At 43.9% G+C, this 72,089-nt stretch overlaps 3 protein-coding genes across 3 annotated transcripts in view; 1 reads left to right on the top strand and 2 right to left on the bottom strand.

Annotated features, from left to right (window-relative positions):
* Positions 1 to 7,444, top strand: part of tsc22d4 (TSC22 domain family member 4) — a 19,627-nt gene extending 12,183 nt beyond the window's left edge. The window contains exons 4-5 of the mRNA XM_080535003.1: positions 6,840 to 6,891; positions 7,145 to 7,444. Coding sequence (XP_080391129.1) covers positions 6,840 to 6,891; positions 7,145 to 7,285 — 193 coding nt within the window. The 3' untranslated portion in view covers positions 7,286 to 7,444. The remainder of the gene's footprint in view (positions 1 to 6,839; positions 6,892 to 7,144) is intronic.
* A 36,991-nt stretch (positions 7,445 to 44,435) lies between these two features.
* LOC308160445 (growth hormone secretagogue receptor type 1-like) lies at positions 44,436 to 61,776 on the bottom strand (the record flags this gene model as incomplete). Its single annotated transcript, XM_080534359.1, has 4 exons — positions 44,436 to 44,529; positions 45,422 to 45,755; positions 51,050 to 51,521; positions 61,468 to 61,776. 4 exons carry the CDS (start codon positions 61,774 to 61,776, stop codon positions 44,436 to 44,438), a joined length of 1,209 nt encoding a protein of 402 aa, XP_080390485.1.
* Positions 61,777 to 69,628: 7,852 nt separating this feature from the next.
* eif4e2rs1 (eukaryotic translation initiation factor 4E family member 2 related sequence 1) overlaps positions 69,629 to 72,089 on the bottom strand; it is a 7,708-nt gene continuing 5,247 nt past the window's right edge. Inside the window, exons 6-7 of the mRNA XM_080535262.1 lie at positions 70,524 to 70,660; positions 69,629 to 69,886 (exon numbers count right to left, since the gene is read on the bottom strand). Of these exons, the coding sequence (XP_080391388.1) occupies positions 69,847 to 69,886; positions 70,524 to 70,660 (177 nt within the window). The 3' untranslated portion in view covers positions 69,629 to 69,846. The remainder of the gene's footprint in view (positions 69,887 to 70,523; positions 70,661 to 72,089) is intronic.

Genomic DNA, 72,089 nt, shown 5'->3' with positions numbered 1-72,089 from the left:
AACAAAACAAGGTGGAAACAGAGCTACACTTTTTAACTACCTGCCAACTGTACAAAGAAATCAGAGACACATACTTGCCACTGATCACCAACACCCAAAAAGACTTTAAAGACTTGACCAATGACAAGATTTGTTAGCTGTAGTGTCAGTAAAAGGACGTCAAATGGGATAAAACCACTATAAGACTGTAAATAAGTGTAATCATTTCTTTGTTCTAGTATACCTTTAATTGTATGAGAGAGAGAGAGAGAGATAGAGAGAGAGACAGACAGACAGACAGACAGAGAGAGAGACAGAGAGATTGTCGGGGTAGGGTTGTCTGTGTTTGTGTGGTAAATATCAACCCTGTGTGCTTATGTACAGTAATAAGGTTGACATTGTGTGTGTGTGTGTGTGTCTGGGTGTGTGTGTGTGTGTGTCTTATCATCATGTCAATGTTTATATGATACAGCAGCGGGAGGGAGGGAGGGAGGGCAAACTGGCGTGGCACCACACACACACAGATACACACACGCATACACACACACACACAGATACACACACACAGATACACACACACGCATACACACACACACGCACACACAGATACACATACACACACAGTTACACACACACGCATAAACACACACACACACATACACACACACAGATACACACACACGCAGAAACACACAGACACACACAGATACACACACACACACAGACACAAACACACACACACACACACACACACACACAGGCTGGTTCAGGGTGTGTCTCGTAGTCCCTCTCAGGGAGTGGGCGTTTAGAGAATGCCAGAGACGCTCCCATTGGCTGAGGCAGTGAGTGGGCGGGGTTGGAATGAGAGGGCGCCTGTGAGAGCCTATCACAGAGTGGCACAATGGAGTGTGTGTGTGGGAGAGCCTATCGCGCAGCAGGACAGTGGGGTGTGTGTGTGTGGGGGAGAGATAGACGGCCGAGCGTGCAGAAACACACTCTCCACTCCTCACCGCTGTCACCGTGGTAACACTTATCTCAGCGGCCACGGAAACGCTCTCACCTGGTCAGGAAGCTGGGATTAGAGATCAGCCAATCAGGCAAAAGGATGGATTATCTTTTATTTTTTAACCTTTTTTTAACCTTTAGGAAGTGACGTTGTGATTGGCTGAGAGGAAAGGAGGTGTCTGCAGAGTCCTGACCCAGAGATGGATGGAACGCTCTGGGATCGGCTGGCTGGGTCTGCCTCTCACTGACACCAACATGGACAGGTCTGGTCTGACCAGTGATCAGTGCTCTGGGATTGACAGGTCTGGTCTGACTAGTGATCAGTGCTCTGGGATTGACAGGTCTGGTCTGACCAGTGATCAGTGCTCTGGGATCAACAGGTCTGGTCTGACCAGTGCTCTGGGATCAACAGGTCTGGTCTGATCAGTGCTCTGGGATCAACAGGTCTGGTCTGACCAGTGCTCTGGGATCAACAGGTCTGGTCTGATCAGTGCTCTGGGATCAACAGGTCTGGTCTGACCAGTGATCAGTGCTCTGGGATCAACAGGTCTGGTCTGACCAGTGCTCTGGGATCAACAGGTCCGGTCTGATCAGTGCTCTGAGATCAACAGGTCTGGTCTAACCAGTGATCAGTGCTCTGGGATCAACAGGTCTGGTCTGATCAGTTATCAGTGCTCTGGGATCGACAGGTCTGGTCTGACCAGTTGGGCTGGCTGGTGGCTGACGGGCCTATTCGCAGGAAGTGGTTTGGAGTTGTGATGTCAACCTGAGCTGAGAGGACAGGAAGTGAGGCTCAGGCTGAGAGGACAGAAAAAGACGTTGTGATTGGCTGAGAGGGAAGGAAGAGACGTTGTGTTTGGCTGAGAGGAAAGGAAGAGACGTTGTGATTGGCTGAGAGGAAAGGAAGTGATTGGTCGTCATGTTCGGCAGCGTGAAGAAGATCATCTCTGTGTTTGAGACCCGCCCCCACAAGCCCCGCCCACTCTCTCTCCCTCCATCCAACCCTTCCACCCTCCCCCCCTCCCTCTCCTCTCCTCCTCCCTCCCTCCCCCCCTCCCTCTCCTCTCCTCCCTCCTCCCTCTCCTCTCCTCCCTCCTCCCTCCCCCCTCAGCCCAAGCCCAGACCCCCCCTCACCCCCCCTCCTCTCTCCAGACCTCTGCAGCTGTCTACCAGGTGGAGGGAGGGAGGGGGGGATGGGGTCAGGTGGAGGAAGGGAGGGGGGGGTGGGGTCAGGGGTGGTCCCGGGGTCAGAGAGTCCTGGCCGAGCGGTCGTCTGGAGCCGAGGAGGAGGAGCCTACACCCAACCATCACCATGGAGACAACACAACCCTTCATGACCACAACTCAACCACAACCACAACCCCTGACCACAACTCAACCACAACCCCATACCACAACTCAACCACAACCTCAGACCACAACTCAACCACAACCCCATACAACAACTCAACCACAACCTCAGACCACAACTCAACCACAACCTCAGACCACAACTCAACCACAACCCCATATCACAACTCAACCACAACCACAACCCTGGACCACAACTCAACCACAACCCCAGACCACAACTCAAACACAACCCAAACCTCAGACCACAACTCAACCACAACCACAACCCTGGACCACAACTCAACCACAACCTTGGACCACAACTCAACCACAACAGCAACCCCAAACCATAACTCAACCACAACCCTGGACCATAACTCAACCACAATCCCGGACCACAACTCAACCCCAGACCCTGGCTCCTCATTGGTCAGTGAGTGTACAGGCCACGCCTCCTGTCCAGAAGTCTGACGCAGCTCTCGTCTCCCTGCTGGTCTTCTGCCACAGGTAACCATGGAGACAGACTCCGGGGTGTAGGTAACCATGGAGACAGACTCTGGGTGTAGGCAACCATGGAGATGGACTCTGGGTGTAGGATATACCTCTGCACCATATATAAGTATTCTACCATGATACAGGATTAAGGTAGCAGATTATCACATTATAGACCTTTCAGCATGTTTCAACCTAAACTCATAACTACTGCAGATATAAGAAATAAATAGATAAAACATTAAATAAGATAATAGATAATGGATAAAAAGACATAGTTGGAAGTATTAGTGTTTAATCATAACTGCTACAAAACATGAAGGTTTTTAGCTTAGTTTTCAATATTTTTAGAGTTTAGGCCTTTGATTTCTTCAGGGAGTTTGTTCCAGGAGCATGCACCAGAGTGACTGAAAGCTCCTTCACTGTGTTTTGTTTTTTCACTCTTGGAATGATTAGCTGATTAGTCTCAGGGGGGCCTTGCTGGAATATAGGGTGGGAGGAGATCTATTTGATGTATTTTGGTCCAAGACCATTTTGTGACTTGTATACAATTAGGAGTACTTTGAATTCAATTCTCTGAGAGACTGGTAGCCAGTGTAGGGATGTCAGGATTGGTGTAATGTGTTTTGGATGAGCTGCAATTTACAAATAGCTCCTTTAGATAGGCCTGTTACTAGACCATTACACTAATCAAGTCTACTCGTAACAAATGCATGGATGAGTTTTTCAAGGTCTTGTTTGGACATGAAACCCCTTATTCTTGTTATGTTTTTCAGATGATAGTAGGCTGATTTAGTTATTGAGTTTATGTGGCTGTTGAAGTTTAGATCGGAGTCTAGAATTACACCAGAAGATTTCTGACCTGTTTTTTTGTTTGAAGAGAGGGAGAATCGAGTCTGGTGCACTGAATACAATTATTACGTTTTATCCTTGTTTAGTTGTAGGAAGTTTGGTCTCATCCAGGTGTTTATTTGGTCAATGCAATTACAGAGATTGTCGATGGGGCTATAGTCGTTAGGTGAGAGGGCTATGTAGATTTGAGTGTCATCCGCCTAGTTGTGGTAGGCAATTTTAGGATGTGTCCCAATGGAAGCATGTAGAGATTGAATAGGAGGGGACCAAGGATTGATCCTTGGGAAACTCCACATGTCATTTTTATTTGGTCTAAAGTTGCCACTGGAGACATAATAGCTTCTGTCCTGCAGGTTGGATCTAAACCAGTTTAGGACAGTGCCTGAAAGTCCTACCCATGTTTTTAGTCTATCTATTAGAATGTCGTGGTCTACAGTGTCAAAGACAGCACTAAGATCTAGTAATACCAAAACTGAGATTTTTCCAGAACTGAATGTCACGAATGTCATTAAGGACCATAATGAGGGTCGTTTCAGTGCTATGTAGGGGGGTGAAAGCCTGATTGAAAGTCATCAAAGAGATCATTAGGGTACTACAAAAAAAATATTTTGACAATAGCCCAGTGTTTCCTCTATATGCATTTATTCGTGGCGCGCCGCCACGAATGAATTTCCTCCGCCACTAATTGATTCAGACAGTCCACTTTGATTCAGGCAGCGCAGAAAGGCAGCGAGTTATTATGACCGGAGAACAGAAAAAAAGCAGATTGAAGCTATATTTAGGCTGCTTCCAGACCAACATTTCGTTACGATTTAGGGCGTAGTTATTTACAATATGTTACAATGTTGCAATTAACCTTGTCGTTTGTGTTCGCACTGCAATCGAGACTGAATCGCTCTCAACAGGCGCGCCGCGCGAGGCGCTTTCAAAACAGTTTTGTGATTGGTCCGAATTTAGCAGGACATTTGGATTTCTCTTTTAGCCCGTCGCCGGTGCCTTTAATCCCGTATCCTAATCGAAAATGCAACATCATCAGCGACGACTGTGGGTTATTGCATTTACTGCTGTTCTCTGGTTCGTGTTCTTATACCAGTGCTCAGTATAGAGTATTTTAAATGAACATTCGTAATGTATGTCTCTGATGTTCATGGTCAAATAAATCAGCCTATTTTGTGAAACAAATAATGTTCCCGCTAATGGGTTAACCAAGCATTCTCGCACCTAACGTGCAAGCACCTAGCTTCGAACTATTCATAGCAATATGCGCGGGGCAAAAATAATCTATTGCCTCTAAAATCACCACGAACAGAACGGAGGAGGTACGGGTAAGCAGGGCTCATGTTGGTGTCCTCAAAGGTAAGAGTTGGTTTTCTTTAACTCAACTGATAGCATTACCTTGCTGTTGTTGTTTACCGAATGCTCCATCTGACTGTCACACTGTGATTTTACTTGTGTAAACAGTTAATGAGTAACGTTAGCCGGTTTTGTGCGTGTACTCTCATGTAGGCCTACTTCGTATTGATCTTTCTGTGTGTGTGTGTGTGTAATGCGCGTTCCGCATGTTCCGCTGCAGCTGTAGGATATATTGGTATTTGATCACCTTCTATATAAAATCACCTGCTCGGCTTTAATGACTTAACCGCTATTTAAGAAATTATAATTGTTGCCACTCTCTAGTTTTTGGTGAAACTACGTCTTTGTTTTGAGCGCCAGTGCGCGTTTTATGCGCGTGCACGCGAGCGAAAGATAACCGCTACACCACTAATGTGAAAAATCCTGGAGGAAACACTGATAACCTGTCAAAAAATACTATTTAGAAGCAATCATAATCGCGTGTCACGTCACGTGACCGCTTCTCAGAAGGATACGATCACTAAATGACCACAAATGCTGTATTTATCCACTTTTATTTTGACATTTCTATATGTTGACAGCTCTACCATGGGTACTGTGGGAACCCGCTTACTTGACCAGAGGAAAAGTACACACACAGAGCTAGAGAGAAGAGGAGACGGAGGTCACTTTTAGGCACATCGCCATATTTATTCCTATCTCAGGATGTGTCGGGGCGCCGCCCATTCAGGAGGATGGCGTAGCCGTAACAAAAGTCAATGTTCAACACTTTAAGGTCAACTCAAGAATCAGTAGTCAATGAATAGGGGGAATGGGCATCAGGGGCAAAAGGATAACTCATTCAGTTTAAAGCCCAAAAAGGATAAGGTAGGGGTCCCTCTACTGGAGGGGGCTGTCGGTAGGGGATCCGTCCGTTCAGGAAAGGGGGTGGCGCTCCGTTGCACCCTTGGTACTTTCTCCAGCTATTCTGTAAATCTTCGGTTCGTTTGCCAGGTCTCTATATCCTGTTCTCCTCCGCTGGCACAGCTGTTCCACTGTGGTGATTGTCGGACGCGGTTCTGCTGTGCGAGCAGAGAGTAGCAATTGTCTATCACTCTGCCTAGGGGCTCGGGGCACTGTCCATCATACTCTGCCCCCGGCTTAGGGGCGCTGAGTGGGTTGCCACAGTACCCTAACCCTAACTGAAACACCTTGTTGAAACTTTGCGTAAGAACCAAGCTCATGAGAAAGAGCAGTTCATTAAATGAAGACGCTGTCCCAAGATGTTGTCCTTCAGAGATCTTCCTTGCACCCTCCATCAACCGAGCTAGGGATGTTAGGTGTTTCATGTATTTTCATGTACGGTGTAGCTTACTAAAATGTGCCTTTACATTTATATTTATGAAACTATGAAGTAGCCTAATTGTGTTTTCACATGAATGTATTGTAGTAGTATAGTATAGGGCTGTGTCAAACCCTACAACAATGTCATTTTGAATCTGGTTAACCAGTTCCGGGGCAGTTTAACGTCCAGCCCTAGGACATAGGTGTGAGTAGGTAACCATGGAGACGGACTCTGGGTGTGTATGTGTGTGTGTGTGTGTGTGTGTGTGTGTGTGTGTGTGTGTGTGTGTGTGTGAGCAAGAATGTGGTGGATCAGTTGGTCAGGAATATAATGTGAACCATGTGCCAAACACACACACACACACACACACACCACACACACACACACACACACACCCATACACACACACACACACTCAGACACACACCACACACACACACACACCACACACCACACACACACACACACACACACACACCTTCTCATCCTGTGTGTGTTTCAGTGGGTCTGGCAGCAGCATGATCGCCATCGACAACAAGATAGAACAAGCCATGGTAAGACTGATGTTCTGTTACTGTGGTCTGTTCTGGGCCAGGTGTGTGTGTGTGTGTGAGTGTGAGTGTGAGTGTGAGTGTGAGTGTGAGTGTGAGTGTGAGTGTACTGTTTTCAGAGAATACATTTCATAACATACATGTATTGTTTAACAATTACAGATCCAATTAAATGTGATTCCTCATTAAACTGTGTGTGTGTGTGTGTGTGTGTGTGTGTGTGTGTGTGTGTGTGTGTGTGTGTGTGTGTGTGTAGGACCTGGTGAAGACCCACCTCATGCTGGCGGTGAGGGAGGAGGTGGAGTTGCTACGGGAACAGATCAAAGAGCTGTCAGAGAGAAACGCCCAGCTGGAGAGAGAAAACTACATCCTCCGAGCCCTGAGGGACAGAGACTAACACACACACACACACAGTACTAGATGAGTGTCAGTGACATGTTGTTTCCAGGACCAATCATGTCTTTCTCACGCCGTTTCCCAGAGCAACGCTGGAGTAAGACTAAAGGACAACTAACGAGTTCTAGAGTGTTCTAGAGGGTTCTAAAGGTTCTTCCCTGTAGTGGAACCCTTTAAGAACATTTTTGGGTTCCATCTAGAACCTTCTGCGAAAAACCCTTTAGAACCATTAGGAGAGACCGGGGGAGGTCTGGGGAGGCTGCGGGAGGCTAGGAGAGGTCAGGGGAGTCTGGAGGAGGTCTGAGGAGGCTGGGGGAGGATAGGAGAGGCCAGTTGAGGATAGGGGAGGCCAGTTGAGGATAGGGGAGGCCAGTTGAGGATAGGGGAGGCTTGGGAAGGATAGGGAAGGATAGGGGAGGACAGGGGAGGATAGGGGATGACAGGGAAGGATAGGGGAGGCTGGGGGAGGCTAGGGGAGGCCAGGGAGGATAGGGGGTGATGGGGGAGGATAGGGGATGATAGGGGAGGGTAGGGGATGATAGGGGATGATAGGAGAGGGTACGGGAGGATAGGGGAGGCTAGGGAAGGATATGGGGTGATAGGGGAGGATAGGGGATGATAGGGGAGGACAGGGGAGGATAGGGGATGATAGGGGAGGCTAGGGGATGATAGGGGAGGACAGAGCAGACAGATAAAGTGTATTTTTAAGCTAACAGCTTTTAGAGATCATGTGACCTTACAAACTGCTTCTCCAGACTTGAGTGACGTGAGGAACCGAGGAGACGTTGTACACACACACACACACACACACACAGGACGTTGCTAATCCGTGTCATCCTGTCTGAACAGAAGCGTTTGATCTCTATGATAGATTAGATCTGTTACATCCTTAAGAAAGGCTTTGTTAACACCCACACATACACACACTCTCCAATAGTATGTTACATGTAACATATGACTATCGCTTCTTTGCTGTTGAAATGATTAATTTGGAATAATCCTGTAATAATACTGATGATGATGATGATGATGAAGAGCAGGTTGTGGGGGGAGAGACGGAGTGTGAATTGTTGTTATGATTTATGATGTTATTTTAAGAGTCTAATAAATAAATAACCTTTAAAAGATCTGACTATAGTACACACACACGCACTCACACACACACACACACACACAGGCAGTGTTGAGCCGGGTCGGAATGTGGATTGCTAAGAGGATCACAGTCGGATAATCACACACGCATGCACGCACGCATACACACACACTCGCATACACACGCCACACACACACACTCCAACAGCATGTTATTCTAGTATGAAGGTTATATGGTCTTCAGAACATTCTCCAGCTCTAAACCTGCTTTTCAAACTGCCATTTCATATTGAACTCTTTATGTATCTCTCTATTCTGGATGTCTTTGAGTCCTGAGAAAATAAATACATTATTATTATTACTATTACTATTGTTATTCTTATTATATTACTATTCTTAATTATTATTGTTATTATTATAATAATTATTAATAACACTAATATTATATTATTGTTGTTGTTATTACTATAATAATACTACTTATGATTATGGTTATTATTATTACTATTATTAGGATGATGATGATTATTATATTGACGGTGAGAGCAGCTGAGTGTGTGTGTGTGTTGTGTTTGTTTTGTGGCCAGGGGGATATTCCATAAACGTCGCTAAAATAAAGCAGCGTTTAATTGAAAAATCATGGTTACACTAAACGTCGACTGTTGTTGTCTGCTCTATTTGACTGTCTGACTGCTGTGAAGGATTGGATGGCAAACTCCTCCAACTAAACGCAGACAAAACCGAGGTTCTTATTATAGGTTCAGATAAAGTCACTAAAAAAATTGCTACATGCATGGGGACCCTCTCAACAACAGTAAGGTCTAAGCTCAGAAACCTTGGTGTTCTTTTTGACCAGTAAATGCACTTTTGGCGCTTTTCCACTACAGGGCCAGCCCGGGTCAGCTCGGGCTGGCCTGCTTCTTTGGCGCTTTTCCATTTGTCGGCCCGGCTCGGCTCGGCTCGGTTCTTTAGCTACCCTTCACGAGCAGGAACTACAGGGCCGAAAATGTACTTTTTTGCCAGGCTGCCTGTGACGTGTGACACTGCACACCGTTGATTGGTCAATGGAAATCGTCATCCCATGTTCATAGATTTCTTCGCTAACCGCCATCTTTAAATACTACAACAGATTTCGCTCTCGGAGAATGTCACTTACTGTTTCTGTAATAATAAAGATTAGAAAACTTATGCTAACCATCATATTATCTTAGTTTAATGTCATTTCAATGCATCATATAACTTTTATTTACAACAAGCATTTAAAAAAATCGCTATTATGGCGATGTGCTGTGCCTATGCTGTTCCTCAGTCCAGCTGCAGTCAAATGCTGGTAGATTCGAGTCCTGCTCCCTTTAACACATGTCGGCGTTTCCCTGGTTGCGAGATCTAAACTATTAGAACTGAAAGCGGCAGGTAACATCCATATGCTGTATATATAAATAAATACATTTGACTACCAGCAAGACACCGGAGCACTCGCGGAGATTGTATGAGCCCCGCGTCAGTCAGCCTTTCCGTAGAAATACATCGCTCCGTTATATATCTAACGTTACATGTTTTAAGGCTGATCTGTGCATGATAGTGCTGCATTATGTTGATCTATTTCTATCGATCTATTCTTGCCAATTCCTTATTACCAGTGGAAAGGGGAGAAGACTAAAACACTTTGAATGGAATAGATAGGACTTTCCGTTCAATGGAGGAAGCATTATACGCTTTTCCCCCCGTTGATGTATTAAACAATCTAAGCAATCTAATCAGAGCAGTTGTTATTATGTCATATTATTGATGGATGTGCCATTTTTGATGGAGAGCAGTGAGCGGATGACTGGATGTGAGCATGTATTTCATTTGACTAATGCCGATAGATTCGCGTCTTGCTCCGAAACCGGAGCTGTCTACAGCGGATTCTACAGCGTTCCTTAAAACTATCGTAATTCATGAACTATATGCCCAATCTAAAAAATTCAAACAGTTTCTGAAAGCAGAGAAGTTGCACTTTTTGAACAGTTTAACTTTTTTAGGCTTATTACGGTAGTTCACCAACAAAAAAAAGCACAGTGCTCAAAGTGTCAGGAGAAATAAAAATAGAATCGTGTTGGCATTTCATGTCAGCATTTCCCTGGTTGCGAGATCTAAACTAGTCTACTAGAACTGAAAGCGGCAAGTAACAGGCACTTAACGTTACATGTTGTAAGGCTGATCTGTGCACGATAGTGCTGCTGTAGTGTATTTTCATGCTCTGTAACCATAGCCATGGCCCTCTAATACACACAATGGCCTTTTGACATGCATGTGCAGAGGATGTAATATCATCATGAGTAGATATAATTGCATTAGGGCCCGAGCCAGAAAGACGCCCATAGCATAAATTGCATTCGAATTGTATTAGACCATAGGGTGAATTGCATTATAATAAGACAATAACATCCTATTTACAGGACAGAAAATGACCTCACCTACTATGATCTCACTGGTATACTTTGTATTCAACCAAATTAAAATGACGTGGACTCTGTTTTGATTGGCTCAGCGACAGTGACAAGGGGGGGGTATAAAATCCTGTACACAGAGGGACTCTTTCTCTTCTTTTTCTTCACATCCATATCTTTGACTTTATATCCTGTGACCGATTCGGACCATCAGCTCCATTGAGGGGCCATGCTGTGTAACCTGTTTTTTTTGAATAAACATTCTTAAATTTGCTCAAGAACTCTTCTTCATTTTTAGCGGTAACAGATACCAATATATACGAAATAATGGCGAGCCTAGTCCACGAGTAAATTAATAGCTTATAAGTAATTATAGTGACCGTCAATTTTTGCATCTCTTCAACTTCTCTCAGCGCCTGGAGGTAAGTAGCCAATTCCCCCCCTTTCTCTGCTCCCCCTTTCTCTGCTCTCTTTCTCTCTCTCTGTGCCAGAAATAACAGCTGCTCCCCCCTCCTCCTCTCTGTCCCTCTCTCTCTCTGTCAGACTTCCAGCTTTGATGTAATTAAATGGTCTTAAGCTGTAAACAAAAGAATTTAGATTTGTGTTGAGTATCTGTTAGAAATATAAGATAATTACAATTGGATTGAATTTAAAGAGCCGGATTTAGAAATCTGTATTTGTACATAAAATGTGTAATTGTACGATATTGTAGAAGTATCGTGTGTGTTGTGGAGCAAAGGATGAATTGCTTCAGTGCGCGTTTTGCGAATGCGCTGTCAGTAGAATACTGCGTGGAAGACGTTCTCACAGTGGGCTGATATCTTGTGATAAATCAGAAGAGAGTCTGATAATTGTGTTATTGTATGTATAAGGAATGAGAATTCCTGTTTGAGAAGACAAGAGGACCATTGTCCTTGTGAAGCAGAGCTAATTACTTTAGTGCCGTCCGAGCCTTATGCCTGCAGGCGCTCAAGGCGCTCAAGTACAGAGGCTGTGGAAAAAAGGCATTAGAGAATATTAAAGTGAAATAATACGTTTAACTGCATTGAAAGATAATCTTGATATTGCGGAGTCGTGAATGTGCTCTGTTTGTGAAGACCGTGGTTTTTCAAGGAAAAACCGTGGGGTAGAGCCCATCCCCTCCCTTTCTGTGTGTCTCATTTCAGAGAAAAAAAGGCTGCAAAAACACACATGCACACACGGAGTTGAAAATCCTTTCTACTACAAAGGGAACCTGAATTTGATTGTTGCATAAAAGATAAAGTTAAAATCCATTTCACATAGACTGTAGTGGTATAGAGATAAAGTGGGTTGATCGTTGGGGTATTTTAAAGTAGTTTGGGGATATTTGTTGAGTTTTCATTCGCAAGTCTGGTGAAAAGCGGGCACATGCGCGGAGAGGGGCGTAGCCCAGCAGAGACTGGAGACGGATTTTTTTTTTTCCTCCATTTTACTTAAAGTTGGAGATGGAGTGAATTGATCAGCGGGATATTTTAGATGGTTCAAGGCATTCATAGACTGCATCTTGCAAGGAGGAGCTGATTAATTGGAGTTAGCCCCTTGACAACCTATTACTTTCACAGCCTATTGTTTTTTACGGTCTATGGATAATTCAACTGTCTAATGAAAACCATTACTCCACAGGTTTTAAATCAATGTATATGATTATATAATGAATAATTCTAACTAATCGTTCATTCTTTTCGTTTGACGGTTGGGTTGTTTATGGATTGTGGAAAATAATAGGTTGCGACTTGAAGATCACGGCAGGGTGGTCTGAAGCAATCGATAAGACATTTTCGGTTGCTTACAGAATCAGATTCCATCTGAGCCTATCAGATCTATGGAAGGAACTTGCTGCCATCTAGTGGACAGATTGTAATAGTCCAATGATAACGTTTTCTTTCACAGGGTTACATCAATGAAGTGTCAATGACTAAGTCTAATTAATTATGCATTCCTTTCAAATAACAAGTCGATTTCTTTACAGATTGTAATTAATAATTAATCATTTTATTCCTTCCAAAATAAATCGATTTCTTTACAGGTTGTTGTCATTATTCGTGTTTTACATCTTTTTATTTCAAGTTAAGTTCTTTTTCACAGTTTTTGATTAAAGAATAGCAGAACAGTTTCTATCTGAGGATTGATCAATCAAGGGTTTGTGGATCAGAAAGACTTAGAGCGTGACCTGCCTTTGTAATTTGATAAATTGTGTTGAACAGCCTTTGTAGTTTAATAATTAAAGTTGACCTGAACTATAATTAGTATTGACTGAGCAATTAAGTGATACACATTCATACACAATAAGGGAAAAACATTTAGATTAAAACTAAACTAAATTTGGATTGAATTGAATTGAAATTAAATTGAATTTAAATTTAAATTGAATGATTATTTAGTTATGATTATTAATAATTAATTAATATTAATTAATAGTGATAATTGATTGTTAGTGATTAATTAGTTATAATTATTTAAATAATTTAAATAAAATTGAATTAAAATTTTAATTAAATTTAAATTAAAACACACACACATAGATTACATTTAAGTCAATAATACACAATACCACTGAAACAATCCGTTGTTCTGAATTGTAATGTTCTGTGTAGACAGTTGACGCAGTTAAAAGTTGGACTAGCATCTGTTTAGCAGATACGGCAACAGAAGGTGGGTTGTAAGAAAAGTACACCTTATAGCATATTTTCAGCATATTAAGCAGTATAAATATTTCAGACATGGGAGCCAAACCCAGTAACATTGTGAGGGCTGTTAATACAGATAAGGGAATATTAGCAAATTCATCCCCTGTGGCTATAGTGGAAAAAATGAATCCTCTTGTTAAGGAGATTAGCAAAATGTCAACGAAATGGAATATTCGTTGGGCAGACATTGAACAACCATGGCCAGAAGAGGGCACCTTTGACTTACAATTAATTGCAACATTGGAGATACTTATCAATGCACATAAGGCGCATCAAAAAGGAAAGATTAGATCAGAGAAACGCAGGTTAGAGTTAGCTATTTTAGACCTCTTCAAGGTAGAGGGGCAGAAAGTAGCATTAGCTTGGAATGAGAAAACAGCTCACATGGATCCAGAAAAAAGAGATGAATTGGCCAAAGCAATGGAAGAGAAAGTGAACATTCCATTCTCACACACAGCTCCAATCTCCAGTCCTCCTCCCTATGCCAAGATACTGGAGGACAATTCTCAGCGGATCTACCCTCAGGTCCCCGTCCTAAGTACGAACGGAGCCTTCACTATCAAAGATGAGGGTGATAATGTACTAGAGCGGGGAAGAGCGAAAGTGACCGTGGATTTCGAACCAGAGAACAAGACAGATGACAGTGAAGATGGCAGTGGAGGTGAAGGCGAATGTTCCGGTGCTGACAGCAATGCACAGGGAGGTTACAGTGCTCAGATCAGAAAACTAATAGCCAGGGCCGAAAAACAGGGACGCTATAAAAAGGGAAAAGAAGAAAGTGGTTCTGAAGATGAGCAGGAGTCTCTGAAGATAGAGAAGAAGAAAGAGAGCTTAAAGCAAAAGAAGAAGATGTCAGAGGAAGAGGAGGAAGAAAGGGTGAAAAAGGATAAGAAGGAGTTAAGAAAGAGGGCAAGAAAACTCCAAGAGAGAAGCCTAAGAGAGGAGGAAAGTTGTATACGACAGATAGAGGAACTGTTAGAACAGGTAGCTCAAGTGTCATCACATCATACATCCCAGCCGAACCTCCCAAGGTCTACAGCGACACCAAGGCGGGACGAAAGAACGAAGCCACTAGTAAGCAATTATGACCTTAGACCAAGAGGGAAGGCATCGGAGGAAGAGGAAATTCAGGGGATCTTCCCGGTGCTGTTTCGAGATAACAAGATAGAATATCGTCCTTGGGGTCATACAGATCTGTCTGAAGTGATCGAAAAACTCCCAGTCCTAGAAGATGGGGGTCACCCTTGGACTAACGAGATGGACGTGAGACTGACAGGGACGCAGGCCGCGATGGGAGACCTGAAAAGACTCTTAGCCTTTATTACAGGATTGGACACCATGCAGGAAATATTGACGAAGGCAGGACTTCATAAATATATCGGTACATCAGTTTATGACCCAGAGCTCTTCGCAGCAAACAGAGGCAGGCTGTGGAAGGCAATCAGAGAGACATACCCTACTCACATTCACCCAGACAATATCATCGTGATGCCACTGGGAGAAGATGAGAATCCCAGGGGTTTTGTAGCCCGTGTGCACTCTCAATGGAGAAGTGTGACAGGGAAGGATGCCGAAGATAACCCGTTAGAAAAAGCCATAATCAGGGAAAAGATTCAACAAGGTCTCCCTACCCCAGTTAAGAACAAGTTAGCAGAAGTGGTGGGGCTACGACACATGAACAAGGCTGTTTATATAGACAACGTAGCACACCAAGTAGAATTATTTAGAAAGAAGATTCAGATACAGAAGGCACAAGACGAAGACTCACTCAGAAAACTAACTCAAGTACAATTGACTGAAGGCAAGAAAACCAGAGAGAGAGTGCAGACCATAGCCCTACAGGTCCCATCTCAGCCACAGCAACTGCAAACTGTCCCTCCCCAGTCATACCCACAGGGGCCACAAGGGGGGTATCCATACCCACAGGGGCCACCAGGGGTGCAAGTGGTTCCGTACCAGCCATACAACCAGCCTGGCCAAGGACCACCACAAGAGGGATGGACCGCAGCCGGGAAGAAGATGTTAGGACCATGTTTCCAATGCGGCCAGGATGGACACTTAGCCCGTACCTGCTGGAAGAAGAACCAGGGGGGCGCAGGGGGGAAACAAAAAGGAAGATATAGGCCCCCTGCTACACCGGCTCCAGGAGTGGTGAACCCCTACGGAGGCCCAGCAGCTGGGCTATAGGGGTGCCCAGAAGATCCGAGAGGGGGGTGCCAGCTGGTGGTGACAAACAGGCCTGAAGATGAACCTACCATATGGGTGTCGGTCAACCAACGTCCATTAGAATTGATGGTGGACAGTGGAGCAGCCTACACCTGTCTGAAGCCTGAAGATGCCACGCACCTTCCTATGTCTGGGAAATATGTGAAGACAATCGGATTCGAGGGAATTAAACAGCTGATCCCTACTACTGAGCTTGTAAGCTTAGAGTACAAAGGACAGAGAGCAGATCTGTCAATACTTGTATCAGAACACACGCCAATAGGGCTACTAGGGAGAGATGCACTATGCCAATTGAACTGTACAGTGAAATGCACACCTGACGGCTGTCGGGTGACAGTGCCACAAGAGAACAGACAGCTGTCTGTCATGATGGACAACAACGCATCTATGGTGTATTGGGTGGGAGGGCTTAGCCCAGACCTAATGGAACCAGCAAGGATGTGGGACAATTATATCCTGGCACACATGTCAGAGGCCAGAAGGCCTACTGATCCATTGCATTGTACACTCCAGTATTTTAGAGAAGTTGCAGATGCAAACCCAGATGAGTGGCTGAAGCATCAGCCAAAACAGGTACAGCTTAGTACAAGTTGTATAATCCTAGGCCCTCAGGGAGTGGCTATGAAGATAAACAGTGACACTTATCTAGATCAGGAGCATAAGATTGAGGGTAGCATCCCTCATGTGACACTTATGATATCTGAACACTATAAACAGAAGCATTTAGGGGCAATGATGGCAGACTCAGAAAAAGCCAGATTTGTAACGACAAAAGAAAACCCTGCTATCTGGAGGAGCATTGATGGACAGTTCACAAAACTGATGATCTCTGCTCAAGGAATAGGACATCCGCAGACTGTGAAGCTAATGAACCAGCTAATCCTTCCTGTACAACCTGAAAAAGACCTCAGAGAAGAAATGATACAGAATGTGCCAGCAGACCTGTGGGCAAAGAACAGTACAGACATTGGATTTGTGAAATCAGCTCGTCCATTGAGAGTTGAACTCATACCGGGTGCAAAACCCCCTTGGAAAAACCAATACCCATTGAAACAGGAAGCAATTGATGGAATTGAGCCACAGATCAAAGGATTGTTAGAGGCAGGAGTCTTGAAGATAACTCAATATCCGTTAAGTAACACACCTCTTCTGCCAGTAACGAAACCTGATGGTTCATATCGTCTGGTACATGACCTACGGGCTGTGAATGAGGTAGTCGTCAGCTATCCAGCTGAAGTTCCTGATCCTCATGTGCTGTTGACTCAGATTCCATCTACAGCCAAAGTATTTACAGTAATTGATTTATGCGGGGCTTTCTTTTCTATACCTCTTAGTGTAGAAAGTCAAGGGTTATTTGGGTTTACCTACAAAGGTCAACATTATCAATATACCAGAATGCCACAAGGGTACAAACACAGTCCTCATGTTTTTAATCAGGTCTTGAAGGAGGACTTAGACGGGTTAGGGCAGACGATAAGTAGTACTGCCATTCAGTACATGGATGACATACTCCTTTGTGCCCCAGATGAAGAAACATGTCACAGGGATTCCGTTAAACTGTTAAAGGTTTTGGCGGAGAAGGGACACAAGGTGTCTAAAAAGAAGCTACAGTATTGCCAGGAAAAGGTAACTTACTTAGGACAATCTATTACACAGGGACATCGCAGTGTCACTAATGAACACTTGGAAGCTATTCAGAAGGCTCCAAAACCACGAACGGTTAGGGAAATGATGATGTTTTTGGGCATTACTGGGTATAGTTCAGCATGGGTGGAGGATTACACTAGACTGGTCGCTCCATTGAGGGGGATGATTAAGGAAACAGGTAGTGATAAACTCCAATGTTGCATTACTTGGACAAGGGAAGCTGATTTGGCGTTTGAGACAATTAAACACAAATTGCAAGAAGCGCCAGCTTTAGCGCTTCCAGATTATTCCAAAGAATTTGGATTGTATGTTTCTTCTTCAGCCAAAGGGAAGTATGCCTGCGCTGTTCTTACGCAACCAACAGGCATTGGACCTAGTCCACAGCCCATAGCCTATTACTCTGTCGCATATTCAGAGGTAGAAATGGGTTTCGCGCCATGCTACAGAGCAATGGCCGGGGCATATCTTATGTACGAGAAAGCAACAACCTTGACAATGGGGTACCCAATTACCATTCTCTGCCACCACAGTCTAAGGAATCTTTTGAATCAAGGCAAGTATACTTTGACGATGCCTAGGATTAGGAATTATTACAGGATGTTGGAAAGGGAAGATGTAACATTACTAAGATGTAACACACTTAACCCAGCAGAGACCTTGCCAACCCCAGAAGATGGGGAACCACACGATTGTGTGAAGGAAGCTATGAGGTACTCTAAGCTTAGAGCAGATCTACTAGCTTTGCCTTTAAAGGAAGCTGACGTTGAGTATTGGACTGATGGATCTTGTTACCGGGTAGGAGAAAGTTTACGTGCTGGGTATGCCATAGTCCGATCCCAAAATTCAGGGTTCATTGTGGAACAAGCCGAGGCTGTTCCTCAGCCTTGTTCAGCTCAATTGGCTGAGTTGATTGCCCTCACAGAAGCATGCAACTTGGGAACCGGACGAAGAGTGACAGTGTACACCGACTCTGCCTACGCCCATAATGTGTGTCATCTACATGGAGCTGTATGGAAGGGACGGGGTTTTAAGAAAACTGATGGTTCGCCTATTCAGCACCACGCTCAAATCATGAAGCTGTTACAAGCCATGATGAAACCAAGGGAATTAGCCATAGTGAAGTGTGCCGCACACAGATCTGACTCATCACATGTCACACAAGGTAACAGGGCTGCAGATGATGCAGCCAAAGCCATTACAGGAGCAGACAAAGCGGGTAAAGTTCTGCTGGTCACACATGAAGCACAGTTACAGGGCATGGTCACGCTTGAGGATTTGTTGATGTTACAGAGTGGGGCAAATGCGCTAGACAAAAACCTATGGTTAACAAGGGGGGCTAGTCAGGATGACACAGGTCTATGGAGAAATCATGAGGGACTGGTTGTGGCACCCCCAGATTTATTAGGCATGCTGATACAGGAAGCCCATGGATTAGCACATGTGGCCAGGGGGGAGGTAAGACGCAAGATCACCAAGGAATATGGTTTTTGGGCTCCATATTTATTGGAACAAATAGACCATATCCTTGGTCAATGTGTGGTCTGTTTGAAAAACAATATCAGACCTGGAATACCAGTGGGAACTGGGCATATCCCTACCCCAAACGGGCCAATGAAACATTTGGTGATTGACTATGTGGACATGATTCGTCCTGTTGCAGGATACAGGTACATGTTAGTTGTAGTGGACAGGTTCAGCAGATGGGTAGAAGCATGCCCCACTCGAAAAAAGGATGCTCAGTCTGTAGCAAAGTTCCTATGCAGGGAATTCATACCTAGGTTTGGAATTCCAGATAGGATAGCGTCAGACAATGGTAAGGAATTTGTGGATAAGACGGTAAAGCTTATACTACAAAAGTTGGGAATCAAGCAGAGATTTGGGTGTATTTACTCACCTCAAAGCCAGGGGATGGTAGAGAGGATGAACGGGGTCCTTAAGAACCGTCTTTCTAAGGTCTGTCAGCATACAGGTCTTAATTGGGTGGAAGGACTCCCTCTTGCATTGATGGCCTGTCGTTCCAGTGAGATTCGAGGGCTGCACTTGACTCCCCATGAACTGGCTATGGGGAGAATAATGACAGCTCCCTGTGCACGAACCAGTGGGAAAGGGCCAAGTTTGGCTCTCTTGGAGAGTGACATGAAAGCCTATGTACAGTACATGACTAACCGGCAAAAGAGTATCTCTTCTTATGTGCTCCACAAACAGGAACGTGAAGAGGAGGTGAACGCACAGGAGAGGAAGGACGCGTTGCAGCCGGGTGACAAAGTATACGTGAAGGTCTACAGACGGAAGTGGCATGAGGCTCGACGGGAAGGACCATACGAGGTCGTTCGGTGCACTGGGACTGCCATCCAAATCAAGGGGTCCCCCACCTGGTATCACGTTCATCACTGCATCAAGGCACCCAATGAGGACGATGAGGGAGAGCCTCAGCAGGATGGTGAGGAGACCCCTGGGGACGAGGAAGTCCACAGCTTGGACATCCAGGCTGACGAAGATGTTGGTGAGTATCTGCGCCGTGATGCAGATGATGCCGGGGGCCTCGTCCCAGACCCTGTCCAGCCCAGAGATGAGTGGGCCAAGGGAGATCGTGAAGGATCCAGTGACTGCGACACCCCTCTTGGGGGTTCTACCAAGCCTGGTGTTGCCCCTGTTGTCACCCCTTCCGACCCTGACAATGCTCCAGACGGAGATGTCAGCAACCCGGGCGGCTGCCCGGACCAAGGTACCATTGAGAGACACAGACCTGTCAGTGATACACCCCAACCAGACAGATCCCGTGATACACCGAGGCCAATTAGGAGGAAACTCAAGCCATGCTGTTTCAGAGACTAATATACCCCTTAGTGTTCCTACCCCATTGACTTCTTTGGACAATGTTACACTTCACTCACACACTGTTATGCCTGGACGTCAGAGAAGAATGATCACAGCAGGTAGAGCTTTTGTTTGCCCACATTCACGTTGTACTGTTGATGATTGTTTGATCTATACCGCCGAAGCGGACGAGTGGTATGTACTGGATGCTAAATATGTTACACTTAATCAACACTCAAGCAACACGCAAGAAACTCGTGTGACATTAACTAATGTTGACAAGGTGTTGAACTCGTATTGGTGTGCTAGACGTAATATCGGTGAACAGGTGTCTAGTAAATCCAACAATTTCAAGGACAAAGTTTGTAGGAACACTCCTGACTATCCACACTACTATTCGTTGGACTGTGAGAAATTTGTGCATGAATATGTTCACGTTGAGTTACCAGGAAAGGTTGAAAATGTTGCTGTAAAGGCTTCTACGAAGGCGATTGTAGTCGCTACTGACGATTATTTGTTGTATGATTCTAATCACCTGGGGACACGGTCCCACCCTAATTCTGCCACTAGTATCATGAAAGATTTTGCTTCAAAAATGAATTATTCTGATTGCTGGATTTGTCAACAGGTCCCTGTAAGTACATCTGCCCCTATGTTTTTCCCCATACCGCTAACTAAAGCAGAATGGTTTCATTATAATTGGCAGGGTTTAGCCCAATTTGTTTTACAGGGCAAGAACCAGAGCTCTTCTTGTCAGCCCAGCACGATTCTGGTTCCTTTAAATTCTTCCTATGCAGGTGTGGATATTGGTGTGTTGGAACGTCTGACAGCAGCAGTTAACGAACACCATAGGCCTAGCGGTGTGGGGAAGGTTATTATTGATAGGCTTACACATTTGTCACAACCAACAGGTCCGAAGAAGATATATATTATCCAAGCTATGTTCGTTCAATTGAATGGTACTGCATTGAGTCCTCATCTGTCATGTTCTGGGAGTGTGACTTCTACACGGTGGAGAGGTTCAGTTGTTATTTCTGGATTGAAATGTAAAGTTGTTGATTGTGCTATGGTGCCTCAAATGAAATTACATGATACCAATACTACCAGACGGCAGAAAGGCACCACGCAGCTTAAGGTCATGCCTCTCGTAAATATTACAACCTGTATTGACATACAATCTCGGCTCAAGGGCAGCGCGCTTCGTCAGCTAGGGGCCGCGTCTTGTATAGGTGGTGTCATTTTCGTGTATCCTGGTACGGAGCTTCAACTCCCGGAGGGTGTGTTTCTTGTGTGTGATAATAATGCATTCTCTAAGCTTCCTGCTTTGAGTGAGGGTCTTTGTTATTTAGCTCATCTGATACCTTTGATTAGGAAAGTTACTCGGGAGGAGATGTCTGTACTTCACAAACAAGCAACCCATCGTAGTCGTAGGGCGTTATCTACCGCTCAGAAGTTTTTTGGCCTAATATTCCCAAGTTATGGTGTCTACAACTCTCAGACTGAATTAAGTGCCCTATCATCCGTTCTTGAAAAACACATTAATGCTTCGGATGCTGTAGTATCTGCCCTGGCTACTGAATTGACTGAAACTAAGAATGTAGCTCTCCAAAATAGAATGGCTTTGGACATTATTTTGGCCAGTCAGGGTGGTACTTGTGCTTTGATAGGCGGTGAATGTTGCAGTTATATTTCGGATTCTGGTAACGCTCTGTATGATTTCCATGAATCTAACAAGAAGGGTATAGAGGATTTACGTAAAGAACACGGTTGGAATACATTGGATTTCTTTGATTCTGCTTTTTCAGGTATTGGTAATATGATCAGGTCCGTCGCTATTATTCTTGTTGTCATTATCATCTGTATTATGTTACTTGGTATTTTAATCAAATGTTTTGGAAAGTGTATTTCTGATGTTCCGGTTAATGCTTTAATGATGGCCGACATAGCTGATGAGCAAAAGCTGGATTCTGCTTTGCTTTCTGATTTTGTTTCCTCTTTTGATGATTTGTTTATTAAGTGATGTTTTGTGATTGTTTGCTTCGGTTCATGTTTGTTTCTTTCTATATCATGTGATTGATGTCGGTTGTGAAGTGATGTAATGGTTACGCGACAATGGAAGCTCCTGACTATGAAAGTGTTATCAATCTGAGACAGCGGTAAAGGCTGTTCTCCAACTGGGGCCATGTGCTAGCAACCTCTGACCCTGCCGCTTCGAGGACGAGGGAAACATCGGTCGTTGGAAATTTCTGTATCTCAGTTTTTGTATTATGCATGATGAACTGAGTGTGGTTTAATTGTGATTGTTATTTACAAGATTCTTTTTATTATTGGTTGTTTTCTATTTTTTGTATGTGTTATCTTTGGTTCATAGTACTGGTCCTGGGTTGGTCTGTGTGGAGGTTCTACCAAGATTTGTTGATGTGTTGATGTGTTGATGTGTTGATGTGTTGATGTGTTGATGTGTTGATGTGTTGATGTGTTGATGTGTTGTTGTTGTTGATGTGTTGATGGGATGATGTAGTTTTTCTGTCTGTCGTTTAGTTTCGGAACACACTCTGCGTGTTCCGAGGGGGGCTGTGTAGTGTATTTTCATGCTCTGTAACCATAGCCATGGCCCTCTAATACACACAATGGCCTTTTGACATGCATGTGCAGAGGATGTAATATCATCATGAGTAGATATAATTGCATTAGGGCCCGAGCCAGAAAGACGCCCATAGCATAAATTGCATTAGAATTGTATTAGACCATAGGGTGAATTGCATTATAATAAGACAATAACATCCTATTTACAGGACAGAAAATGACCTCACCTACTATGATCTCACTGGTATACTTTGTATTCAACCAAATTAAAATGACGTGGACTCTGTTTTGATTGGCTCAGCGACAGTGACAAGGGGGGGGTATAAAATCCTGTACACAGAGGGACTCTTTCTCTTCTTTTTCTTCACATCCATATCTTTGACTTTATATCCTGTGACCGATTCGGACCATCAGCTCCATTGAGGGGCCATGCTGTGTAACCTGTTTTTTTTGAATAAACATTCTTAAATTTGCTCAAGAACTCTTCTTCATTTTTAGCGGTAACAGATACCAATATATACGAAACTGCATTTTGACATAATTCTTATCGCATTTCCCCCCCTCTGATCTGTATAGCGGGGGGAATCTTATGACACGTAACTCCTCCTACAGTCCCGGGTCGCTCAGTATAATGGAGAAGCGTTTCTGAAAGTACGGCACGGCACGGCTCGGATACAAATGCGGCCCGGTTCGGGTCGGTAGTGGAAAAGCGCCATAAGTGACCTGTACAGCAGTAAACTAAGTAAGCAAGTGACTTTTAACATTGCATAATGTAAAATAAACCACATCAGATCACTGACACGTACCTGTTTTTTCCATATGCGCAATATTGCTAAGCTCCGGTCTGTGGTATCCCACGCAGAGTTGGAAATGATCATTCATGCCTTTGTATCATCCCGATTGGACTATTGTAATTCCCTTTTCACCTGCCTCGACGCATCCACTCTGGGCCGGCTACAATTGGTCCAACATGCAGCTGCAAGGCTGTTGACTAGGTCCAGAAAGTCATGTCATATCACTCCCATCTTAGCATCCCTACACTGGCTCCCCATCAAATATAGAATTGATTTCAAGGTCTGGTCATCACCTTCAGAGCCCTCCATGGTCAGGCACCTGCTTACATCTGTGACCTACTGCGTCCTTACAGCCCCAGTAGGTCTCTCAGGTCCTCTGACCAGGGTTTGTTGGTTGTCCCCCGTGCCAGACTGAAGACCCAGGGTGATAGAGCATTCCAAACTGTGGCTCCCAGGCTCCCATGCTTGGATCTTAGATTAGCTGGCTCGGTCAAGGCTTTTAAAAAACAGCTAAAGACTGTCTTGTATAGACAGGCTTTTGGATAGCCCCAAAAGCCTGTCTTTCTGTGTCCTGTTGATATTGTTGTACACCTGAGGCCTCATTTATAAAAAAGTACTTGAACGTCATCTTTGACTTTCACGTAAGCACATTTTTCTAAACAGACGTAAGCATTATTTATGAAACGAGCTGCGCTTGTTTAAAATTGCGTATGTGCTTCCTTCTATAAATACCAAATATACTTTAAATTGAACGCAGGTGAATGATGTTTGTATTAACGCCCTGTGATAGCGGCTCAATTATAGCAGCTGAATTAAGCCAAGTGCTATAATATAATATAATAATATAATATAATATAGGGTAGGCGTTCGTCTGGAAGCGGAAGAGGGCAGAGAAGGGTGGCTTAACGTTTGATCATGACAACTAACCAGGCATATGCTTATACTCAAGTTATAAAAGAAAATCAGGGGAGGTGGTGGATTTTATCATATGAGGACAATTTTAGCATCCCTTCAGCGTCAGTGACTTCGTAACTTGGTAAAAAATGTCATTGCATGTGTGCCTGCCCCCTCGCCCACAGTATTTTACTCAATATGCGCAAAACTAAATGTTGAAATAGCAGTAATACCACGTCCATTGATAAAATGACATAAGGTATGGAAAGGGGGGATGGCAGTGTTAGAGGGGGATTATTTTGAACCTGAGTTTTTATTTCAGGGGGGATGCCATCCCCCCTCAACTTGAGTGCTGCTTATACTGTAATAGTATAATGGTCTTATTATTATCAGGTGAATAGAATAATCCAATATAATTTAGCGCGCGGCCGGCGTAGGTCCGTTGTGGAACGCACTATAGGCATGTTGAAGGGGAGATTGCCAGCTCCGGAGGGATATAAAGAAAGACTGAAATACAATCATAAACATCATCAGTTCCCTTTAAATCTTGAATTAAACTCATTTTCTCGGCTGATAACAACATCGTTAATTTTATTACATGCCACATTCACTTCGCATGAATTAGGCTACAGTAGGCAGTGCGGCTCACATGCCTGTAATAACTCCGCATAACCAGTAGGTAATGTGCGTACGCAAGGTCAATACCCGATGTAGAGCTATGATCGTTTCCACGGTCAAATCGACTCACGTTGAAATTGTATAAATCACTACGTTGACGTGGTTTTCTACGTAGGCCTACGACACGGGTAAGACCAAATTTGATTTCAAAGTACTTTCTATAAATGAGGCCCCTGTTGTCTGTTACTTGTTCTTATTTTCACTTGTTTGCCTATTTTAACCTGCTATGACTTTCGCTCTTTTATTATGTTTTATTATCTTTCAAGTCATTCCATTAACACAATTCAGCCGTGTCTCATCAACGCTAACTCTGGCCAGACTTTGGAACGTCTTGCTTTGGGCCCACAGAGTAATAAGCAGCCCAGAACAGCTGATTGTCCAAAAGAAGATAGGCCTACTATGACGGGAAAACGAGAGTGCAGAGCCGTTGCAGCACTGGAACAAGCCCTGCTGATGGAGCCTTAAGAAGAGTATAAAGAAGCAATCACTAAAAAATCACTAAAAATACTGCCGCAATTAAAGAGGCCATAAAGAGCCATAAAGAGATGGCGTGGCAAAAAAATTGCTGACAGATTAAATGTATAATTTATACTATCCTACTTATTGTTTTATTTTAATTCTTAATTAATTAATTAATTCTTAATTTTAATTTAATTTTAATTATTTTAAAATTATTTTAAAATGGCAGCTGGTTCTCCAGCTGCACAGCCGCAGAGAGGAATGCGCTACAGAGAGTCGTGAGAACGGCCCAGAAGATCACCGGCACCCCCCTCCCCTCTCTGGAAGAGCTGTACAACACACGCTGCCTCAGGAAGGCCTCCAAGATCTCCAGAGACCCATCCCACCCTGGGTACGAACACTTTGCTCGGCTGCCCTCGAACAGGCGGTACAGGACCATGCTCGCAAGGACAAACAGACTGAAGCTCAGCTTCTACCCCAGGGCCATCCAGGCCCTGAACACAGCAAAGACCTAGGTTCTGGGCCCTGGACAGTCTGGACGGATTGATGGCAGCTGCTGGATTGAAAATCAGGTGTAGTGCTGAGGCACAAATGTGTACATTTCAAGCCTGCAAACTGCGACACTTTAAATGAATGTGCAATAACACTATGTGCAATATGACAACCCTAGGGTACATAAGGTTGCAGAGAATAGGAAATGAATGAATCCCGTGGTCGTAGAGGGCTGGTCGACGGCTTAAAATGACCGTGTAGACCTGTAGACCTTATCCAGCTATAGTCTTGTGTTTCTACCCCGGGCATAGCCGGTGTTATTCACGGACAAACACTCCTGTTAGAGTGGTTCTAGTACACTGGACATAGGTAACACATAGAGAGGCTCTATACACTGACATAGGTAACACATAGAGAGGCTCTATACACTGACATAGGTAACACATAGAGAGGCTCTATACACTGACATAGGTAACACATAGAGAGGCTCTATACACTGACATAGGTAACACATAGAGAGGCTCTATACACTGCCATAGGTAACACATAGAGAGGCTCTATACACTGACATAGGTAACACATAGAGAGGCTCTATACACTGCCATAGGTAACACATAGAGAGGCTCTATACACTGACATAGGTAACACATAGAGAGGCTCTATACACTGACATAGGTAACACATAGAGAGGCTCTATACACTGCCATAGGTAACAACATCTCTTCTAAGCCCAGTTTATTCCGTTCTCTATTGGTTAAGTGCTCCCGGTTTCAAAAGAAAGAAACGAAGGTCTGATCAGCAGATCATTTTCTCATAAAGTTGCAAACGCAACTCAGCAATTCAACTTAATAAAAAAAATGCGCGTTTCGTTCAAGATCCATTAGAGTAGGACATGTACAGTTATGATAACTACAGTCATATGTAACTTTTGGACTAGTATAGTAGTTGATATTGTAATAAAACGTGCCAATGTCAGACGATGAACAAACACACTGATTCAGAAAACAGAATAAACTTTATATATAAATACACAACACTTCAGGGGGATAACGTTTGCAAAAGAACTGTACAGGTTACAATCAGGTATATAATAATAGTTAGGGAGTAACATATCATTCACAAATTCAACAATAATAGAACAGATAAATACACAGATAGCCCTGCTACGTCCTCCGTGAGGGCCCGTTCCCCTGTACATAAGTCCCTGTCCAGCCCTGCTACATCCTCCGTGAGGACCACCTCTACCACATCCTCCGTGAGGACCACCTCTACCACATCCTCAGAGAGGACCACCACTACCACATCCTCCGTGAGGACCACCTCTACCTCCTCCGTGAGGACCACCTCTACCTCAGGCTACTGCAAGTATGAGCCACAATTACATCATTGTTATTATTAAATGTTCATATTGATTGTTTCATTACTAATACATTAAATGTATGCTCATTCATTCACACAGCACCAATATGTTTTGGACAAAATCTGGACATCTGGACAGTTACCTTTCATCCCCATCCACCCAGTACACTGGTAGGTCACATTGAATAGGGATTATTTAGAAATGTGTTTACTCACAAAATGTTATTTTGACTGTACATATCTGTGCTTGTTTGTGTGTTTACACTAACAAGATGGTTATTGCTTACCTCAACAGGAGAGCTGATTGGTGTGATGTTACCTAACCCCCCAGATGTTACCCACAAACCCTCCAGATGTTACCCCAACCCTCCAGATGTTATCCCCTAACCTCCCAGATGTTACCCCAACCCTCCACCACCACCTCAGACACACCACCACCACCTCAGACACACCACCACCACCACCTCAGACACACCACCACCACCACCTCAGACACACCACCACCACCACCACCACCTCAGACACACCACCACCACCTCAGACACACCACCAGGATGTGGTAGAGGTGGTCCTCACGGAGGATGTAGCAGGGCTGGACAGGGACTTATGTACAGGGGAACGGGCCCTCACGGAGGACGTAGCAGGGCTATCTGTGTATTTATCTGTTCTATTATTGTTGAATTTGTGAATGATATGTTACTCCCTAACTATTATTATATACCTGATTGTAACCTGTACAGTTCTTTTGCAAACGTTATCCCCCTGAAGTGTTGTGTATTTATATATAAAGTTTATTCTGTTTTCTGAATCAGTGTGTTTGTTCATCGTCTGACATTGGCACGTTTTATTACAATATCAACTACTATACTAGTCCAAAAGTTACATATGACTGTAGTTATCATAACTGTACATGTCCTACTCTAATGGATCTTGAACGAAACGCGCATTTTTTTTATTAAGTTGAATTGCTGAGTTGCGTTTGCAACTTTATGAGAAAATGATCTGCTGATCAGACCTCCGTTTCTTTCTTTTGAAACCGGGAGCACTTAACCAATAGAGAACGGAATAAACTGGGCTTAGAAGAGATGTTGTTACCTATGGCAGTGTATAGAGCCTCTCTATGTGTTACCTATGTCAGTGTATAGAGCCTCTCTATGTGTACCTATGTCAGTGTATAGAGCCTCTCTATGTGTTACCTATGGCAGTGTATAGAGCCTCTCTATGTGTTACCTATGTCAGTGTATAGAGCCTCTCTATGTGTTACCTATGTCAGTGTATAGAGCCTCTCTATGTGTTACCTATGGCAGTGTATAGAGCCTCTCTATGTGTTACCTATGTCAGTGTATAGAGCCTCTCTATGTGTTACCTATGGCAGTGTATAGAGCCTCTCTATGTGTTACCTATGTCAGTGTATAGACAGGGGTGCACATAACTGGTGCGCCAGTGCGCATGCGTCGCCAAAATGCATGCTGCGCGGCAGATCAGCCGCATGAGGGCGCTTTTGCGCACCCAAAAAAATAAATAAAGAAATAAAAAAAAGTTGGTCACAAAAAAAACATCCTCTACCATGGTTGAAATTGAGGACAGTGATAATTTACAGCAGTCAAGAGAGCAGTGATGATGACGATTAAGCTTGTAGTATAAATAAATGCTTAGGCTGTAACTTTTTGTTGAAAAGTTGATTTCAGTGTTTACAGAACAGAGCAGTGCTTAAAGACATCAGTTGATTTCATTGTGTTTAAAGGAGTCTGACAGACTTTCATGCTTAAAGAGCAGTCATTTGATTTTGCATTTGTTTCTTTTGTTTTGCACACAATCATTTGTTCGTTCGTCTTTATTTATGAATAAATGTCGTTTTGCATGTATCCCTTTTTCATCCATCCTGTGGGACGGGTCGTGACTCGAGAGCTCGGGGAGCACCAAGCAGCATCCCTAGGTGCTCCTCTGAGCACTGGCCCCAAAAAGTTATGTGCACCCCTGTGTATAGAGCCTCTCTATGTGTTACCTATGTCAGTGTATAGAGCCTCTCTATGTGTTACCTATGTCAGTGTATAGAGCCTCTCTATGTGTTACCTATGTCAGTGTATAGAGCCTCTCTATGTGTTACCTATGTCCAGTGTACTAGAACCACTCTAACAGGAGTGTTTGTCCGTGAATAACACCGGCTATGCCCGGGGTAGAAACACAAGACTATAGCTGGATAAGGTCTACAGGTCTACATGGTCATTTTAAGCCGTCGACCAGCCCTCTACGACCACGGGAAGTCATGTTAAAAGTGAAGATACTTCTGTTAAACTAAGCTAAGCTAAACATCGCTAATCGCTAACTCCCTCCTGAAAACATATTAAAACGTCATAAAATGACATATTAACACTTGTAGAGGCAAATTACAGCTTTTCGCTAATGGGCTGTCAAAACGGAGGTTTCAAAAACACTAGACTGACTCGTCACAGTCGCCAGCTGGTCGTGACGCGTGCGCGTGCCAGCTGGTCGTGACGCGTTAGGCCGCACCCCCGGCAGCTTTTGGCAAGCGGCAGGTTTTGGCATGACAGCTCCCCTGGTGTTAGGAAAGGGAAAAAAAAAAACTTTTAGAAAAAAAAAATCACAAGAAGGTAAGGAGCTGGTTTACATAAATAAAGGCTATGTACACAATCCACTGTACTATACTGTACAGATAGTCAACTAGGGTTGTCATATTGCACAATAGTATTTTTTCACGTTATTTAAAGTGTCACAGTTTGCAGGCTTGAAATGTACATGTTTGTGCCTCAGCTCTACACCTGATTTTTTCAGTCCAGCAGCTGCCATACAATCCGTCCAGACTGTCCAGGGCCCAGAACTTAGGTATTTGCTGTGTTCAGGGCCTGGACGGCCCTGTGGTAGAAGCAGTTCTTCAGTCTGTTTGTCTTAGCGGCCAGGGTCCTGAACCTCCTTTTCGAGGGCAGCCTGGTAAAGTGTACGTGCCCAGGGTGGGTCGGGTCCCTGGAGATCTTTGAGGCCTTCCTGAGACAGCATGTGTTGTACAGCTCTTCCAGAGAGGGGAGGGGGGCGCCGGTGATCTTCTGTGCTGTTCTCACTACTCTCTGTAGCGCATTTCTCTCCGCTGTTGTGCAGCTGGAGAACCAGTTGCAGATGCCGTAGGTGAGGATGCTCTCCACTGCGCCGCGGTAGAAGGCCACCAGTATCTCCTGCTTGTTGTGTTGCTTCCTGAGGCATCTCAGGGTGTATAGCCGCTGTTGTGCCCTCTTGATGGTGCCTTTTGTGTTGTCCTTCCAGGTCAGGTCATCCCGCATGTGATGTCCCAGGAATCGGAGGGTTGAGACTCTCTCCACGCTCTCTCCGTCGATGAGCAGGGGCTGGATCTCAGACTTTTTCCTCCTGAAGTCTACGATGAATACCTGAGTCTTTGACTTGTTCAGCAGCAGGTTGTTAACCTTGCACAGCTTGCTCAGTTGCTCTACCTCATCCCTGTACGCCGCCTCGTCCCCCCCCGAGATACATCCCACCACGGTGGTGTCGTCTGCAAACTTTACGATGTAGTTGCTGGGGTGGACGGGGGTGAAGTCGTAGGTGTAGAGGTTGTAGAGGATGGGGCTTAGCACGCAGCCCTGGGGGGACCCAGTGCTGAGGCTGAGGGCTGTGGAGGTGTGGGGGCCCACCCGCACCCTCTGGGGGCGGTCGGTCAGGAAGTCCTTGATCCACGCACATATAGAGTGTGATAGACCCAGGTCTAGTAGTTTGGTCACTAGCCTGTCTGGAAGGATGGTGTTGAAGGCGGAGCTGAAGTCCACGAAGAGCAGTCTCGCGTAGCTGTTTCCCCTCTCCAGGTGGGATAGAGTGGCGTGGAGAGTCGTCGCGATGGCGTCCTCTGTGGACCTGTGGGCTCTGTAGGCGAACTGGTATGGATCCAGGTTGGGCGGGAGGCGTGTGAGTATGTGGGCCCGGACTAGTTTCTCGAAGCACTTCATGATGATTGGTGTGAGTGCCACCGGGCGGTAGTCGTTTAGGCAGCTCACCGTGCTTTTCTTCGGGACTGGGATGATAGTTGAGGTTTTCAGGCAGGGTGGGACGGTGGCCTGGGACAGGGACTGGTTAAAGATGTTGGTGAAAACCCCGGCCAGCTGGTCGGCGCAGTCTCTCAGCACCCGTCCCAGGACGCCATCCGGCCCCGAGGCTTTCCTGGGGTCCACCGCCTTCAGTACGCGTCTCACTTCATGCTCTGTGAGGGTGAGGCTGCTGAGAGCTGGAGAGAGTGGTGTTTGTGTTGCGGTTACCTCCGTTCGCCCCTCGTCGAACCGGGCGTAGAAGGTGTTCAGCTTTCCCGCCAGCAGGGGGTCGTCCTCTGCGGCTGTGAGCCTGTTGGCTCTGAAGTTTGTCATCTGCTGAACCCCCTGCCACATCCGCCTGGAGTCGTTGCTCAGGAGGCATTCCTCAATCTTCTCTCTGTGCTCTGCCTTGGCCGCTTTGATTCCGCGCTTTAGGTTGGCCCTGGTGGAGCTGTACAGCAGTGTGCTCTTCCCTGCGAAGAAAGCGTTGTCCCTCTCGTTGATCAGTTTTTGGACCTTCCCAGTCATCCATGGCTTCGTGTTGGGGTAGACCCGGACCCGTTTGTCCACGGTGACTGAGTTGGTGCAGTTCACTATGTGGTTCAGAACCGACGACGTGTACTGTTCCAGGTCCTCATGCTCATATTCCTGCCATAGGGTGTCATTTAGGCAGATCTGCAGTGGAGCGGACCCTTCTGGCCAGGTTCTGACAGTCTTAGTGGTGATGGGAGCACTTTTCCCCATGGTAGTGTATGCAGGAATCAGGAGGATTGACACATGGTCAGACATGCCTAGATGAACTAGCGGACTAGCCTTGTAAGCACGTTTGATGTTGGTGTATACCTTGTCCAGTGTTTTTTCTCCTCTCGTTGCACATTTCACATGCTGATAGAACTTGGGTAGTACTGCCTTCAGGTCGACATGATTGAAATCCCCCGCTATGATGTGAATAGCCTGTGGATCAGTGCTTTGTTGGCCACTGATGACTTCATATAGTCGCGCCAATGCTAGGCTGCTGTCTGCGCTAGGCGCTATGTACACACATGTTATTAGCACTGCGTTAAACTCCCTCGGGAGGTATGTGGGTCGGCATTTAACAGTCAAGTATTCCAGGTCTGGGGAGCAGTGGCTACTTACAGTTTTCGTGTTTAAGCACCAGCTATCCTTCGTCGATATTATGATCCCACCTCCTCTTGACTTGCCGCTAAGCTCCGTTCGGTCAGCGCAATGTAGCGTGCGCCCCTCCAAGCTAACAGCTGCGTCCACAATATTGTCATTTAGCCAGGTTTCGGTCAGAATAATCACACAGCTATCCCCCACGATGTTGTTTTTGGCAACCTGTAGTCTCAGTTCATCCATCTTGTTCGTCAGGGACCTGACGTTGGAGAGGAAAATACTTGGCAAAGCAGGTTTGTCTGGGCTACGTCTTAATCTTGCTAGCAGGCCTCCCCGGCGGCCCCGTCGTTTCCTACGGTCTCGCCGCCGGCGTTTACGCCTCAGGGAGGGAACTGAGTACCAAGGTTCTCCCGGTAGACGGGCGATCTCTTTGTGTATCCTGTTTTGCTCCAGAAACTCCGCCGTAACTATCTTGTCGTTTTGCGTGCCGACTTCTAATAAGTCGAGCCTGCTGTAGGTACTATTTACACAACTGTTCCCTATAAGTACTAAAATAAAAGTGTACATACAAATGTACTTAAAAACACAAAGAAACACCAGTGTGGAAGCCACTCCAGCTGCAGCGTCTAAGCGCGCGGCCATCTTGGGCTGTAGCCTAGAATAGGTATAGCATAGCATAGAGTACAGCACAGTGTTTTATTTGTACAGTATAGTATAGTGGATAGTGTACATAGCCTTTATTTATGTAAACCAGCTCCTTTCCCTTCTTGTTTTTTTTTCTTTTTTTTTCTTTCCTAGCACCAGGGGAGCCCCCCCTCCCAAATTTCGTTGTTTGGTACCTGTACTATATCAATGACAATAAAGACCATTCATTCATCATTCATTCATTAATGAATGAACATTCACTACTGCCGGCTATATTATCAGCAGGCTAGATGTTATCAGATTGTCAGGATGGCAGAGTGGTAGAAGTTGCTGCATGCGGTTACAGTGTCCTTTTGAGGCGTGGGTTCGAGTCCCATTTCATTGTCTGCTATCATTGTCTGGTTCATTGTCTGCATTTCATTGTCTGGTACTTGTACTCTACAATAACAATAATACGTTGAATGTTATCTAATCTAAAAATGTATGTTTAAAATTATGGTGTAGGCTAGTTTATGAGAACTGGCATAACTCCAATGGTGTTTGAAGCCTTTCTGACTAGTAATCATTCGTAGTAATTATGTTCTTTTAGCATTTTAACTGCCAATGGCCCCTGGTTTTAGCACAGATATTTCTCATGATTACTGATGGATAGATGATTTACTTACTTACACACACATTTGTTGTAAGTCACTTTGGATGAAGGCTTCTGTTAAATGCCAAAAAATAAACATTAAATACAGTCCACAGCTCCCTCCTGAGGTGGGAATTGAACCAGCAACTTTCCAATTGCGAGCCAGATAGATCTATCTATCTATCTATCTATCTACCTAACTACCACTCTATCTATCTATCTATCTACCTATCTATATATCTATCTATCTATATCTATATATCTATACCTAACTACCTCTCTATCTATCTATCTATCTATCTATCTATCTATCTATCTTGAAGACAGTGAAAGTGGTAATTTTCTTAACTTGTTTACTTTCATTACAGTTTTTCTCAGTCGCTTTGGTGCATTTCTCACATCACTATTAACATTTGCACAACAGTTAGTGCATTTCTCAAAACAATTAGTACAAACTGCAAAACCTAGTTGATAACCTGCAAAAGCGTGTCACTTGCTCAAAATGGATAGTTCATTCCTCAAAAGCAAGTATTCATGTCAATGAAAGTGTCAGTGTCATCAAAATGAAAAGTCCTGACACCATTGTTTATGAACAAGATAGTCAAATGGCTTTGTCATGTTTTCATTATGACAGTTCACTCTGTAAGTGTTTTCCAATGCAAAAAAGTCAGATCTTGGTGACACTACCTGAAAATGCTCAAGACAGTACTATACACTATTTGCACGGCCATTTGAAATCTACAGTGGGTTACACATTACTGTATTTAGTGAGGTAAATTAGTACAAGACACCGAATACGTATGTTTCACATTTTTACTGCATATGCTCTTTGCAATTCTAATTTGTTCACAGCATTGTGCAAAAGAAAAATACAAACTTATTTACAACAAACATAAGAAACACCCTTTGGGTAGAGCTGTGCACAACTGTAAACAATATTGCAGTACATATTGGAACTGAATTGGAACATACAACATACACAGTACTGTAAATCATTCATTCACATCCAGACGTTCCTGTCTGTCTGGCCACATATTTTCATCGACATCACAGCGAATATCATCCCTGGCAATGCAGCGAGGAAAGTATCTCCTTGAGTGGCGAATCCACCCTCTGCAGGGCTGTGCTGTGATGTCATCACATGCTGCATCCATGGCCGCTAGCAAGGCCATTTGGGTATGTGTATGCCGGTCATATACCTTCCACCTACAGGCAGAAAAAACCTCCTCTATTGGATTCAGAAATGGGGAGTTGGGAGGGAGATATTCCACCAGCATCCTTTCATGTGCTGCAAACCACTGTCTGACCAGATCTGAGTGGTGAAAACGCACATTATCCCATACAACAACATACTTGTTCAGATGGTCTCCATTTAGACCCCTCTCATTCTCAGGGATTATGTCCCTGTAAAGAATATCTAAAAAAGTCAGCAGATGTTGTGTGTTGTATGGACCAAGACAGGGTATATGGGTGAGGACACCGTTTTCTGAGATGGCTGCACACATTGTAATATTCCCTCCTCATTGGCCTGGGACATCAATGGTTGCTCTCTGTCCAATGCGATTTCTTCCACGCCTTCTACCTTTTGCCAGATTGAAACCCGCCTCATCAACGTATATGAATGTGTGCAGTGGTTCCCTGGCCTCCAGCTCCAGTACATGCTTTATCCCAGAATAGAGAGAGAGAAAAAAACTATAAAAACGTTTCCTGTGTAACATAATGCATTTTGGACAACATATTGTACAGTATGAACTGTCATGTAAGTGTACTGCATGGCACTACACAAAGTAACCAGTTTACAGCACTGGACATTAGAGTATGCATAGAACACATAAATGTTTTACCTGTACATACTGGTGACGGATCTCCTTCACTCTGTCGCTGTTCCGTTCAAATGGCACATTGTACAATTGTTTCATGCGCATTTAATTTCTCCTGAGCACTCTGTCAATTGTAGCGATTGAAACAGATTCAATATTCCCAAAGATAGTGTCATCCTCTATAACAGCGCTTTGTATCTCTCTCAACCTTATGGCATTGTTTGCAATCACCATTGCACAAATGGCTTCCTCTTGTTGTGGAGTAAAAAGGGGCCCTTTTCCACCTCTGCGAGGTTGTCTTGCCTTGTCTTGTCTATGTGGTGCAGAGTAAAATTACAGTAATGTACAGTAAACATGAGATATACTGCTTTAACCCATATTACTGTAGTGTACAATAACAGTGCTTCCCACTTGTAAAATGCTGCAGTACAGTACCATACTGTAAATATGGCAAATCTTTACTGTAACACTACTTTACACTACAATACAGTAAATCTGTGCTGCAGTAAAGCTGTAAGTCTAAATGTAAAATGTAAAAAGTGACAAGTTCTTGTCCCACTGTAAGCTTCATGTATGACACAATGACAGTGGTGCAGGGCAGATTGTTTAGTGCTGAATTACTGTCCAATATACGGGTCATTGACGGATAAGACTTTTGAATGGGCCAATTTTAAAATACTAACAATAACAATATATTTGGCCATTATTCAAACATTTGGAATGTAGTGTACACATGTATTTATGCAAAAAACCCAAATTAAGAGATTTTAGTGTTTTTAAAGTTGAATTAATAGGACACGCCCTTAAAAAAAGTCATTTGGGGCGACCGTAATTTATCTAAAAATTCATATATTTCCTTAACATTACTAATATTTTAACAAGTATCAGTAATTAAATAAACTGTTTAAGAAAGACAGGCTTGTGTGCCCTTTCATTTTTTGTAAACCATGACTTCACAAGTGTATTCTATAATGGCAGTGTCTCCCTCGTAATGCAGTTACAATACCCATTTTTGTTCTAAAACCCATAAAACTGATTTAAAATGTGTACAGATAATATCCACTTAAGCATAGTATACAATTGATTAATATTTGAGCCAAAACTGATGGATATTCTATTTTGAATTTAGTACAGTAATTGCCAATAGTTGGTTACCCCACATGACAGATGGTCGCCCCAAATGATGAGAAAACCGCAGGTAGTTAAAAGTCTATTTAAAATGTACACAATACAGTTCAGACTAAAGAAAATGGAACAAAGTTTTTATTACAATCTTTTCAAGTGGTCAAGTCAAAAATATTCTTAAATTCATTCAAATATCACAGAACTAAAAAAATGTAAAACGTAAAACAAGTTTTGTCAGGAACATTCAAATATCACAAATGTTAAAAACATTAAACATTTAAAAAGTTAAAGTGCAATGCACATTATATGCTTCAGGAACTTCTTCAAGAACAAATATTTCACAAATGTAAATGTTCACGTCCTTGTCATCTCATCTTTGGTTTTGTCAATCTATGAGTGAGAGAAGGAGGGTTAAGTAGCATCACTTTTGTGGACCCTGGTAGTCACATTGCACAGGGATCAACAATTTCAGTCAATAAAAAGTAAACAGTTGTATATATGGAATAAAAACTAAACACCAACACAGTTCTATAGAGTCAATAAACAATAAACACCAACCTAGTTGCATGGATGAAATCAACACTAAACACCTACAACACAGTTGTATCAGTTCCCTGTATATGACTTACAACACAGGCTGGTTGGAGCAGTGGATCATTTGTTACATTAAAACGATGTTTAGGAACATCAGCATGTAACAAACTAGGCTATTTCCATTTCATTGTTACTGTAATTTCATTGTCTTTGCTATTGTCATTTCATTCTCATTTGTCACTTCCATTTTCTTTTCGTTCCTTTATTTCCCCATTTTATTGCCATTTCATTTTCCTTACTCATTGCATTGTGACCAATGACCAGCTAATCATTGTGACCAGACTCATGGCAAACTGCAGGCATTTCTTTAACACCAGGGGCCTCATTTATAGAATATGGATAAAATGTGATCTTACCCTTGGCGTACGTAGAAAACCATGTCAAAATAGTGAATCATAAAATTTCAACGTGAGTCAATTTGACAGTGGAAACGATCGTAGCTCTACGTCAGGTCTTGACTTGACGTACGCACATTACCTACTAGTTATGCAAAGTTATTACAGGCATGTGAGCCGCACTCGAACACGTTAATGCCTACTTAACTGTAATTCATGCGAAGTGAAAGTGGCTCGTAATAAATTTAACAATGTTGTTATCAGCCGAGAAAATTAGTTTAATTCAAGATTTAAAGGGAACTGATGTTTATGATTGTATTTCAGTCTTCCTTTATATGCCATTAGGCTATTGTATGGTGTAATCATTCTAAATTGAGGCGTGATAAAGGCAGTCGGGTATATCCCAGCCCTCCTTCAGCCGCATCCTGCCTGATGTGATCGGGGGAATTCGGGGGCGTGCGTTTGCGACCGCGCGTCTATTTCTGATAAGACAGTCGATCTCCTCCTCAGTAAAGTTTCTCTTCTTTTGTTTGTCTACCATCGTGTGAACTCGTCAAAGGTGCTGCTCAACACCTCAATCAAGCCTATTTATAGCACTTGGCTTAATTCAGCCTCTATAATTGAGCCGCTATCACAGGGCGTAAATACAAAGCTCATTCACCTGCGTTCAATTTCAAGTATATTTGTTATTTATAGACGGAAGTACGTACGACAGACGTACGCAATTTTAAACAAGCACAGCCCGTTTTATAAATAATGCTTACGTCCATTTAGAAAAATGTGCTTACGTGCAAGTTAAAGAGGACGTTCAAGTACATTTTTATAAATGAGCCCCCAGGCATTTCTGAACTTTACCCAGTCTTGGCAAGTCAGCTTCGAGACGCGAGAAGCATTCTGGTGGCCAAAATTACATACAAACTTAAGTTCAAGATATTACAGAAAAGGTCATTCCTAATCCTACTAACATGACAGTTTCAAATACACCAGAGAAAGATATAGCCTACTGCATGTTACCTATAGTTTTTTACCTTTCTTTTTTCCTGGCAAGATAGTGGGCTCTTCTGCAGGGTCTGCGTTGACCCGCTGCCTGTATCGAGCAGTCTTCTGTTTGCTTGTTTGTGGTGCCATCTAGAAAATAGGTTAAACTAGTTAAACATAACTAATACATCTACAATTACCTAAATGGAATGTCATGCTATACAATTTTTACATTTCTTTCATAAGATTGCACAATAATCAAAAAGAAACGTTAATTCCTAAATAGGAATGGAAAATGACTGAAATTTAGACAAATATGTGTTAAAGTATACAAAGAGTTATGCTAAAACAAAGAACTGTATGTATATAAATCATTAATAAAATATAAATATACAGAAACTACAAATACAGGACGTATATCTATCATGTAAGACACTCAGCAGTGGTCGCCCCACATGATACTAGGTCACCCCAGATGATGTTTTCAAGTTCAGTCAAATATTACAGGCTAACAGTTAGCTACAGAAACCAAACTAGCTACTTCTTACCACATGTCACTATCAAATTTATCATCAAAATATAGATTTGCAGATAAAACTTATTATTCACAGTTTTGTGGGGGTCGTCCCACATGATATCCAAAAGTGGCAAGTACATGACAGCAGTTAAAAAAGAGATTTATTTGCAAATATGAGAGAGACTTACTAACCTGCCAGTTGTTTCTCTGGGTCCCTCACATGTGACTGGCGGATGCAACATCTGTCCTTGAGGTGGTTTCAAAATAAAAGTCCCACAATTGTGTTTTCTTGATGGTCGCCCGAGATGATATTTCATTGAATTAACATATTCGGACAACATTCGTTTGTATTTTATGATGGAAATATAAGTGCAAATTCTTAATAATTTTGTCAATTAATGTAAAACATGTTTGAAATTATGCCAAATAGAGCAAGGGATATATTTAAATCGATTTAAAGTGATTTTAAACCGGTTGTCTAAATAGAAGTCAAGGCTGGACGGTCGCCCCACATGATGTTTTGACACTTCAGATAGCAGAAAAATGACCAATAACTAAAATGTTTTGAGAAGTTAGAGTGGTTATCTATATGGGGAAGGTATTAGACATACATGTTATCTTTTTATGTATTTTTATGTTTTTTTTAAGGTAAAACATTCAGTTGGACAGAAAAAGTAGGCGTCACGTCATTGACCCATACACACCTGTTCTCCCGACAAAATGTTTGAATAATTGAATTTACAGTGGTTCTCCCAACATTTGGCTGCACCCTTCGACCTGCCTCAGCCATTGTGAGGCCGTGATTGACAACATGGTCCACAATTGTAGCCCTAATTTCACCAGGAATCTGAATGTACTTGGCCTCTTCTTCCTCTTCCCCTGTTTTGTCCCCTCCCCGCATCCTCGCCCCTCTTCCACGATGCTGACCTTCTATTTCTGTGTCACAGTATTGTCAAAATGGTACACACTATGTCCTGCTCGGTTCATATATGCTTGCCAATTGAGGGTTCATGGGATTCAGCTCTGAGTGACTGTGGAGAAGTGGCTTATCATTGGTTACAATTACATGTAATGCTTCACACACTCCTCACATCAGTGAAAGCTGAGGTTCACCTGAGAGAAATAGTTTTTTCAGGAAAACATTTGAAAGAAATGTATACAATTTGCTTGACAGATTTTGACAACTTGTTCAAAATTTTTGGATGTAATGATTCAAGCAATGAAATGAGGACTATTAGTTGTATAGGGAATGACTATAAAGCATCCAAAAGTATAGTTCATTTTGACTGACATGACATAAGCAAATGATAATGTTACAAAACAGCAGAGAATTGTATGAAAGCAATTGATGCATGTCCAAAAGCATTTGCAATTTGTTTGAAGGAATGAGAAACTGCTACTATGATGTGCACAAATGACTAAATGTTGTGGAGGTTGAACTAACAGTTATGAGAATTTCAATTCTGATCAGAGAAATGCACCAAAGCAATTGAGAAAAACTGTAAGCTGCACCCTTCGGCCAGCCTCAGCCATTGTGAGGCCATGATTGACAACATGGTCCACAATTGTAGCCCTAATTTCATCAGGAATCTGCCTATGTACTTGGCCTCTTCTTCCCCTTCCCCTGTTTTGTCCCCTCCCTGCATCCTCGCCCCTCTTCCACGATGCTGACCTTCTATTTCTGTGTCACAGTATTGTCAAAATGGTACACACTATGTCCTGCTCGGTTCATATATGCTTGCCAATTGAGGGTTCATGGGATTCAGCTCTGAGTGACTGTGGAGAAGTGGCTTATCATTGGTTACAATTAATGCTTCACACACTCCTCCTCATCAGTGAAAGCTGAGGTTCACCCGAGAGAAATTGTTTTTTCAGGAAGAAATGAAATGTATAAAATTTGCTTGACAGATTTTGACAACTTGTTCAACATTTTTGTATGTAATGACTCAAGCAATGAAATGAGGACTATTAGTTTTATAGGGAATGACTATTCAGCATTCATAAGTATAGTTCATTTTGACTGACATGACATAAGCAAATGATAATGTTATAAAACAGCAGAGAATTGTATGAAAGCAATTGATGCATGTCCAAAAGCATTTGCAATTTGTTGGAAGGAATGAGAAACTGCTACTATGATGTGCACAAATGACTAAATGTTGTGGAGGTTGAACTAACAGTTATGAGAATTTTAATTCTGATCAGAGGAATGCACCAAAGCAATTGAGAAAAACTGTAATATGTTCTTTGGAACTTAAGTAAAGAAGTGAATTCATGCTTTGTCACATTGTGAGTAAAAGGTCTGACGTTATGTTACCTTAGGACCTTATATTACCTTATGTTACCTTATATTACCTTATGTTTATAGTTGTGTTACCTTAATATACCTTATATTACCTTATGTTTGACGTTATGTTACCTTATGTTATCTTATATTACCTTATGTTACCTTATGTTACCGTATGTTACATTATGTTACCTTATGTTACCTTATGTTACCTTATGTTACCGTAGGACCTTATGTTACCTTATGTTACCTTATGTTACCTTATGTTATCTTATGTTACATTATGTTACATTATGTTACATTATGTTACCTTATGTTACCTTATGTTACCGTAGGACCTTATGTTACCTTATGTTACATTATGTTACCTTATGTTACCTTATGTTACCTTATGTTACAATATGTTACTTTATGTTACATTATGTTACCTTATGTTACATTATGTTACCTTATGTTACTTTATGTTACATTATGTTACCGTATGTTACATTATGTTACCTTATGTTACCTTATGTTACCGTAGGACCTTATGTTACCTTATGTTACCTTATGTTACCTTATGTTATCTTATGTTACCTTATGTTACATTATGTTACCTTATGTTACCTTATGTTACCTTATGTTACAATATGTTACTTTATGTTACATTATGTTACCTTATGTTACATTATGTTACTTTATGTTACTTTATGTTACATTATGTTACCGTATGTTACATTATGTTACCTTATGTTACCTTATGTTACCGTAGGACCTTATGTTACCTTATGTTACAATATGTTACTTTATGTTACATTATGTTACCTTATGTTACATTGTGTTACTTTATGTTACATTATGTTACCTTATGTTACATTATGTTACTTTATGTTACTTTATGTTACATTATGTTACCTTATGTTACAATATGTTACTTTATGTTACTTTATGTTACATTATGTTACCTTATGTTACCTTATGTTACCTTATGTTACATTATGTTACCGTATGTTACATTATGTTACCTTATGTTACCTTATGTTACAATATGTTACTTTATGTTACCTTATGTTACATTATGTTACCTTATGTTACCTTATGTTACCTTATGTTACATTATGTTACCTTATGTTACCTTATGTTACCTTATGATACATTATGTTACATTATGATACATTATGTTACCTTATGTTACCTTATGTTACCTTATGTTACATTATGTTACCTTATGTTACCTTATGTTACCTTATGTTACATTATGTTACCTTATGATACATTATGTTACCTTATGTTACCTTATGTTACCTTATGTTACATTATGTTACCTTATGTTACCTTATGATACATTATGTTACCTTATGTTACCTTATGTTACCTTATGTTACCTTATGTTACATTATGTTACCTTATGTTACATTATGTTACATTATGTTACCTTATGTTACATTATGTTACATTATGTTACCTTATGTTACCTTATGTTACGTTATGTTACGTTATGTTACCTTATGTTACCTTATGTTACATTATGTTACATTATGTTACCTTATGTTACCTTATGTTACCTTATGTTACGTTATGTTACCTTATGTTACGTTATGTTACCTTATGTTACCTTATGTTACCTTATGTTACCTTATGTTACATTATGTTACATTATGTTACCTTATGTTACATTATGTTACCTTATGTTACATTATGTTACCTTATGTTACCTTATGTTACCTTATGTTACCTTATGTTACCTTATGTTACCTTATGTTACATTATGTTACATTATGTTACCTTATGTTACATTATGTTACATTATGTTACCTTATGTTACCTTATGTTACCTTATGTTACATTATGTTACCTTATGTTACCTTATGTTACCTTATGTTACCTTATGTTACATTATGTTACCTTATGTTACATTATGTTACCTTATGTTACATTATGTTACCTTATGTTACCTTATGTTACCTTATGTTACCTTATGTTACATTATGTTACATTATGTTACATTATGTTACCTTATGTTACATTATGTTACCTTATGTTACCTTATGTTACCTTATGTTACATTATGTTACCTTATGTTACCTTATGTTACCTTATGTTACCTTATGTTACATTATGTTACCTTATGTTACCTTATGTTACATTATGTTACCTTATGTTACATTATGTTACATTATGTTACCTTATGTTACATTATGTTACCTTATGTTACCTTATGTTACATTATGTTACATTATGTTACCTTATGTTACCTTATGTTACCTTATGTTACATTATGTTACATTATGTTACCTTATGTTACCTTATGTTACCTTATGTTACATTATGTTACCTTATGTTACATTATGTTACCTTATGTTACCTTATGTTACATTATGTTACCTTATGTTACATTATGTTACCTTATGTTACCTTATGTTACAATATGTTACCTTATGTTACATTATGTTACCTTATGTTACATTATGTTACCTTATGTTACCTTATGTTACCTTATGTTACATTATGTTACCTTATGTTACCTTATGTTACATTATGTTACCTTATGTTACATTATGTTACCTTATGTTACCTTATGTTACCTTATGTTACCTTATGTTACATTATGTTACATTATGTTACCTTATGTTACCTTATGTTACATTATGTTACCTTATGTTACCTTATGTTACCTTATGTTACCTTATGTTACATTATGTTACATTATGTTACCTTTAGTACCTACTTTTTCCTGTTATGACAGATGGAGGTCCTCTTGCAGGTATGATTCTAACCCAAACCTCCCCCTCTCCTTTCCTCCTCCTCCCCCTCTCCTCTCCTCCCTCCCTCGCTCTTCCTCCTCCTCCTCTCCCCTCCTCCTCCTGCAGGTATGATCGTGGTGGCGTGTTGTGTTAGCTGCCGTTCCATGTGGGCCGCATGCTCTTCACCGTGTGAAGGCTTCTGTTAAAGGCTTGCTCCATGTGGGCCGCATGCTCTTCACCGTACCTATAGTACAGTGTACACAAGCCCTGAACCAGCCCAGGTATCCATTTAAGGCCATACACAACATTCTTGGTATACACTTACTCTTTAGATCTGGGTGTACTATGTGTGTATGTGTGTGTTGATATATTGGTTCCCTTGTGATGAGTCGGAGGGGAAGCCTGAGCACGAAGTAACCTTACAGCTCCCACACACACAGACACACACTCCCACTCACACTCCCACTCACAGACATGCACACACACAGGCACACTCACACTCTCACAGACACACTCACACTCGTACACACAGAAAAACACACACACACGCACTCACACACACACACACACACACACACACCCTGATCAATGACCTCAGTAACTCCCCAATCATTCTTTCAGACCATCAATAACCCTGGGGTTCACTCTCCAGTCACCATGGTAACACACACACACACACACACACACACACACACACACAAAATGCAAGTCAGAGATGAAGTTACAAAAGTTTATTCGTTTAGTACATCACATGGGGAGGAACACAGACACTATAATGACATCTGTCACACAGACACACACACACACACACACACACACACACACACACACACACACACAGAGAGACCATAAATATGAACACCGGCAGAGGATGACCCCTTATTACCTCATCTCCTCAGCAGAGGGAGGGAGGGTGTGTTTGTGTGTGTGTGTCTGTGTGTGTGTGTGTACGTGTGTGTGTGTGCGTGTGTGTGTGTGTGTGTGTGTGTGTATGTGTGTGTGTGTGAGTGTGTGCGTGTGTGTGTGTTAGCTACAGCGTGGTAGTAGAGTGTTGTGGGGTGCCTGGGGGGGCCAGGCGTGAGCGGTGTGTGTGTGAGTGTGTGTGTGAGAGTGTGTGTGTGTGTGTGTGTGCGTGCAGCAGGCTGTGCACGGCGTGGCGGTAGCGGGCCGACATGATGTTGTAGAGCAGCGGGTTGATGGCGGCGCTGAGGTAGAACAGCACAGTGGACACCAGGCTGAAGTACTGGCTTAGGTAGTAGAGGGTGTGTGTGTCCACCTGGAGCGGCGCAGCGGCGTGGGCGGGGTGTGTGGCGTTGTCGGCGGCGTGTGTGGCATCAGGGGCGGAGTCAGGGGCGGAGTCGGGGTCGGAGACGGGGGCGGAGTCAGGGGCGGAGCCCCGGAACACGGTGAAGAGCATGCGGCCCACATGGAACGGCAGCCAACACAACACGAACGCCACCACGATCATACCTGCAGGAGGAGGAGGGGAGAGGAGGAGGAGGAAGAGTGAGGGAGGGAGGAGAGGAGAGGGGGAGGAGGAGGAAAGGAGAGGAGGAGGTTTAGGGTTAGAATCATACCTGCAAGAGGACCTCCATCAGTCATAACAGGAAAAAGTAATCTATGCTCAGGCCTGGAGCCATTGGCAGTCGTCGTGCTAGAAGGAAGATTTTCTTTTCAATACAGGGAGGTAGTAGATGTCTCAGGAGGAGCATTTCAGGTGTAGCCTGAAGAGATGGGTCATCAGTCTAAGGCGGAAGATAGGGAGTGACTCTGCAGTCCTGACAGCAGTGGGAAGTTTGTTCCACCAGCGGCGAGCCAGGACGGTAGAAAGTCATCACCGGATAGCGTGACTGCTGCCACCATGTAGATGTGGTGGGGCCAGTTGACCAGCAGAGGTGGAGGAGCCGAGTGAACAAGCTGATGTTTGGGGGGGGTGACCATTGCTTGCAGGTAGGCAGGGGCTGTTCCCTTTGCCACCCGGTAGACAAGCACCAGGGTCTTCAATCTGATGCGTGCTGCTATCAGGGGCCAGTGCAGGTTGCGAAGGAGGGGGGTACCATGAGAACATTCGGGGAGCTTGAACACCTGACAGGCAGCAGCATTCTGGATGAGCTGAAGAGGTCTGATGGTGGAGGCGGGGAGCCCGGCCAGGAGTGCGTTGCAGTAGTCAAGGCGGGAGATGACCAGTGACTGGACCAAGAGTTGAGCTGCTTCTCTGGTGAGGAATGGACGTATTCTTCTGATGTTGTAGAGGAAGAATCTGCAGGAGCATGCTGTCACTGTGATGTTCGCACAGGATATTATTATTATTATTATTATTATTATTATTATATTTGGACACAGACAGATTTTATTTTATTTTAGCTGTTTGCCAAAACATCTTCAGGTTACAGTTATATAATGAATGTGGTCTTAAAGTGCAGACTCTCAGCTTTAGATCCAAGATGGCACCGCCCAAGGCAGCTATGGCGTTACAGTTTGTTGTGTTCTGTCTGTTCTGTGTCTCTGTGTCCTGCCTAACGTCGTACACAAAGGACGAACTACTGCACATCGGGGGTTTAACCCCACCGGACATCTTCCCCAAACTACTCACCCGCTCCACGGACATTCTGGATATGCTTGTGAGGGGCACCGCGTTTTTCGCCAGTGCTGTGAGGTGGATCAGGAGGCAGCGAGGTCGGAGAGCCGGCTGCCTGGTTCGCCTACGGCGGAGGGGGACGCGACCACCACTACCGGGCATATTCCTGAGCAACGTGAACTCCCTATGCAATAAAATGGATGAACTCCGGTGTCTCGTTGCGAGGAGCAGCGACTTTCACTCCTCGGCTGTCTTCGCGTTCACGGAGACCCATCTGTCGCCATCTGTTCCTGACGAGGCGGTGGAGCTAGAGGGATTCTCCGCGTTCCGGGCTGACAGAGACTTCGAGGCGGTGAGCAAGTCTAGGGGTGGTGGATTACTGTTCTTTTTAAACGAGCGCTGGAGTTCCGAGGTGACAGTGCTCCACAAACACTGTTCCACGGCTATAGAATCCCTATTCATCCTCTGTCGTCCATTCTATTCCCCCCGCGAGTTCAGCTCATTCATTCTCGCGTGTGTCTACATTCCACCTGATGCTGACATCACCGCAGCAGTAGACACACTGGCAGAGCAATTGATGAGTGTGGAACGAAATTACCCGGACAGTTTTGTTGTTGTTATGGGGGACTTTAACCAGGCTAATCTTAGCCGGGCGCTCCCCGAATACAGGCAGCAAGTCACGTGTCCCACCCGGGGGGTGAACACTCTGGATCATTGCTACTGCACAGCTCGTCAAGCCTACCATTCTGTCCCCCGTGCTGCGCTGGGCTACAGTGACCATATACTCATACACGTGATCCCTCGCTACAGGCAGAGGTTAAAACTCTCTAAGCCTGTTGTACGGCGCTTCAGGGTGTGGTCCAGTGAGGCATGCGAGCGACTCTGCGCCTGGTTGGAGAGGGCAGGCTGTGACCAGGACTTGGTGGAGTGGGCGGGGCCAGAGGCTGGTAACAATCTGGATGTATATACAGACACTGTGACATCATTTATCAGCTTTGGCTAGGAGGTGTGTGTCCCCCTCCGCTCCAGGAAGTCTTTTAACAACGACAAGCCCTGGTTTTCATCCCAACTCAGGTGTCTGAGGTTGGAGATTTGCTCCGGCAAATGTGGAGAAGGAGGTGGCTAGGCGCAGTGGGGACGTGGACCGGGTCAAGCAGGCCAAGAACAGGTTCGCCAAAGCGGTGAAGGAGGCGAAGCATCGCTTTTCGGAGAAGCTGCAGCAACAGCTCTCTGAGGGGGATTCCGCCTCCGTCTGGAAAGGCCTCAAGACCATCACCAACTACAAACCCAAGTCCCCGCTGATGTCCGACAACCTCCCTCTTGCTAACGAGCTTCAACACGATCCTCCCACACATCCTGGAGCACCAGCTATCCCTGCTGCAGGTGCCGGACTCCACCTGCAGGTGGATTACGGATTTCCTGACTGACAGGTCTCAGCGGGTGAAGCTGGGGAAGAGCATTTCCAGCTCCAGGTCCACCAGCACGGGCTCCCCGCAGGGCTGCGTCCTGTCTCCAGCACTGTTCTCCCTGTACACCAACAACTGTGTCTCCCGCCACCCCTCGGTCAAGCTCCTGAAGTTTGCAGACGACACCACCCTGGTGGGCCTCATCGCCAGGGGGGACGAATCTGCCTACAGGGGTGAGATCGAGGGGCTGCGGAGCTGGTGCAGTTTTAACAACCTGGAGCTCAATGCTCTAAAAACAGTGGAGATGGTGGTGGACTTCCGCAGGAAAGCAGCCCTGCCCCCTCCCATCACGCTGGGAGGTACCCCGGTGGCCTCCGTGGAGTCATGCCGCTTTCTAGGCATGACCATCTCTCGGGAGCGGAACACCGAGGCCCTCACTAAGAAGGCCCAGAAGAGGATGTTCTTCCTCCGGCAGCTGAGGAAATTCAGGCTCCCGAGGTCCATGATGGTCCAGTTCTACACGGCCATCATAGAGTCCATCCTCACCCACTCCATCATCACCTGGTTCCCTGCTGCAACAGCCAAGGACAAGGCCAAGCTGCAGAGGGTTATACGTGCAGCGGAGAGGGTGATCGGCTGTCCCTTGCCCTCCCTCAACACCAGGGCTCTGAGGAGGGCAAGGAAGATCATGGCCGACCCCTCCCACCCCGGCCACGGCCTCCTCACCCTGCTTCCCTCTGGGAGAAGGTTGCGGCTGCCTAAAACTGCAAAGGCCTGTCACAGGCTCAGTTTTTTCCCCTCAGCCGCCAGGCTGATAAATGACTCTGGCTTCCCCCTACCCCCCGCCCCCAAGTCTGCTCAGGACTGAATATGCACTGGACCTTTGAAAACCTCTGCATTGCACTTTATATATATAGCACTATTCAATTCATAGTGTCATAGGACTGTCTGTCCTGTGTTGTCCTGTTTTTGCATTTGTTTTTGTTCATGTATACATGTGAAAAAAGTATAAACACACTTACTGTAATGCCAAAACAAATTCCTATATGTGTCAAGCATAATGGCAATAAACATTATCTGAATCTGAATCTGAATCTGAATCTGAATCTGAAATTTAGGGTAAGGGTATTCAAATCCAAATTGAAGGAAGGGTTTAGGAATTACAGCTCTTTAATATGATCCCTCTTTTAGAAGGGACCAAAAGTAATTGAACAATTGACTCAAAAGCTGTTTCATTGCCCAATGTGGGCTATTCCTTCATTATTTCTTTATCAATTAGAGCAGGTAAAACTTCTGAGTTGATACCAAGTATGGCATTTGCATTTGGACGCTGTTGCTGTATACGCACATCATGCGGTCAACAGAGCTCTCAATGCAGTGAAACAGGCCATCCTTAGCCTGCAAAAACAACCAAAAAAGACATCAAAGAGATAGCGGGGACATTAGTAGGGTACATTCTGAGAAAAAAAGAACGCACTGGTGAGCTCGGCACCACAAAAAGGTCTGCATGTCCATGGAGGACAACAGTGGTGGATGATCACAGGATCCTTACATGGTAAAGAAAAACCCCTTCACAACATCCAGCCAAGTGAAGAACAGTCTCTAGAAGGCAGGCATATCATTATCCAAGTGTACCATAAAGGGAAGACTTCACATGAACAACTACAGAGGGTTCACCACAAGGTGCAAGCCATTCATAAGCCTCAAGAATAGAAAGACCAGATTAGACCAGCCAAAAAAGATCTTAAAAAGCCAGCCCAGTTCTGGAACAGCATTCTTTGGATAGATGAAACTAAGATCAACCTGGAAGAAAAAAGTACGGCTCATGATCCGGCACATTCCACATCATCTGTAAAAAACGGTGGAGGCAGTGTGATGGCATGGTTATGCATGGCTTCCAAAGGCACTGGGTCACTAGTGTTTATTGATGATTTGACAGAAGACAGAAGCAGGCAGATGAATTCTGAAGTGGTTAGGGATATTCTGTCTGCTCAGACTCAGACAAATTCAGCAAAGTTGAATGGCGCTTCACAATACAGATGGACAATGATCCAAAACATACTGCGTAAGCAACCCAGGAGTTTTTTAAGGCAAAGAAGTGGAATATTCTGCAATGGCTGAGTCAATCACCTGATCTCAACCCGATCGAGCATGCATTTCACTTGCTGAAGACAAAACTAAAGGCAGAAAGACCCACGAACAAACAACAACTGAAGACAGCTGCAGTAAAGGCTTGGCAAAGCATCACAAAGGAGGAAACCCAGCATTTTGTGATGTCCATCATGGGTTCCAGACTTCAGACAGTTATTGCCTGCAAAGGATTTTCAACAAAGTATGAAAAAATTTACATTGTATTCATGATTATATTAATTTGTCCAATCACATTTGAGCTCCTGAAAATAGGGGAATGTGTACAAAAATGGTTGGAATTCCTAAACATTTCATGCAATATTTTTGTTCAACCCCTTGAATTAAAGCTGAAAGTCTGCAATTCCATCTCGATTGTTTCATGTCAAATCCATTGTGGTGGCATACAGAGACAAAATTATAGAAATTGTATCATTGTCCAAATATTTCCGGACCTAACTGTATATACAGTATATAACAACATGGGGCCTAAAATGGACCTCTGAAGAACTCCACACTTATCTTCACTCTCTTCCTCCCTCCCACCTCCCTCCCTCCCTCCCCCCTCCTTCCCTCCCCCCTCCCACCCTCCCCCCTTCTTCTCCCCTCCCTCCCTCCCTCCCTCCCCCCCCCTCTCACACCCCCTATCTCACCCAGCATCTTGACCGTGTTACGCTGGGCGCGGTCTCGGCTGCTCCGTTGGGGGCGGAGCCAGAGCTTCCGGCCAATCAGGCCGTAGACGACTCCCAGGATGCTCAGCGGCAGCAGGAAGTAGATGTTGGAGAGCCACATCATGGCGGCCAGCAGGCCGGAGGAGACAGCGTAGTCGGTACAGCGACACTCCTCCCCTCCTCCACCTCCCTCCCCTCCCACCTCCTCCACCCCCATCACCACCAACACCGGCCCGGCGCTGACCAGCGCCACCAACCACAGACAGCCAATGAGCAGGCGGACACGGGCCCGTGTGACCAGGGTCTTGGCCCTGATGGGGCGGCAGACGGCGAGGTAGCGCTCCAGCGAGAGGGCGGTGATGTGCAGGATGGAGGAGAAGGTGCAGCACTCCCCCACAAACACACTCAGCTTACACACCCCGTCGCCTAGCAACCACGGGCTGGGGTGCCACAACTAGGGGAGACAGAGAGAAAGACACCTTCATCATCATCATAACCATCATCATCATCATTATCATCTCTTTCACTATCATCATCACCATCATCATCACCACCACAACCATCATCATCATCATCACCACCACCACAACCATCATCATCATCACCACCATCATCATCACCACCATCATCATCATCTCTATCACTATCATCATCATCATCATCATCATCATCACCACCATCATCATCTCTATCACTATCATCATCATCATCATCATCATCATCATTATCACTATCATCATCATCATCTCTATCACTATCATCATCATCATCATCATCATCACCACCACCACCACCACCATCATCATCATCATCACCACCATCATCATCACCACCATGATTATAATAATAATAATAATAATAATAATAATAATAATAATAATAATAATAATAATAAACTGTATTCATACAGCACCTTTTTAAAACAGTGTGTGGCAACCCGCGCCCCTAAGCCGGGGGTAAAGTAGGATGGACAGCAACCCAGCGCCCCTAAGCCGGGGGTAAAGTAGGATGGACAGCACGCCGAGCCCCTAGGCAGGATAATTGATAGTTGCTACTATCCGCTCGCACAGCTGAACCGCGTCTGCCAATCACTACAGCGGCGAGCGCGGGCTCGTTAAGCGGACGCGGAAAAGCTGTGCCAGCGGAGTGGACATGGGAATAAAGAGACCTGCCAAGCCCTCATCGTGGCAGCATTTGCCAGTATGACACCGAGAAGGGTGAGCACCGCTCTGCGGTAACGAACATTGAATGTGAAAGTTATAATAACGTGTCTTTGTGTGATCAGACCGATATGACCTGAGGGGAGAACCCCAGAACGAGACCTCGAGTGACGAGCATAATACAGGATAGCCGGAGGTAGAGAAGCCCGAGTGCGACGGAGCCTGTTAAGTTAACCTATACTTGTGCAGCTAACGTTGCATTCGGAGGAAACACGATGAAGATCACCTTTAGCCAAGCCTGGCATATTTATTGGCGGGCTGTACACACATCAGTCTCACGGTGACAGTCTTGAACTAACATAGTTCCCCACAGGTGATCAACACACACATGAACGTGATGACGCAGGCATGCGTCCTATACCCTGCGCCTTAGCGCCTCTTGTGGCACAATCTTAACATTACACATTACACATTATATATCAACTGAGGACATATATCACACAACTCTTAACACCCCCACTTGTACTCAGGTTGTTGCAATCTGAACGAAAAGAACAAAAAATACAGAATGAAAGTGGACCCCTGTCTTACACATTTCAAACTCCAAAAATAATAGCTGCAAACTTCTTCAGTTTCAACTTAGTTACAGGTTTTGTCATTATATCAGCAACCATGTCATCTGTAGGACAATACATCAAAATAACTCTCCCCTCACTTACAGTAGATCTGATAAAGTGGTACTTTATGTCCACATGCTTACTCCTCTGTCTGTTTACAGGGTTTTTGGCAAGAGCAATTGTTCCCTGATTGTCCTCATACACTATTGTTTGTGTGTACATGTAGTTATCTATACCTCCTAGTAACTGCTCTAGGTATAGACACTCCTGTATGGTTGAAGCCAGTGCCATATATTCCGCCTCACAGGTGGAAAGTGCAACCGTAGGTTGTTTTCTAGTTTTCCATGAAACTAGAGAGCTGTTCTTACTAAGCCTCACACAGTACCCTGTGGTACTGCGCCTGTCTCTGACATCAGATGCCCAGTCAGCATCACTGTAGGCCTGTATACCTAGCTTCTCACTGTCGTTTTTGAAACGTAACCCTTTCTTAGAAGTGCCCTTGAGATACCTCAATGTGTGTTTCACAGTGACCCACTGCTCCTCTGTAGGCTCAGCAAAGTACTGTGATAGCCTGCTTACCACAAAACTTAAATCTGGTCTGGTACAAGTAGTTAGGTATATAAGGCTTCCTACAGCCTCCCTGTACATCCTGACATCATTCATCTTTACTGCATCCTCAGTATATTCCAGTTTCTGATCACAAGGCGTTTCTCTAATTCTACAATTTTGCATATTAAAACGCTGTAATATCTTGTTAGTGTACCTTTCCTGTGACATCTTTACACATCCATCGGATTGGCTGAAATCGATACCCAGAAAATGTTTGAGACTGCCGAGATCTTTCATCTTAAACTTTCCTGCGAGCATCTCTTTCACCTCTCTCAAAACCTTCTCATTGCTGGCTGCAATGATCAAGTCATCGACCCATATGATTATGATCACCTTCTCGTCTTTTGACTCTTTGGCATAAACACAGTGGTCGGCTGGGTTTTGTGTGAACCCGTTTTCAGTTAAACAATCATGCAAGACTCTATTCCAATTTCGCCCCGATTGTTTAAGACCATAAAGTGATTTTTCTAGCTTATACACTAGATCAGGGGTGTTCACACTTTTTGGAACCAAGATCTACTTTTCAAGTAGCCAGTCTGCCAAGATCTACCAGTCTAGTTTCAACATCGCAAACGTACATGCACGTACTACAAACACACACACACACACACACACACACACACACACACACACACACATTTGCCAGTCTGCATAGGGAGCCATAGCACAAACCCTCCCTCTCTCTCCCCCTCTCTCTCCCTCTCTCTCTCTCACTCTCTTACACACACACACACACACACACACACACACACACACACACACACACACACACACACACACACACACACACACACACACTCACTTTCTCTCACTCACACACTGACAGCCAGTCTGCAGTAACATAGCCAACTACTGATCCAACAAACAGAAAAGTAAACCAGATACAAAACAGGTAGTTCCCTAGTTTGAAAGGAGGAAATAAATGCATTTCTCTACCTTAGTGGGAGACCTGGCACTGGGAGGAGGCAGCTAGTTTCTAATAGTCAGGGCTGTAGGAGCTGGTTGCAAGGTGTCATCAGCCACTGTGGATCTGTCATCGAAAAGGCAATCTGCAGCCTCGAGAAACTTTTTTCACAATTTCGCTGTCTTTGAATGACTTCTTGTGTTTAACAAGAACGTGACTGACGCGATAAGAAGCTATCGTTGCAGCCGTACGTTTTCGCTCTTTTGCCACATTTCCCTTCTTCGAAATAGCCATCGTAGATTTGCTGATCAGACAGACGCATTTCCAATATCACATCGTGTAAAAAAGTCCTCCTCCCATTCTGGATGGAAGTTATACGTTATTGGTTTCTTACTTGGTCCAGCTTCCCCACTCATTTGTATAGCCTTTATTTAGTATTATATAGTAAATAGTAGAAATTGGAAGGCTATTTTGTAGTTGGTGCTGTTGACTGCGCATGCGTGGTGAACCGTGTGTTAGGTGTAGGTGAAAAGATCAGATCTCAGACTGGCTTACCTGTACGTCAATCAAGTGGCAAAAGCCATAGTGAGGATGGATGATAGGCGAACTTTTTTTTTCGTTTTCGTTTTCGTTTTCGTTTTTTTTTTTTTTTTTTTTCAATGCCATGCGATCTACCCATACTACCTTTGCGATCGACCGGTCGATCGCGATCGACGTATTGGGCACCCCTGCACTAGATCATCCTCCTTCTCTTCATAACCCTCTGGTGGATTGATGTATATGTCATAATCTATGGGAGCGTGCAAATACGCTGTTTTCACGTCCATCTGGTGTAGGAGTAGGTTCTCCTGTGCTGCTTTTTGTAACACCACCCTTACACTCGTCAGGTTTGCTGTGGGTGAAAACGTCTCCCCATAGTCTATCCCCATTACCTGGCTGTAACCCTTGGCCACAAACCGTGCTTTGTACTTGTCTCTTCCATTTATATCACTCTTGATAGAGTAAACCCATCTACCCCCCACTGTTTTCTTGCCTATTGGCAGGGTTGTCAGGGTAAATGTCTTGTTCTCTTCTAACGACTGGACCTCCTCATCCATGGCTTTTACCCACTCTTTTGAGTTATCTGACCTCATAGCCTCTCCAAAAGTCTGTGGAACACCACATACCGCCCTGTAGCAGTAGTCTACTGTGGTATGAACCCCATCACTATCACTGTCTTCATCTACAAAATCCTCTAAGTGACTCGGTTTCTTCCTTTCTCTGGTTGGATACCTCCTACTCTCAGGTTCATCACCTGTCACACTCTGTTGTGTTTGGTTATGGTCATTAGGCCTCACCACTGCACCTGGATTACCACTATGTGTACTTCTACTCTGTTCACTTGGCTCTTCAGCATTTTCTGTTCTCCTATTGGCCTCCTGTGTGGTCTCGCTAGTCCTTGGTTGTCCCATACTGTTATAGTCATCATTTGAGTTTGTCTCACATGTCTGTGTCTGTTTTTCTACAGCTGCCCTGCTCACAAACTTCACTAGCCTGTGTTTCTGTACTTTGTTTGTATCTGAATGATATACCAAATATGCCGGGCTGTTCTTGTCATATCCCACAAAACACCCCTGGTCACACCTGGTATCTAGTTTTCCCTTGTCCTGTTTGTACGTGTAGCATACAGACCCAAACTTCTGCATTTTAGATACATTTGCTTTCTTGCCTGTCAGCAGCTGGTAAGGAGTTTGCCCTGTACGTCTGTTAAAGCATCTGTTACGTACCATCGCTGCTGTTTGTACTGCGTAGTGCCATAGTTGTTTTGGTAGCTTGCTTTCAACTATCATGCACCTACCCATCTCGAAAAGAGTACGCCAACCCCTCTCTGCAGTCCCGTTCTGGTGTGGGGAATACGGAGCTGACGTTTCATGTCTAATTTTGTTTTTCCTTAACAGTGTTTGAAAATCATTGCATGTATACTCAGTTCCATTATCGGATCTGATGGATTTTACTTTCCCGTACGGGGATACATCTGCTAGGAACTTTTCCGTAGCTTGTACTGTGTCGCTTTTCTTTTTCAGAAAATATACAAACACTGCGCTCGAGTAATCGTCTGTGAACGACTGCACATATTTGTAGCCATCTATTGAGTCTGTGGCTATAGGACCTGCAAGGTCTGTGTGTACCATCTGTAAGGGAGCCTCCGCTCTAGTATCAGGGTCTCTATTTCTGGTTTGTGCAAACTTCCCCTGAATACACACCTCACACTCTTGCTCGGGTCTACCTGTTTTGCCCTTGATCTGCATACCCTCAACCACATTCTGCAACTTTAGAACATCGTCATAATTACAGTGGCCTAATATCTCATGCCATGTCTGTATGTCGTGACATGCATTACACTTATCATTAGATTCACCTTCAGTATGCAAATAATACAACTTGCCATATACATGAATGTCAAATCTGTTACCGTCTCTGGTTATCAGTGCATCTTTCTCTTCTTTGAAAACGACCGTGGCCCCGCCGTTAGTCGCCGCCTTCACCGAGAAGATGTTCTGGGGGTATGACGGTATGAACAAAGCGTCTCTCAGCGTCGCCTTGTGCCGTCGTCCACTGCTGTCGATCAGAGAAACCTCAGCATCTCCCCTTCTCTGAGCGACCCCGCTGCACCGGGTGCCGTCTGCCAACTCGACACTGTGCTTTTCTGGTCTGAAAGTGCTGTCAAAGTCTTTAAACTTGGTCACGTCGGTGATGATATGAGATGTGGCCCCCGTGTCCACCATCAATCCTTTCTCCTGGACGCCGCTCGCCGACTGCTGCTGGGTACCGGTCTCTCCGTCTCCCATCTTGAACGCGTAGTCAGCGTCGCCATCTGCTGAGACTTTACACGCGCCATCTTTTCTTTCCTTACGCCTACACGTGGAGTCTTTGTGTGTGTCACTTCTGCAACGACTACACCATGTCTTCTGTCGACATTCTTTCGCTCGGTGGCCTTTGGTGCCACACTTGAAGCAGACCACCTCTGTATCTTCTTTGTACCGGTCGCGTGCGTTTGTCTTGGCGGGTCGCCGTCCGGTTCTCCCTTGGGTCTTCATCACACTGTCGCTCGACTCAGCTGCGTTTATCTTTTCTGTTTCTTCAAAACTTCTTAGCTTAGTCTTGAATTCTGCGAATGTGATGTTACCATCTGTATGTGCCACGTGTATTGCGAATGGCTTAAAACTCCCAGGCAGTCCTTTTAAGACCATAGCCACTAGTAGGCCGTCTCCCAACGTCTCACCTGCATTCCGCAGTGCTGTGATGGCTGTTTCTGCTCTGATGATGTAGTCCATGATGCTTTCGTTGTCCGCTTTCTGAAGCGATGTAAGCATGGTGTACAGGTTAATTATCCGGGGTTTTCCCTTCCCGGCATAATACTCTCTCAATATTTTCAGAGCCTTTCTTCCGTTGTTGGCCGCATCCCTCATAATTAATGATAGGCTTTTGTCATCCAACAGTAGAATCATCTCTGCGTATGCGTCGGCATTTTTCTTTTCGTCTGCCGCCATTTCGGCTTCAGTCCTCGGTTCCCCCAGGACCGTGTTCTTTAGCCCCAATAAATGAAATTGTCCCAGCATTTTGGTCTCCCAAAGTTCATATTTTGTCTCATCTCCGTCGAATGCCAGTCGAGAGAACCTGCTTGTTCCTCGTTGATCCATGTTAGCTTTTTCTTGCTATCCCGTCAGCACGCGGTTCGCTGCGACTTTCTGACGATGATGAATCTTCAAACTTCTCCCCGAATGACTCCTGGGCCCATAACCTGTTAAGTTAACCTATACTTGTGCAGCTAACGTTGCATTCGGAGGAAACACGATGAAGATCACCTTTAGCCAAGCCTGGCATATTTATTGGCGGGCTGTACACACATCAGTCTCACGGTGACAGTCTTGAACTAACATAGTTCCCCACAGGTGATCAACACACACATGAACGTGATGACGCAGGCATGCGTCCTATACCCTGCGCCTTAGCGCCTCTTGTGGCACAATCTTAACATTACACATTACACATTATATATCAACTGAGGACATATATCACACAACTCTTAACAGAGCCCCACTCCCAGTACTGAATGTATGGAGTCCAGCTACCTACCGCCAGTCCCTCCAGTGGAGAGACCCCTGTTATCCTTTTTGCCTTGTTTGAACTGAATGATATACTTTTTCCCCGATGAGTGAGACATCGCCCCTTATGCGGGGTACACACATAAGGAGTTTTTGGCCGGTTTTGGCACGATTTTCGGATGTCTGAAAACGACAGAAAACGCCCGGTTATCAGATGGATCTTAAGCGGGGTACACATACGGATTTTCTGCGATTTCAGCGATTTTCGGATGTCTGAAAACAACAGAAAACGCCCGGTTATCAGATGGATCTTAACATTTTCCTATAACAGAATCCTGGGGTGTGAGGTGTGTTAAGAGTCAATCTCTCCCGGCAACCTGCTCGGAAAATGGGCGTGGCCGGCAATCGCAAATGTGAAATGTGTTCAATACTTCCGACCAGAAATCATAGGGTTGCCAGATTGTTTGGTGGAATTAGCGGTTTTAGACTGTGGTTAGGGTGGAAAATGTCATTCCCATCTGGCAACCCTGCTCGCCAATCAAGAAGCGAGCTGACTTCGTCTTAATAATAATAACTTTATTTGTATAGCGCTTTTCCTGCAAACGTTGCGGCTCAAAGTGCTTTAATCATTATATAATCTTAATTTAATTATTTGGTAATTTAAAGGCAATATTAAAAGGATGGGTTCACGCGAGATTTCTGGCTTGGGGAACGAGACTCTAGACTAGAGAGTCTGGAATCTGTCGTTCCCCACGCCCATTTTCCGAGCAGGTTGAGAGTTGATTGACAATTGAAGAGAATTGACTCTTAACACACCTCACACCCCAGGATTTTGTTATAGGAAAATGTTAAGATCCATCTGATAACCGGGCGTTTTCTGTTGTTTTCAGACATCCGAAAATCGCTGAAATCGCAGAAAATCCGTATGTGTGTACCCCGCTCAAGGCTGTTCAATCCAAGATTTTGTTTCTTCATGTGTGGGGTCTGTCTCAGATAAGATTTCGGTTAACATTTTGAAAATCCTTATGTGTGTACCCCGCTTTAAGTAACCTTTTCCCTGACATCTTAAGCCTGGTACACACATCAAGATTTTCAAAATCTTAACAGATTTTTGATCTGAGAGAGACCCCACACATGAAGATAAAAAATCATGGATTGAACAGTTTTGATTGTGTGTGGTGTGCTCCGGTATTCCCAATACAGCACACCACATACATAAAGATCTGTCCTACGACAGTCTAGAGAGTCTCGTTCCCCAAGTCACGATTTTCGGATGTCTGAAAACGACAGAAAACGCCCGATTATCAGATGGATCTTAACATTTTCCTATAACAAAATCCTGTGGTGTGAGGTGTGTTAAGAGTCAATTCTCTTCAATTGTGCAATCAACTCTCCCGACAACCTGCTCGGAAAATGGGCTTGGGGAACGACAGATTCCAGTCTCGTTCCCCAAACCAGAAATCTCGCGTGAACCCATCCTTTTAATAACAAAATAATTAAATTAAGATTATATAATGATTAAAGCACTTTGAGCCGCAACGTTTGCAGGAAAAGCGCTATACAAATAAAGTTATTATTATTATTATTATTATCTAACGTAGTACCCTGACTGACCTGTACGAGACAACCATGTGCGACAGGGCAAATAAAGTGCCGAATAACGAAAAGAAGAAGTCAGCTCGCTTCTTGATTGGCTACGTTATAGTTGGACTCGCGCGCAGGGTTGCCAGATGTAAATGACATTTTCCACCCTAACCACAGTCTAAAAACGCTAATTCCACCCAAAAATCTGGCAACCCTATGATTTCTGGTCCTAAGTATTGAACACATTTCACATTCACGCCCATTTTCCGAGCAGGTTGTCGGGAGAGACAATTGACAATTGATTGACTCTTAACACACCTCACACCACAGGATTTTGTTATAGGAAAATGTTAAGAGCCATCTGATAATCGGGCGTTTTCTGTTGTTTTCAGCCATCCGAAAATCGCTGAAATCGCAGAAAATCCTTATGTGTGTACCCCGCTTAACATAGTACCCTGACTGACCTGTACGAGGCAGCCATGCGCAACAGGACAAATGCTGAAGAACGAAAAGAAGAAGTCGCTTCTTGATTGGCTACATTTCATCCACGTCACAATCGGACTCAGGAGCAGGGTTGCCAGATGGGATTGACAATTTCCAGCCTAACGACAGTCTAAAACCGCTCAATCCACCAAAAACCAGCTCATCTGGCAACCCTACTCGGGAGTTGTCGGGAGTTGCCCACACACGAGGACCTTTGATCGTAAATATTGAACACGTTTAATATTTACGATCGTCGGCCCCGACCATTTTCCGAGCAGATTGTTGGGAGAAATTGACTCTTAACACACCTCACACCACAGGATAATCTTGTAGGATAATCTTTAGAGCCATCCGATAATCGGGCATTTGCTGTCCTTGGTCGGTCCCAGGTGTACCAGGCTGAACTCTAATCTAGAATCAGTTAAAGAGTCTAACTCTAACCTAGAATCAGTTAAAGAGTCTAACCCTAATCTGTTAAAGCCTTGTCTACAAACGCGAGGCTTAAAAAACAAGAGTGATCTAGTCTAATGTCCTCAGGCAGGTCCTTCCAGAGTCCTAAAGGACCTAACCCTAACCCCAGCCAGACCAGGGGCCTCATGTATATAGCTTTGCATAGAAAAAAGGCGTGAAAGGCGTAAAAGCTTGCGTACGTAGACAAAGAAGAACGTTTACGCACACCAAGATTCGGATGTATAACACAAGTCCCACGCCTGTTTCCTTTCATAGATCACAATCAACACAAATTTTGCGCACGTGTAGGAGTGTCTTGTCGCACCCTTTTAACACCCATAGTTGCCTATAAATGATAAGTGAAATGCCCCAAATTAATATGTATCTATACTGACTGCATAACGTAGTATGTTAGATGTGACATAATCATGGCGTCCATATATAATTTGGCAGCGTTAAAGGTAGGGATGTAACGACGCATCGCGTGTGTGTCTGTGTGTGTGTGTACCTTGTACAGGTCCAGGGGCATCAGTAGTAGTAGTAGCAGGTCAGACACGGCCATGCTGCTCAGGTACAGGTAGGTGGAGCTTCGTCTCAGCTGGGGGCGGAGCCAAACCACCAGGATGGTCAGCAGGTTGCCCACGGAGCCGGCCAATAGCAGCATCACACACACCACTGTCACCGTCAGCAGCTCCGCCCACCGGAACGATGGCCCCGCCCCCTCCCAATCCTCCTCCCAGTCTGATTGGTTGAGGCAGGAGGCCGAGGCTATCCCAGAATGCACCTCTTCTTCTTCTTCACAGCTGGATGTATCCATGGTCAATGGGAGGTCTATATCACCACGGCAACAGGGTGGGAGGCGGTCTATATCACCACGGCAACGGGGTTGGTGGCGCAGGCGGATGGATTCTGACTGAGGACCGGGAGGATAACACACACACACACACACACACACACGCACACATGAATACACACACGGACACATGCACAAACACATATGAACACAAAACACACACACACACACACACACACACACACACACACACTCTATTGACTGACAGTGTGAGTTATAGACACCGGGGGGGTATTCCACGTATGTTGATTAGTATATTCGTGATTAAAAGGAAAGCCTCGGTCAGGCAACTCTCGATTGGGATTCAAGCCTCAAGTGATTCCTCGAATGAGAATCAGCCTTGTGTCATCAATGTTCACGCAAGTCCGGATTAGAAAGTGTCGTTTTGGGTGCACGCCCGTTAGAAATGATGGTTAGAAATAGCCCAGAAGAGCCGATTGTCGAAAAGACGAATTCTAGACTGAAAAGTGACAGCGCAGCGTTCCTACTTATTGATTTTCATGAAGACAAAAATGTTTATGTAAAAAAACTGCAATACTGCCGAAATTAACAAGGCGAGGGAAATGGTGAATTATTTGAGTCAAATTCATGGAACAGAGCTGAAATTAACTAGTCTGGATTATTTCTAATCGCGGTTCGTGGAACAGCCCCCAGGGGGTTATTCCATCAACGTCGCTAAAAGGAAAATCCAGGCTTATTTTTGATAAGTCGCACGAGAAAATAAGCCTGTATTTTCCTTTAGCAATGTTGATGGAATTTCCCCCTGTACAGAAATATGAATCAACAGTAACAACTATGATCATTGGATGATTGGAAACATCCAATAAACAAAGTCCAGCAGATCAAAAAACATTCAACCTTCAATTCAACATCAATCATATCAATCACATACATTATATAAAACATATACACTATCATATTCACTGACAGGTTAGGGTCAGGGTTGGGCTGACAGGTTTGTCTCTAATCAGATTCAAATTTAATAACTTTTTCCCTGAAAGAACATAGTGACATAACCTTAACACAATGACCTAACCCTAACACAGTGACCAAACCCTAACACAGTGATCAAACCCTAACACAGTGACCTAACCCTAACCCTAATGCAGTGACCTAACCCAAACCCTTACACAGTATGGGGGGTCACCAAGGATAAGCGAAAAATAGCAGTCAGGAGAATGAGGCTGCCAGAGACACCAGGAGCTGCCAGCCAGCAAACTGGTTCTGTGGGAGCCAACACATGGGCATCGATCACGAGGGCGTCCCACTAACCCTAACCCTAACCCTAACCCACACTAACATACGTGGACCTACTCAAGAAAGACGTAGGAGCGGAAAGTACTGGCGAGCTAGCCAGATGGATGGAAGATCGGGATGACTGGAAGCGCCGATGGAGGGCTTGTCCGAGGACGACCTAGTAGTAGTAACCCTAACACAGTGACCTAACCCTAACACAGTGACCTAACCCTAACACAGTGACCTAACCCTAACACAGTGACCTAACCCTAACACCGTGACCTAACCCTAACCCTAACACAGTGACCTAACCCTAACACCGTGACCTAACCCTAACCCTAACACCGTGACCTAACCCTAACCCTAACACAGTGACCTAACCCTAACACCGTGACCTAACCCTAACCCTAACACAGTGACCTGACCCTAACACAGTGACCTAACCCTAACCCTAACACAGTGACCTAACCCTAACCCTAACACAGTGACCTAACCCTAACCCTAACACAGTGACCTAACCCTAACCCTAACACAGTGTCTGAAAATGGGTCATGGATGGGTCTTCCAGCATGAAAATGACCAAAACATACGGCCAACGCAACAAAGGAGTGGCTGAAGGAGAAGCACATTAAGGTGGAGTGGCCTAGCCAGTCTCCGGACCATAATCCTATAGAAAATCTGTGGAGGGAGCTGAAGCTTCGAGTTGCCAAGCGACAGCCTCGAAACCATATTTGGAGAGGATCTGCAAAGAGGAGAGGACCAAAATCCCTCCTGAGATGTGTGCAAACCTGGTGACCAACTACAAGAAACGTCTGACCTCCGTGCTTGCTAACAAGGGTTTCTCCACCAAGTTCTAAGTCATGTTTTGCTACAAGGATCAAATACTTATTTCCCTCGATCAAATGCAAATCAATTTATAACGTTTATATAATGGGGTTTTCTGGATTGTTAGGGTTAGGGTTATGGTTAGGGTTAGGGTCGTTCAGTCTCTCACTGTTAATATATACCTACCATTAAAATTATATACTGTTTGTTTCTTTGTCAGTGGGCAAACTACAAAATCGGCAGGGGATCAAATACTTATTTCCCAGACTGTATAGACACACACACACACAGACACAGACACGAGTGAACACACACACACGCAATATTTTTCAATTCTGTCAAGAGATGCATTTTTCTCTCTCTCTCTCTCTCTCTCTCTCTCTCTCTCTCTCTCTCACACACACACACACACATATGTGAGAGCTGAAGCTGTTTACTCACCCTCAGATTCTCATCACTGGACCTCCTCTCTCCCTCACACCTCGATACCACTCCCCTCCCTCGCCTTCCCCCTCCTACCCCGATCCCTCCTCCCCCAATCCCTCCTCCCCTCCTCCCCCGATCCCTCCTCTCCTCCTCCCTCCTCCCCTCCTCTCCTCATCCCCCCTCCCCCCTCTCCTCATCCCCCCTCCCCTCCTCCCCTGATCCCTCCCTCCCTCGCCTTCCTTCCTCCCTCTCCTCTCACCCCCCCTGCCTCGCCTTACCCCTCCCCTCCCCCGTCCCCTCCTCCTCTGATCCCTCCCTCACCTTCCTCCCCCTCCTCTCCCTGTGTGTGTGAGTGTGTGTGTTAGGGCTTTCACACCCCCAAGGAACCGTTTCACATTTATGTCCACAGTTTCACCTACAACTAGTTGGAATAGTTGTATTATATTTATGTGTTTAAAGAGTGTTATAAAAAGTCTCATCTGGATTTTTTCCAGGCATCTCCTACAGTTTGATACATTATTATAAACCTTTTGAATGGTACATTTTAAATACAGTATTGAAAGCAATATACTTGGAAGAGTACATAGTTGTTTCAGTTTTGAAGAGTGAATTTGGATGTTTAATTCACAAATAACTATGAATCATCCTAAACAAGAACAGGATATTGAGCCATGATGCCTGTGTTGAAAGTAAAGAAACATTGACAGAGTGCATGAAGATTCCAGTAAAGGTTTTGTAATGGACCCCTAGTGCTGTTGACTCATCAGAAATAAAATGTTTTATTTAGCTCATTAGTGGGCCCCTTTAACATCCAGCCCAGCACCTTGGACAGTTCCAGCCCAGCACCATAGACAGCCAGTTCTCACATACCTGAACCACATTGTTTACTCAATCAGGCTCCCTGCTTCACCTGGGGGCCATTCCACTAAAGGTGGCTTAGTATAGCGGCGATTGAAATAGCCCCAGTTATTGTTATATGTTCATATTTTAATAAATGAATATTACTACTGTGGTGATATGAGCAGCAGGCTACAAACCGTCATAGCGCCACAATGGCCTAGTGGTATCGACCGCTGCCATAGGATTTATTCGTCATTTTTAGATGTGGTTCGAATCCCTCTTCGGACGCACTTTTTACTGCATTTCGTTGTCTGAATCTAATCTAAAATCTCATCTAAAATGTAGTAATAGTAAGTATATAGGCTATAAAATGATGGTGCAGGCTAATTTACAAGAACTGACACGATTACAATGGTGTTTAAAGCCTTTCTGCGTAAATTATGTTCTTAAACTAGACCCTGGATTTGGCATAGATTATTTTTTCTTACGATTACTGATGGATAGATGATTCACTTAGACATATATATATATATATATATATATATATATGTTGTAAATCGATTTGCATGAAGGCTTCGGTTAAATGTAAAAAAAAAATGACTTAGTCAAGTCTCGAACACACAACCTTTGGAACCGACGCTGGCTGCCTTAACCACTGCGCCAGCCAGACGCTGAGATGACAGCAATGCAAGTTGACATAATTACCTTTTTTTTTACACTCTTTTATTTATTGATCTATCGATCTATCTATCACACTTTCAAAATATCAAGTTATCTATCACACAATCAAACTATCTATCGATCGATCACACTTTCAAAATATCAAATTATCTATCTATCACACAGTCAACCTATCCATCTATCTATCTCGTGTGAAGTGGGAACTAATATTTCCTAAAAGAGGAACTGTCGTTCGGGATGTAGTTTCCGCCTGTGAGCCTTTTTTGACGCGCGTCTTACCATAGCCTGTGTTTTAGCCTGGTCACGACCAGGCTAATTATATCTGACTCAGAAGGAGCTCAACCAAGCAGCGAATTATTTGAGCCACATTGATGGCACCGAACGCAAGCTAACATTTTCGAGGCTTAGAACTTTATCGAGGCGTAGAACTTTATCGAGCTTCGTGGAATAGGGCCCTGGAGGTCCGATACATGCATTGATTTATTTAGAAACCCGTAATGGAATATAATCTATCTCATATCCATAATTGTATTTGCAACAATGAATACAAGTTGATATAGCAACGGAAGTGGCTGGAAAGGTGTTGATTTGGCAAGGCAAGTTTATTTGTATAGCACATTTCATACAACAGGTGCTCATCAAAGTGCTTTACATACATTATTAAAATCCAGCAAGAGGAGCATAGGAAGAAAATAAAAATAACAATGAATAAAAGCAAATATAAGAAGTAAATAGATAAACATTCAATAAGACAATTATTTATATATTATTATATATTATTATAGTTAATGGATAAAAGACATTGATAGAAGTGTTTGTGTTTAATTATAACTGCTGCAAAACATGAAGGTTTTTAGCTTAGATTAAAATATTTTTGGGGTTTGGCCCTGTTTGATTTCTTCAGGGAGTTTGTTCCAGAAGCATGCAGCAGCGTGACTGACAGCTGCTGCACCGTGTTTTGTTTTCACTCATGGAATGATTAGCTGATTAGTCTCAGCTGACTTTAGGGGCCTTGCGGGAATATATGGTGGGTGGAGATCTCATGTATTTTGGTCCAAGACCATTTTGTGATTTGTATGCAATTAGGGGTACTTTGAATTAAATTCTCTGAGAGACTGCAGCCAGTGTAGGGATCTCAGGATTGGTGTAATGTGTTAAAACGTTTTTGTTAGGACCCTAGCAGCGGCGTTTTGGTTGAGCTGCAGCTTACGAACAGCCCCTGTATGCCTGTTAGACCATTGCAGTAGACCATTACAGTAATCAAGTCTACTGGAAATAAATGTATGGATGAGTTTTTCAAGGTCTTGTTTGGACATGAAACCTTTCATTCTTGTTATGTTTTTCATGTGCTAGTAGGCTGATTTAGTAGAGTTTATGTGGCTGTTGAAGTTTAGATCGGAGTCTAAAATTACACAAAGATTTCTGACCTATTTTTTAGTTTGAAGAGAGAGAGAATCAAGTTTTGCACTGATTTTCGATCTTTTGTCAGGTGCACCGAATACAATTATTTCTGTTGAGAGAGAGATTGTCGATGGGACTATAGTCGTTAGGTGAGAGGGCTATGTAGATCTGAGTGTCATCTGCATAGTTGTGGTAGGCAATTTTGTTCTTTTTTATGATGTGTACCAATAAAAGCATGTAAAGGATTAATTTGAATTGAATAGGAGGGGGCCAAGGATTGATCCAAGCGGAACCCCGCGTGTCATTTTCATTTGGTCAGACACAAAGTTGGCAATGGAGATATAATAGCTTTTGTCCTGTAGGTAGGATCTGTTTACGGCAGTGCCTGAAAGTCCTACTCAGGTTTTTAGTCTATCTATTAGAATTACATGGTTTACAGTGTCAAAGGCAGTGCTAAGGTCTAGTAGTACTAATACTGAGATTTTTATGGGGTCAGTGTTTACACGAATGTCATTAAGGACCTTGATAAGAGCCGTTTCAGTTCTATGTAGGGGCGAAAGCCTGATTGAAAACCATCAAAGAGATCATTCAGGGTCAACTAAATGCTAAGTTGTTTGTGGACAGCTATTTCAATTATTTTTCCTATACTGGAGAGGTTTGATATGGGTCTGTAGTTATTCAGTACAAATGGGTCTAGGCCGGTCTTTTTTAGTAAAGGCTTGATAACTGCAGTTTTCAGGGTTTCAGGGAAAACTCCTGATGAAAAGAAGGTGTTGATTATTTGTATTAGTTCACCTGCCCCGCAGCTAAATATGCTTTTTTTAAAATGGTTGCTATGTCGGCCCTATTTGGGGGTGTTAGTGGAGACATGTTTTGCATGCCTGACACAGAAGAGCTAATGCCTTGTCTAATGGTTTCTACTTTATTGTTAAAAAAGGATGCAAGCTCATTGAATTTACTAGTTGAATCCTTGAAAAGGATGCAGGCGTTATTGATATCATTGTTTATGATCTTGGACAAAAACGATTGTCTGGTACTTCTTTTAGTTATAGTTATAGTTTTGAAGATTCTCTCTATAGATAGCATAATGCACTTGAAGGTTTGTTTTTCTCCATCTGCGCTCTGCTTTGCGACATTCTCTTTTTTGGGTCTTTATGGATGGGGCAGTTCTCCAGGGAGCTTTTTGTTTACCATAGATGCGTTTGGACCTTATGGGTGCAATACCATCAATGATTTTTGTGATTTTTAAGCGAAATAGAAGTTTTGGGGGGTCTAGGGAAAAGGTCTCGATGAACAGTGCATTGGTGTTTTAATTTATATGTCGTTTGGAAATAGTTTGTCATGGTTTGAATGACAGGGAAAATAGATATGTATTTTATAGATATAGATATAGAAGATAAGGAATATGCAAAAATGGTCAGATAGGGCAATGTCAGTTACAATAATATTTGAAATATCTAGTCCTTTGGTGATGACAAGGTCCAGATTATGACCTCGATTATGAGTCGAGAGTTTCACATGTTGTTGAAGTTTAAAAACATCTAAAAGGACAGAGAGTTCTTTGGCTCTGGTGTCCTCTACATTATCTATATGAATATTGAAATCCCCAGCAATGATTAAACTGTTAAATTCAGTAGTAATAATGGAGAGAAGCTCCGTAAATTCATTGAAAAAGATAATAGAGTATTGAGGTGGTCTGTATAGAATTATGAAGAGGATTCGAGGGGGCCATTTAAAACAAAGATATTCAAATGATAACATTTGGTTTAAAAACTAGTTGTGTAAAGCGTTAAGCGAATAGGAAAATAATCTCTCACATCCATAATTAAAATGTGTTTATTTGGTTTAAATACTATGGGTTACTAAGGGTTAAGTGCATAGTGGGTGCAGGAGTTTACTTGAATTTTTGTCTTCCCTCTGCCACCGTACTAGGCGCCCATGGTAGTTAAAATCCAGTAAAATTCTGTCACATTTGGCTGCAGCTGTGTATACTTGTTATAGTCCCCCCCCCAAAATGCATGTATATATTATTATTATATATTATGTATAAAGAAATTAACTCAGGAAAGAAAGCTTGGAAATGTGCGTTTGGTCTCTGTTGTTACACTGCTAATTGGCATTGTATTTTATACCGTTGGAAAGCCTGTTTATTTACCTTTACAATGATGTCCAACTTGTAAGGATCCTGGATTTGTGGGATGAGCAGCACAGCTGATTATGTGGGTAAAATTAGCCAAAATTCTCTGCCAATGCTAAACAGTGTATTCTCCTGTTGGTATTCACTTGGTGTGTGTGTGTGTGTGTGTGTGTGTGTGTGTGTGTGTGTCAGGAGGTTAAGTTCATCACCTATGAAACATCCAAACACACCAGTGATACAAGTCATACCTTTATTACTAGGCACACACACACACACACACACACACACACACACACACACACACACACACGTTGGTCCCACTGCTGTGGTTACTGATGGATGAGGCACATGCACACATCTCAATGGCAACGCCACAGGTGTCCATGAGGGTGAGGGGGGGGGGGGGGGGGGGGGGGAGGGGAGGAGGGGGGATGGGAGGTCTGTCCTGGTCTGTCCATCTCTCCACCTCTCCCTCCATCTGTCCATCGTTACAGAGTGATCTTGGTGTTGCGGAAGCTGGAATTATCCCTGAGGAGAAAACACACAACTGTTACTGGAGGGAGGGAGGGAGGGAGGGAGAGGAGGAGAGAGAAAGGGTGAGAGAGAGAGGGGGGGAGAGAGAGAGAGAGAGAGAGAGAGAGAGAGAGAGGGGGGGGAGAGAGAGAGAGAGGGGGGGGGAGAGAGAGAGAGAGGGAGAGAGGGAGGAGGAGAGAGGGAGGAGGGGGGGGGAGAGAGGGAGGAGGGGGGGGGAGAGAGGGAGGAGGGGGGGGGAGAGAGGGAGGAGGGGGGGGAGAGAGGGGAGGGGGGGGAGAGAGGGAGGGGGGGGGGAGAGAGGAGGGGGGGGGAGAGAGGAGGGGGGGGAGAGAGGGAGGGGGGGGGAGAGAGGGAGGGGGGGGGGAGAGAGGGAGGGGGGGGGGAGAGAGGGAGGGGGGGGAGAGAGGGGGGGGGGGGAGAGGGAGGGGGGGGGAGAGAGGGAGGGGGGGGAGAGAGGGAGGGGGGGGAGAGAGGGAGAGAGGGGGGGAGGGAGAGGGAGGGGGAGAGAGGGGGGGAGGGAGAGGGAGGGAGAGAGAGAAAGGGGGAGAAGGGAGTGAAACAGAGAGAATGTAATGATATTGTGTTTGTGTGTAATGTTATTTTGTGTGTGTGTGTGTGTGTGTGTGCGTACTTCAGGCTGTCGTTGTGTGTCTTGTACTCCATGATGGTGTTGGGCGGCAGGTTGAGGACACGTCTCAGGGTGTCTCTGACCCGCGACGTCGTCACCTGGTCACTGGCCGTCTTGTTCCAGATAGACAGGATGTCCTCCTACACAAACACACACACACACACACACACAATGTAAACGTCCACTAAACGTGACAATAACTTCCACTGAGACAGAAAACATGCAGAGATAGATAGAGAGAGAGAGATAGATAGATACAGTGGGGTGGAAAAATGTGGGCACCCCTAGTCAAAATACCTTTTACAATTAATATCTAAGTGAAAAGAAGCAAACCTAACCTCTAAATGGTAAAAAGTTAAACATGACACATTTAATCACATTTTAAAGCAAGATCTCTTTTTTTTTTTTTTTTTACAGTTTCAAATGAAAAGGGCCTTGTGCAAAAGTTTGGGAACCGTGTCGGCAAGTTCTTTGTAACTCTTCCTCGTGCAACTACGGTCATGTTCTCACATGAAAATCCGAATCATGACCTGGAGCAAGTGGATGAGATTGCAACATTGTTGCATAAATTATTTCTCTGATTTGCGTTCTCACAGCCCTTTATGTAAACGAAGTAAAATACGTCATCGAAGCAATCAAAGCACGCAATCGAAGCAACAAGAAAAATTGAGAGGGACACGAATGATGGACCCACAACAACGTATGGCGTTCGCCCTACTGGCGCTTCTTTTTGGTGCCAGATAATGGCAAATGAAGATCAATACGAGCATGAGCGGGAAATAGATCTTCACCACCTGCAAATGACTCGGCTTGCTAGGCAGATCTGCCCGTTCGTCCCGCTCTTATCCAGATCAATACGCATGCGCTGTTGTTTTCCTATGGACAGCCTCGAGCAGCGGTCTCACCAAAGGCGAAGTGATTTGCATACTTCAGACACTTAATTTTGTGTTGAGGTCGTAGGAAAGGCTTCTTTCTGGCAACTCTGCCATGTAGGTCTTTGTTGTTTAAGGTACGCTGTATTGTTGTCCTGTGAACAACTAGACCGGTGTCTGCTACTCTTTTTTGCAGGGATGTGTGGATTCTTCTGAGCATTTCTCACCAGAACTCGGGCCATTCTATCTGAAGTTTTTCTTGGTCTTCCAGATCTTGCCTTGACTTCAATTGTTCCATTTATTTTACATTTTCTGATGATGTTTCTGACAGTGGAAATGGGTAGTTTGAAACTAGGGATGTCCCGATCCGATATTGATATCGCCGCGATATTGGTCCTGAATGCTGGATCGCAGATCGCACCAGAAAAAAAATAGGCAGCGATCTGGGGCTCGCGATCCGGCGTGTCACTCACGTGATGACAACAGTAGTAGTAAGTGGTCACGAGCATGAGAGTTGGCTAGTAGCTACCTGTGTGTAATGAGTCTCACAATGTCATGATGCTAGCTGGTGAAATCATAAACCATTTGTTTACGTAATTTTTCGGTTGTTTACATAGTCTGAAACTACAGATGGTAAGCTTTCAAATGATGCGTCATACATTGAAATCGGAAACAAATTCAAGACGACACGAGTATT

The sequence above is a fragment of the Nansenia antarctica genome (genome assembly GCF_963989245.1).
Source record: "Nansenia antarctica genome assembly, chromosome: 6".
NCBI lineage: Eukaryota > Metazoa > Chordata > Actinopteri > Argentiniformes > Microstomatidae > Nansenia > Nansenia antarctica.
This window is presented reverse-complemented; position numbering and strand designations above follow the sequence as displayed.